Below are 72,089 nucleotides of genomic sequence, written 5' to 3' on the forward strand. Positions count from 1 at the left end.
CTTGTGAGACTACCAAAAGAGGTCTCTCTCCGATTCGGGAAGAAGAAGAGAATCCATATGAAGGGCTCAAGAATTTACTTCTTGATGATGCATCTCCTTCCCAAAGGAGAACTCAAGAGCCTCCACCGAAGGAACGAGTCTCCCGCCACCTCGGCGGAGATGGCTCCACGAAGACGGCGGGCTAAACGCTCTCCATCACCACCAAAGCGGAGAAGACCATCACACTCTTCTCCAGGCCATAATTCAAAGAGGGATGATAAAAAGCAAGAGAAGAAAAAGGCAAGAAAGAGGACACCCTCTTCTCCATCTTCTTCATCCTCTTCCTCTTATGAAAGCTATGGTGAAGACGACAAAGATCAAGACAAGAAAAAGGCGAGAAAGAGGTCACCCTCTTCTCCACCTTCTTCAAATTCTTCACCTTCTGAAGAAAGTGATGGTGCAACCTTTGAACCATCAAAAATAAGAGGCCATAGGAAATCCTATGCCGCATGGAAGAGGTCGTCCAAGTTGAAGAAATTCAAAGAGGGAGGGAAGAGCATCTCTTTCCTTACCTATGATGGTACCTTTGGTGCTACGGACAAAGTCTTGGCCTTTATCCAACAATTCGATGCGGCATTTGGAGATGAGGGCTTCACGGAGTCCTCTAAGCTACGCCATGTAGCTATGCGCTTTCAAAAGTCCGCCAGACAATGGTGGTCTAGACTACGAGCCAACGGTGAAGCTCCACGAACATGGAAAGCTTTAAGAGCTTCCATTATGAAGCAGTTTTTGGCCACCGATGCCAAAGACAAAGTACTCACCGAATGGCGAAGCTTAAAGCTCTCTCCCAATGAATCTATCCACAAATATGTAGACAAGTTTTGGGAACTACAACTCAAAACCACTGTCTTCAAAAAGTTGGATTTTGGAGAGCAAAAGCAACAATTTTGTGCGGGCTTAACCGAAGAAATGGTGGAGTATGTCAACTCCAAAAGACCACGTACCATATCGGCGGTAATACACCACACTATGGTTGCCTCTCGAATCAATTTCCAAACGGGGGCAAAAAGAAATAATAAGCCCTCGGAAAACAAAGGTGCCAATGAGCCAAGGGGAAGGACAATGTCCAAAAGTCTCCTAAGGGCAACTCCAACAAAGCTAAAGAGAAGGGAGTTTACAAAGGTAAGAATAAACTCTCTCCTGAAGAGCTTGAGCGTTATCGTAAGGATAACCGGTGTTTCAAGTGCGGCGAACAAGGGCATGCGTACCACGCTTGTCCCCAAAAGAACAACCGCCAAGATCCTCCTAGAGCTTCCTTGGTTGAAATCCAAGAGGAGGAGACTCACCAAACTCACCACAAATGATCTCCTCTATGCCATGCTTGGGGAAAGGTAAGAGAACATGATGCTTTTATTCTCTTTGACCCTGGTTCTACTCACAATTTTATATCTATAGAGTTGGCCACCAAGCTAGGAATACAATCCTACGAGATGGGAGATGTCCTACCCGCAGACAGTGCCTTCAAGGGGCAAGAAGCTTCAGTCACTCCCTTAATCGAGAAATTGAGGCTTCATGTCCAAGGCTATGTGGACAAAGAGGACTTCTTTATCTCTCCTCTCAAGCATGAGGATGTAATCCTAGGGGCACCATGGTTTGACCGCCTGGCTGCCGATGTTAAATTTCCTGAAAGGAGAATCTCCTTTAAGTTCAGGGAAAAAGACATGTATATAGATGCTAAGGAAATGGGTAACACCATCCCCATTGTACATACACCAGCTTTCAACAAGTCAATAAAGAGCTCTATTTCCGTGTACATGATTTTTGTTAAAGACTCTCAAAATGAACCTAATGCTTTAGCAAAAAAAAATAAAAGCAACCAAAAGGAATTAGAGTTATCCAATTTTCTCAAGGGGTTTCAAGATGTTTTTATTGACGACATCCCTTGTGAGCTACCTCCTAAACGAGGTAATGATGACCATGCAATTGAACTTCTTCCAGGAAGTTCACCGCCTAATAAACCTCCTTATAGAGTTTCTCAAGCTCAACAAGAGGAGATTATGCGGCAAGTGCATGAGTTAGTTGAGAAGGGTATGGTTAGGCCAAGCTCATCTCCATTTTGCTCACCTGTGCTATTAGTGCAAAAGAAAGACGGCACATATCGTATGTGTGTCAACTATAGAGCACTAAATAGGATCACTATCAAGAATAAGTTTCCCGTTCCACGGGTAGAAGAACTATTTGATAAGCTACAAGGATCGACCTACTTCAGTAGGGTTGACCTAAAAAGTGGCTATCATCAAATAAGGATAGTTGATCAAGACATTGTAAAGACCGCATTTCGTACTACATTTGGTCTTTACGAATACATTGTCATGCCTTTTGGCTTGACCAATGCACCAGCCACATTCAACCGCTTGATGGAGAAGCTGTTCAGGCCTCATCGAACCTTCACTGGAGTGTTCTTTGATGATATTATCATCTACTCTAATTCATTGGAGGAACACAAGCAACACCTCCAGGTAATATTTCAAGTTTTAAGAGAGAATAAACTTTATGTTAATCGAAAGAAAAGTGAATTTTTCTTGCAAGAGATTCAGTATTTAGGTCACATTATCTCTCAAGATGGCATCGAAATGGATCCATCCAAGTTAGAGGTAATAAAAGGATGGCCTAAACCAAGGAATCTTCATGAACTAAGAAGCTTCATAGGTATGTGTGCATACTATAGACGCTTCATAGAAAAGTTCTCACAAATTGTAGGACCATTACATGACCTAAAAAAGAAAAGCGTTAGGTATACATGGTCTGCTAAGGAGAACAATGCTTTCGAAAAGCTTAAAGAAAAGCTTATCTCTCAACCTGTGCTTACACTACCGGATCTCTCAAAACCATTTGAGGTCCAATGCGATGCTTGTGGTGATTGCCTTGGAGCTGTTTTGCTCCAAGAAGGGCACGCCATAGGCTATGAGAGTCGAAGGCTCGACCCTGTTAAGCAAGCTCTAGGCATATACGAAAAGGAACTCCTTACAGTTCTACATGCCTTAGACTCATGGAAGCACTATTTATTGGGGACTCCTTTCATTCTGCGAACGGATCACCAAAGTCTTAAGTACTTCATGACGTAGACCAAGCTCTCCGACAAACAAATGAGGTGGGCAAATTTCCTTTCGCAAAATCATTTACATATTGCTCACATTACTGGCAAGCATAATCAAGTAGCTGATGCACTCTCAAGACGGCCGAGAGTGAATGCGGTTTCCATAGCAACTCACAATGATCTATCTTCAATGATAGATGAGTATGCTATTGATCCCGATTTTAGAGATGTGATTTCAACCCTTGCATTAGGGAAGAAAGAAGAACCATTTACTTTACAAGATGGTTATCTTCTCTATGGCAATAGACTATGCGTTACTAACTCACTACGTGAGAAAGTAATGTATGAATCTCATGCTCCACCTTATGCGGGGCATAGAGGGATTCAGTCTACCTTAAAGGGAATTGAAACATATTTCTATTGGCCTACCATGAAAGTGAACATACAAGAGTATGTTTCCAAATGTGTGGTATGCCAAAAGACAAAATTTGATAGAGGGAAGCAACTTGGATTGCTTCAACCCTTGCCAATCCCTAATTCACCATGGGAGAGCATATCCATGGATTTTATCTTTGGATTGCCTAAGTCTATCCATGGGAATACGGGAATATGGATGATAGTAGACATGTTCAGTAAACAAGTTCATTTTATACCTGTCAAAAGGACTATCAAAGCCCATCAAATGGCAACCCTCTTTATTTTACAAATTTTCAAGTACCATGGCTTGCCCATGTCCATAGTGTCGGATAGAGATCCTAGAATGACCAGTAATTTTTGGAAGGGTCTCTTTGAGAATTTAGGAACAAGGCTAAACTTCTCTTCGGCCTATCATCCATAAACTGATGGCCAAAGTGAAATAGCTAACCTAACCATTCTCGATCTACTAAAAGCCTATGTAACGGAAGTAGATCAAAGATCCCAATGGGAGAAGTACTTACCCTTAGTGGAGCATGCTTACAATAACACTGTACATACTTCCACGGGAAAAGCACCTTTCGAGGTAATTGAGGGAAGATCAAAAAGTCACTTGCTACTTAAGGTACATGGGAAGATCTTCGCTGCAAATGAGTATAGCCGAGACCTACAAGAATCTTTCCAAAAGATTAAGGATGCTATCTCTATCTCACAACAAAGGCAAAAGGCTGCTACTGACAAGCACAGAAGAGCCCAAGCCTTTAAAGAAAACGATTGGGTCTTGTTAAAGTTTCCCAAGGCTCGATTAAGGCACACAACGGGCAAGAATCCTACGGGTCACCAAAAGTACTATGCTAAACTAGCAAAAAGGTACTATGGTCCCTTTCAGGTTCTTAGGCCAATCAATGAGATGGCCTATCAACTCAAGTTGCCCAATCATTGGCTCATACACAATGTTTTTCATGTGAGCCTATTAAAGCCTTACAAAGGAGAGCCACCTCAAGAACCAACTATTGAAGACCCACCGGAGATCGAGGACCAAGAAGAGGTGCTGCAGCCTGAGTCCATTCTCCGACATGAAGACAAGGTACTAAGAGGCGGTAAGACTATCCGACGATATCTTATTAAGTTTAAGAATTATCCTTTTGAAGATGCTAGGTGGATGCAAGGCATACAATTAAAGGATAACCTAAACCTTGTCAATGCTTACAATGCTTCCCAAGAGTAAGCAAATGTACAAAATGTTAAAAATGAACAAAATTTTTGTCTTATAAGACTCTCTTTTTCTTTACTTGTGCACAAAAATGAAGTAGTATGCATGCTTAGATCAAGTTTGCGGAGACGACGTCTCCCAAACACCAAGTAGAGCTTGTCACTCTACTATGGAAGACCGATAGGACTAATGTGCAGACATGCTTGCGGTAGCCTCAAGCTCTCAAGCGCCAAATGGACTAGTCATCCATTGTGGAATGATGTCCTAGGGTAACATAGGGATCCTCTACCCGCTACGAAAAGGACTCATGAACATGATTTATCTTCTCTACACCATAGTCGAGGACGACTATGATTTCAACAGAGAGGTAATGTCATAATAATCAATATCTAATTCTCCTAAATGATTTTCTCATATTAAACTGATCATTTAATGTGGGGAAGGCCAGGGGAGAAAAAGCTAGAATATTGGTTAAGCTAGCAGACCGGCCACAATAGGGATCCAAAGGAGGGAAAATAGGGATCCAAAGGGGGGGCCATCTGCAAAAGAGCCATGTGCAACAATGGGCTAAAAAGACCCTAAGGTTCAGCCCATTAAGACTTCCAAAATGCTAAGGTTCCAAAATTCAAAGGTTGTGTCCAAAGGTCAACCCTAGGGAAAATTGGGTGCTTTGTGAGTGGCCTAAAAGTCTTTGCACATCCCTACATGGGAGGGGGCGAGCCCTAAAGGTAGGGGATGAGAGAGAAAGCTACACACACACACACACGCACACACAGGCTCCCTTTACACAAAGGGAATGAGGGACACATGTCAGCTCCCTAGGCCAGATGCCCACAAGGTGTGCCCAATTTCTATTGGATGACCCTTGAAGTGGACCAATGAGAATTAAGCTAGAGTAAATCTAGTTTAATTAATTTAAAAACATTTAATAAAAAAAACCAATGAGAATTAAGTCTCCTAGAAGACTATTGGGCAGTCTCCCAAGGGGTCCAATGAGCAGTCAGGAGCCCCATGGCTTTCCTGATTTCTATTGGCCGAGAGGCAAAGGGGTCCAATGAGAGTTTAGTTTAATTATTTAATTACCTAAAGCTCTCACAAAAGGGGAAAGGGGGACACATGTCAGAAGGCTATCACTTATGTTGCTTAATTGTAATTGGCTTTTGACTTGGGGAGGGCCAATGAGGCTTCAGCAAGAGCAATTGGCAAGAGGGCTCGCCGAAGAGAAAGAGGGGGCTGATTTTTGCAAGGCATTATCACACACACACTCACACAAGCTCATGTGTGAAGAAAGAGAAGACTATCTCTTCCCAAGCTTTAATGGAGGACTCATCACCTACTCCAAGCTTGTGAGATAGAAGCCTACATCAACACTCTCTTGGCATGTGGATGCAAATCCAACCAAGTGCCAAGCTTCAATCCATGCTCATCTCCTCTACCAAGATAATTACTAAGTTAAGCTATGCTACATATGAGTGATTATGTGAGGAGATGTACATCTTTCTCGTAAGATACTCCTTCTTCCTCTCAATCTACTCTCATACCCTGCTAGATCTCACCATCTTCGAAGGTGTGTGAGGTCTTGGGTCTGAGAACGGGGATAATTCAAGTTGTGTTTGTTAAGTGTTTTGCTTAGTGCATGAAGTTTCCATCTTCATTGCACTAGCTAGTCTTGAAGGAACACAAAGAATTGTATTGTACAATGTCTCTCTTGATGGGAGAAACCATAATACAAAGCCTTTTGGAGGGGGGACCGGCTCCATGAAAATCCGGTCCTTAACTGTTGTCAATAGCTTAATTTCTCTCTTTTGAAAGTATTGTCGATGCTATCTAACTAGGTGTTATGCTTTTTGTTGCTCTCTCCACCCAAGCACTCTTGTAATTCTCATTAGGAATCTATTCTAATGAAATGCCCACTATGTTCATGCTAATTTCCGCTACACATAAGTTATTAGGCCATTAAATGTTACAAACTTAATTGATGGTAGCAACATAAACATTGTACTTAGTTAATTTGGCATGAACAATACTTTGCAAGAGAGACAGTAACATGAAAATAGTTGAGGATCGAATTTACTTGGAGCTGGTCTTCCCTCCAAAAGGCGTTTGTATTATAGATTCTCCCATCAAGATAGACTTGATACAAGACAATCTTTGTGTTCCTTGTGACCTAGGTAATGCAATGAAGATGGAAAGCTTCATGCATCACAAGCATAACATAAAATTTGCAAAAATAATTAACTATCCCAAGCCTCAATCCCAAGGCCTCAAACACCTTCGAAGGTGGAGAGAGCTAGCGGAGAATGAGGGTAGGGAAGAGGAAGAAGAATCATCCATAGGAGAAATAAATAGTTCCTCACTTATCATCACTCTTCTTGCTTAGCATAGCATAATAGCATAGTAATGAAGATGAATAAGATGGCAAGCTTAAGCATTGAAGCATGGCTCTTGGTTGGATTTGCATTCCATAGCCAAGAGTGTTGGTGTAGGCTCTCCACTTCTCAACAAGCTTGGAGAACGAGATGGAGCTCTTGCACTTTGCACTCCACACAATGAGAGAATGTGTGTGTGTGGGGGGGGGAGAGTATACCCCCCTCTCATGCTTGTTCCCCTTCTCTCTCTCTCTCTCTCTCTCTCTCTCTCTCTCTCTCTCTCTTTTGTATTATGTAATTATTTCATTTGGACATGTGTCCTCTTTTTCCTCTTTGAGAGAAATAACTTGATTATTTATTTTATGCATCTAAATTCTCATTGGACCCTTTTAAAACCTATCCAATAGGATTCAAGCACATCATGAGGGCCACATGTGGAGGATCATTTGGACATGTGTCTTTTATGTTCTTAGGAGATCATGTTTGCATTGAACATTTCAAGCTCTTAGTCAATTAAGCATGTAAACCGTATTTATGCCTCTTGACTAAATGCCTCTTGACAGTTTATCTTTAAATTGAACACTTCAAGAACCTTAGTCATTTAAGCATGAGAGTCACCTCAAGCTTGGGCAAGGTTCCCACAAACACTTTAAGCACTTTAGTTAGCAAGCCAACAAGCACCTCATGCTTGGGTAGGATTCCTGTTGGGATTAAAGCCCAAGTGGCCTCTTATGCGGATATGGCTGGCCGCCCGCCTAACTCACTTCCCTCTAACTCTTTGTATATACTAACTTATACTTTGTGAATACTAAGGAATTGGGAGATAACCCTTCTAACAGTTCTCTGCGTACTGTACTGTGTAAGCTCACTGTGTGTGTGTGAGAGAGTCGCCCACGCTCCGCTCCGCGACTTCAATTGGTATCAGAGCCTTGGTTCAGTGCGGTTTTGCGCAATCGCGCGCGCGTGCACTTTTCCGGCAGATTCTGGATCCGGAGTTCGAAAATTCACACTCGGCGTTCCAGGAGCGTTTTCGTCAGGTGTCCTGACGTTTTACCCCCCTTTCGAAGCCGTTTATGCCCTCAGAATTTCATTCTGAGCACTACAGCAGAAGATAGATTTCAGCCGCAAAGAAATCCGTCTTGTGTAGATTGGCAAGCAGGAGGTGGTCGACATCAATATCGACATCGACATACATCACTTATTCGTCTTCAGAGCATCATCTATAGACCAGGTACACATATATATCATCAGATATATATATTGCAGTCTGCATTGCTACTTCTTGTGCTTGCCAGGTTCCAGGGGAGGTGTGGCCATACGACGGCTTGACACCACTGGCATGTATTACAGATTGATGTACTGTGATTGTGGGTCTGCTAGTTGTGAGTCACGCTAGCAGACAGACCGCCGCAGCGGTCATAGGACAGTGATTGGTCTATTATAGGATGTATGCTAGTTCTGGGCAGTTTGCTGAGCCATCTGAGAGGGTCGTGTGTGAGGTTTTTTGAAGCCAAGCACTGGGGGCTGGGTTACCCAGTGTGAGGTGGATTAGGTTGCTGGAGTTCCCCTCTACACGCATCCTCTTCGGCGACTTTTATCCCTTAGGATGTATGACTTTGTGTAGACACTGGATTGCATCTTATGTGTCAGGCCGTTGAGGCATTGTTCAGGGTTCAGTCTTGAGACAGATACAGGTTCTGTCATCGCTCAGAGAGGAGACAGTGTATGCTTACAGGACAGCATATTACATAGATTTTTTAGATTTGTCACTGGTCAGCTATTTATGATTGTTTTTTGAGCTATCTTTTGGTTCCCAGAGCTCAGTTTACAGGGGAGACTCTGTCAAAAATTTTCAAAATACTGACAGTTCCTAAGGAGAGGTGTTCAGCTTGTTGATTACAGCTTGTTTACTGTGTACAGAGGCCAGTTTACAGGGGAAACTCTGCCGGATTTTTCTCAGGAGTAAGCAGTTTGGCAGATATGGCATCTTCTCAAAGTGAGACTCTTTACAACATAAAGAAGCTGGATGGCACAAACTTTCCATTCTGGAAGAAGCAGATTTGGCAGGTTTTGGTGCAGAAAAAACAAGTGAAGCCACTGAAGCTCAAAGGGGAGAGACCAGAAGGTATGGCTGAAGATGAGTGGGAAGAGCTTGACGAGTTAGCTTGTTCCACAATCATGCTGACACTGGCAGAAAATGTTTACTTCAACGTAGCAGAAGAGACTACAGCGTATGGCGTATGGCAAAAGCTATGTGGTATGTACGAGAAACAAAGTGCTGCTTCTCAGATTTACTGGCTCAAAAAATTGGTGGATTTGAAGATGAAGGAAGGGACAGCCATGTCAAATCATCTGAATGAATTTCACACAATTTTCAGCCAGTTAACAGCACAGGAGATAGTCTTTCCAGATTCAGTGAAGGCTATGTTTCTCTTAATCACTTTGCCAGACAGTTGGGATACTTTTCGTACAGCGTTAAGTAATTCTGTCACGCCAGAAGGTCTTACAAGTGCCAATGTAGAAGGCAGCTTGCTCACAGAGGAAGTGAACAGGAAGAACATTGACAAAGGCAAAGGCAATAGTGCTTTGGTCGTTCGAGGGAGACAACAGTTTAAAGAGAAGAAGGGTAAGAAGGCACAAAACCGAAGTAAGTCTCGTGATTCGAAGTCAAAGGATGACATAGAATGCTACCATTGTGGCAAGAAGGGTCACATGAAGCGAGACTGTACGAAGTGGAAACAAGAAAAAGGAAAAACAAAGAGTTCTGAGCAAGATGAAAAGAAGAGTTCAGTGAAGATTGAAGAGGTGAATGTCACAGGATCTGGTTCAGACAGTGATTCTGGTATAGCAGCTGGTGACATCTTCCTTACAAGCAATCTTGATTCTGTTTTCTTGACTGCAGAGGATGGACATGCTATGAGTGATTGGATTATCGACTCAGGGGCATCTTTACATGTTTCTCCGCACAAAGAGTGGTTTACATCATATGTGGCTACTAAAGATTATGTCAGACTTGGCAATGAGCAGGTTTGTGACATACTTGGAGTGGGAGATGTGCAGTTGAAGTTTCAGAATGGCTCTTCTTTATGGCTCAAGAATGTCAGACATGTTCCAGCAATCCGAAAGAGCTTGATTAGTACAGGGAAGTTGGATGATGCGGGTTATGTGACAGTTTTTGGGAACAGCGCTTGGAAGATCTCCAAAGGTTCGATGACTGTAGCACATGGCAGCAAGTCAGGAACTCTGTACACTTTACATGTTTCAGAGGTTAAAAACTATGTAATTAATGTGATTGAGCAGCCAAGTGTGTCACTGTGGCATCGTAGGTTGGGACATATGTCAAAAAGAGGAATGGAAATACTTTCTCATTATGGTTATTTGCCTGGCTTTTCATTTCAAGATTTCGAGTTTTGTGAGCATTGTGTTTATGGTAAGCAAACACGGGAACCGCACAGATCAAAGAGGAATCGTAGGGACGAACGGTTAGCTCTTGTACACAGTGATCTATGCGGACCAATGCCTAGTTTGTCACTAGGGGGAGCAGCGTACTTTTGTACATTCATAGATGACTATTCTCGCAAAGTATGGGTTTACTTCTTGAAGCACAAGGATGAGGTGCTCAAGGTCTTTAAGACATTCTTGCAGCTGGTGGAGAATCAGAGTGGTCAGAAGCTGAAGTGCTTGAGAACTGACAATGGTGGAGAGTACGTTTCCAAAGCTTTTCAAGACTTTTGTGAAGCAAAAGGGATTAAGCGGGAACTTACTGCACCATATAATCCTTCACAGAATGGGGTTGCAGAACGTATGAATAGGACCATACAAGAGAAGGTCAGAAGCATGTTGTCAAATGCTGAGTTGCCTGATGGATTTTGGGCGGAAGCAGTGGCTACAGCAGTCCATTTGATCAACAGGTCTCCTAGTAGGGTTCTGGATAAGAGTACAGTGGCCGAGATGCTATGGACAGGCAAGGCACCTTCGTGTAAGCATCTCAGAGTCTTTGGTTGTGAAGCTTACAGCCATATTCCTAAGAAGTTCAGAAATAAGTTAGAACCAAAGAGCAAGAAGTGTATATTTCTTGGCTACGGAGAATCAGGCGAGATGGGTTACCGGCTTTGGGATCCTGAGTCCAGAAAGCTTATTCGTAGCAATGATGTGCATTTCAATGAAGCCAAGTTTCACGCTAAGACAGAGAAGACAGAGGAGATCAGAAGAGTTGTCTTCAGGGAAGATGGACCTAGTGCTAGCACATCAAGACAGCATGGTCAGGCTCAGGAACAGCCTATAGTGGCTAGAGAGGCAGAATCAGTTGTGGTGAGACGTTCTGAGCATGTATCCAAACCACCTGATCGTTATGTGCCATCTCTAAATTATGTCATGCTCACAGATTGCGGAGAACCATCTTGTTACAAGGAAGCATTACAAGTGGTTGACTCGAAAAAATGGCAGTTGGCCATGCAGTCAGAGATGATAGCTCTGCATAAAAACCAGACATGGAAGTTGGTTAAATTACCACAGGGCAAAAAGGCTCTACCTTGTAAATGGGTTTACAGGTATAAGATCACTGCTCATGATAGTCAGCCAAAGTACAAAGCAAGGCTTGTTGCCAAGGGCTTTAAGCAAGAACAAGGCATTGACTTTGATGAAGTCTTCTCTCCAGTGGTCAAGATGACTACATTGAGATGCTTTCTTGCATTGGTTGCTATATTGGATTTGGTGTTGCACCAAATGGATGTCAAGACAGCGTTCTTGCATGGTGATTTAGATGTGGAAATTTACATGCAGCAGCCAGAAGGGTTTGTTGAGAAAGGCATGGAACATTTGGTATGCCAGTTGTTAAAGAGTCTTTATGGCTTAAAACAATCACCGAGGGCATGGTACCATAAGTTCCACCAGTTTATGCTTTCTCAAGGCTACAAACGTAGTGAGTTCGATCACTGTCTATATACAAAGAAGGCTAAGGATGGCAGTTGGCTGATCCTTATTTTGTATGTGGATGACATGTTGATTGCTGGCAAACACTTGGAAGAAATTTCAGCTTTGAGGTCAAAGATGGCAAAATCGTTTGACATGAAAGACATGGGTGAGGCAAGTCATATACTTGGTATGCGCATTGAGAGAGACAGATCAAAGAAGTTGATTTGGTTATCTCAAACAGAGTATATTGACAAGGTTTTGCAACGTTTCAATATGGAGAAGGGAAAGGCATTGAGTGTTCCATTGCCACCATATGTGAAACTTAGCAAACAAGATTGTCCTGTGTCTGAGGAAGAAAAGGCTGAAATGGATAAGATTCCATATGCGTCTGCAGTGGGTAGTTTGATGTATGCAATGATTGCTACACGTCCGGATATTGCATTTGCAGTGGGAGTGGTTAGCAGATATATGTCAAATCCCGGCAAGAAACATTGGGAGGCAGTGAAAGGTATCATGAGATACTTAAAACATACAAAGAGTATGCGCATATGCTATGGTAGTCAGGATTTGAGTGTCAGAGGATACACTGACTCAGATTATGCAGGAGACTTGGATAAGAGGAGATCTACATCAGGCTATGTCTTTACATTGGCTGGAGGTGCCATATCATGGCGATCTCGATTACAAGATTGTGTTACGCAGTCTACTACAGAAGCTGAGTATGTTGCAGCAAATGAGGCATGCAAAGAAGCTATTTGGCTTGGTAGATTGGTTGCAGACTTGGGAATCAAAGTAGATATGCCAGAGTTATATTGTGATAGTCAAAGTGCTATACAATTGGCAAAGAATCCAGTGTTCCATTCGAAGACTAAGCATATTGATGTCAAATATCACTTCATTAGGGAAGTACTTGAAGACAAGCAGATACAACTGCTGAAGATCCACACCAAGGACAATCCTGCTGATCTACTCACAAAGGGACTTCCAGGAGAGGGCTTTGTGCATTGTCGTGAGTTATTGGGCATTGGATAGATGGCAGCCATGTAAATCTTTGTACATTTATGTTCATAGATTTACAGTTACTTAAAGTGCCACATTGGACTTTAAGTGGGAGGTTGTTGGGATTAAAGCCCAAGTGGCCTCTTATGCGGATATGGCTGGCCGCCCGCCTAACTCACTTCCCTCTAACTCTTTGTATATACTAACTTATACTTTGTGAATCCTAAAGAATTGGGAGATAACCCTTCTAACAGTTCTCTGCGTACTGTACTGTGTAAGCTCACTGTGTGTGTGTGTGAGAGAGTCGACCCACGCTCCGCTCCGCGACTTCAATTCCCACCTCAAGGTCAGCCCTAGCTTGCCTAAGGTCAAAGAAATTTTTAACACTAACTTTTGGAGGTATTTAATGAAGCTAACCCTAAGGTCTTTAAACTCCATTAGGTAGCATTTCTCTTTAACACACCATCTCTCATTTGGACCTCTTTAACCTTAACCCGGTGTTGAGACATATCCATAAGTACATGTCTATATTCTAACCCTTGTTCCTGTTTATTCTCCCACATTAAATGATCAGTTTAATATGAGAAAATCATTTAGATTGTTTAGATATTAGATTTTATGAAAATACACATTGGCCGACTGGCATAAAATGACCATAACTCCTAATGAGCACTTGAGTAATAAATGTATATATCCCATATCCATAACATACTCCGGGGTTGAAAAAGCAACTGCCCTAAGTTGCGAGGTACATAAGTGGTGGCGTGGAGTGCGAGGTACAAGACGCTAGGTACATGCCTGCATAGCACAAGGAGTAACTAAAAACCAAAAGAGTAACAATGATTAGTAGGAAGCAATTTAAAGGTGGAAAAATGTGTAACATGTGTATGGTGTGATGGGAGTGCATAAAATGAAGTAAAGGTGCATAAGTGCGGAGTGCAACATTTGTCAGAAATGTTATTCCAAATAGACCACCCTCTGTCACCCTTTCAACTTTCTATACCAGTTCATCATATCCTTTCATATCAATCCATACCAAATGTGGCGAGCCAGTTCCACATATAATGTAACCACGGAGAGTCTTGTCGTACCAGGCGTAGGCACTCTAGTACACATGTATCGACATTGATAATTTTCCGTAACATTATTGCAAAGTGAAGAGTCCTTCTTCACGAGATGTAGGCACTCTAACACACATGTCGATAACCATAAGTTTTTGTAACAAGGTGTGGAGCGGAGAGTCCTGCCCTATTCAAGTGTAGGAGCTCTAACATGTGTAGAAATTTTTCCATTGCCAGGAGAAATTTCAAATCACGAGAATGAAAATAGTGTTGCGCATGTATGAAGTTTGTTAATACAAAGTGAAAATGCCTATGAGAGTTGGTAAGGTTAGTCATCACACAAGTTAGCCATGTAATATTACATAGAAAGAGCTTACTAACCAGGGGTAATGGAAATGATTTTGCTAGAGAGATATTAGCAGAATGCATAAGGAAACTGCTTACCTTAAGATTCTATGAGATTATAGCATTGTACTCAGATTTACCTATAAAAGTATTTTTGAAAGACAAAGCGCTAAAAACAATTTCTTGTTAAATTTAAACAGACGTTAATAACTGCACATCAAATTCGTTAACAATTCAAATGCCATGAAGGACAAAATTCATACAAAGTTTGTTTGCCAAGAAAAGAGAATGAAAGTAGACAACTTGAAGTATAGACGAGCGGATAAGAGGGGTGTTATCTAAATTTACAGGGTACCGGTGGATATCGGTCTTCAGATATAAAGTGAGGCCACACTCAATGAATAAATGTTAGGATAGGTCAAAACCAGGTCTCCTGGAGTAGTTGGCTTCAAATTCTGGCGTATAGGTAAATATCCTTCAGTAAAGAGTTCAACTTTCATTAACACCTTCCAGGCCAAAACCTAAGTACAGTGAGAGCTGGTGTGATGCATTCCATATCCTATCTATGGCAGCTAGGACAGAGGTGCTCTTCCCACTGTGACGTGAACCACATAAAATACAATACTTTAGCTACCAAAATATCAAAATAAAAAGAGATGGTGTGCGCTATCGACGACTACTACTATGTGGAGCTCGTGACGGGAGACAGGCAGCATGGGACTGTGCAGGGTAGGTAGGGAGGAGATAGGAGTATATGTGCGGCCTGCATGGCAACAATGCTCTACACCTACATGGTCTTTGGTGGGCGGCTGTGAAGAGGAAGAGAACTCCAGTTTAGGAGAGGAGGTGCGCCGTTGGGATTGAGAACGGGTGAAGGACGGATGGTGGCTATGAGCCACTGGTTGGTAGCTGTCGTAGGGCATCAATGTGAAGTTAGGGAGAGGAAGAGAGTCAGTGTATGTGGTGGACACGCACTATAGTCTACAGGGCTCAAGTAGTGTGTGTGTGTGTGGTTGAAGTTTCACACCAGAGCAACCGCCATGCAAGGTCGTTAAGATCGTCCCCACCGTGTGCAGGAAACACTCCACATGGGGCCGCTTCAACACACCAGGACGCGAATCAAAAAGTCTACAGAGTCACCTATAGCATGAGTGTAGGTAACCTCACCTTGCATGCAATACGCTGCCACTGTCCCATTAAGTGGATGTCGTATTGTCTTGGAGAGTTTTACATCACTAAAAAATTCTCACTTAAAACCCAACACTAGTTAAGATTTCACATTCCCCTGTTTTGAGATTGCTTGACAACGTGCATGAATTATGACAGCTGGCCGCCTCGCACACAGGGTAGAGGTACCTGCTAATAAGTTTGGCTAATGCCCACTGGCGATGTCTTCGGCCTTGGATCTAGCTCTTCGATGCCCCTAGATAGTATTTGTGGTAGCAAACCCTTCATCTCTTGGGGTTAGTTCCTATGGCAAGAGTGAACAACACAGGAAAATAAATCCACTTTCTTGGGATCATCTCCAACTAACTTACATTGACACCTTCTTGAGTCAGAGTTAGTACATCCACAATTTGTCAAAATATTCGTGACCCCCCCTTGGATAAACAACCCATTTTGTTTGCTTCGTTCTTCGTCTAAGCAATTTATCTATTTTTCTCCCCACACGCACGCACATATATCTATGTATATCAGATTCAATCAAGTAATCTCCATAGTCAGATGTAATCTCACTACTATAATAAAGTGTGTACATAGATATAATCAAAAATTAATTATTGTGTTAATAATATTTAGGGTTTCCTAATTATGTAAAATATCATTTTTCTGATCGTCCTATTCAAATGGGCTTTGCTATAATCACAATCTCAACAAGGATTACTATTAATTATATCCCCAAAGTTTCCAAAGATCTATAGCATTGAGAAGAGAGAGGAAACAATTTTTTTCAAAAAAAACATAAAATAAAATAGAAGTATATAGTTGTACTTATCTGTGTTACAAAATCGTGACGGGCTATGTTGCTGAAAAGAAAATCTTACCCAAGGTGTTTTCTTGTTACCAAGAGCGTATCCTCAGGTCTGATACCACTGCTACAAACGTAGAGCGCGGTTGCTCTGCAAAATACGTAAACAACACGTTGCAATCCATGAAAAGCACAAATCGGCATACCTGGCACAACCCATAGCGCGTATGCAACGCCGTACTCGAACAAATAGAGACAAAGAGCGGGAGAGAGAGAAAGGAAGCCTGCATGTGCACCTCCTAGAGCGGAGTGCTACACCGGCGCGGCGAGAGAGTAGAGAGCAAAGGAGAGAAGAAACACACGAGCACTGGGTGCAATCTCCCCCCGTGCTAGAGTGAGCATTTCCCTCTTGCATGTATTTCATCTATAGATTCTTCAATGCTTAAAAATGAATACACATTGGCTGGCCGGCATAAAATGACCATAGCTTCTAATGAGCACTTGAGTAATAAATGTACATATCCCATATCCATAACATTTGTCACCCTTAGTAGTCTTTCATGAAATACTCTTCTTTTAAGGCTAATTTGAATGCTTCCCAAGTTGCCCCATGATCACTTTTTATTCCCCTTACATGGTCCCTGATCTCGGGAACCACAACTAGCTCAAAACTTTGTACCATCTATGCTTCGGACACTCGATGAAGCTCCATCTCCTTTACATACCCACAAAGATACTTTTTTACATCTTTACCATTGAATTGGTTAATTTTCTTTACCGCTGATTGGAGCGCTTTGGTTGAGGAAAGCTCCCTCCTTTCAATAGCTTGCTGCTAGCTCGCATGCTGGGAGGCTCGCGTCCACTGACTTAAGTCCCTTTGGCGGCTCTTGAGGGGCTCGTCCAAAAAACGGCCCGAGATCACGTCTTACTTGACGGGCGCGGGAGCCTTGGTGGCACCGCGCGGAGTTGAAGTTTAGTTGAGTGCGGAAGCGTCTTTAGGTTCATGTTGAGCGAACGAGGCTATTCGGGCCTTGAGCGCATATCTAAGAGGTTCCTTTGGAACTCTCTCAGGACACTTTGGGCTATCTTGGGAAATTGTCGAAAAGTCCCCGGACCGCCTCGGGTCGGGGTGGGTTGAACCTGCCAGCAGCCCGTCGGTTGAGAACGAGGAGCGCCACAAGTGCATGTTCATGAATGTACATGGCTGATCTCGAAGAGGAAGCCGAGATCTCCTCGTGGAGTACCTAAACGTCCAAATTGGACATACCGTCCGCGTGTAGCGTCGAGCCGACGCTCGCCAAAATAAACCGACTGCGAATCTGCCGCAGCCTTCGTCTGCGAACGAGGAGCGCCTCGGGCGCGCGTTCGTGAATGTACATAGATAGGCTCGAAGAGGAAGTCAAGACCTCCGCGTGGAGTATTGAACATCCAAACGGATCACTTGTCCGCGTGTGGCGCCTTGCCGACGCTCGCCGAAGAGACCCGCCGGCTACGAGCTGACGGCCCGGAAACTGGGTCATGGAGTCCCCGTGCGTGTTGGACTCCCCCGATTACCTCCACGTGATGAAGTGGAGGGGGACACTCCCGTTACCTGGCGCTCTCAAACCCCCGCACGCGTCCGTAGTACCTAGACGGTGAGGTGAGGAGAAAATATAGGTCAGGACTATGTCCCATCGTCCGTCGTCCCCAACCGGGTCCATCGCGCATCCCCGCGGCACCGAGCCGTGGCTACCCGAGATCGGGTGGTCACTGTCCCACCGTCACCCCGGGAGCTCCGAATCCACCAGAGCCCAACATACACCCCCCCCTTAGAAAACTCTCGTCCCGAGAGTAGCACTGTTAGGGCTGGAATTTCCTTGGTTAATGCTTTGGAGGGTGTAGAGCTACGTGCATCTACGAAAACCAAAATGGGCTGCATGAGTGGTCTTACCGATGAGGCAGTGTCTATCTCAAACAGTCGTGCTTGCTGAATGCCGAAAAAGCTGTGGGTACCAAGTCCGCTTGGCACTTTTGATGGGGCTTGAATGAAAGGTGTATGTACATTGAGTGGCATAGACCACGTTGCTGCGTTGATCCATGCCGAGGAACCTGTCTATTCCGGAAATTTTGCTGCATGAACACCGCAAAGGCTTGAAACATTTACATTGTGACAGGATCAAACCGCACCCCCTAGTGCTCTTGTTGCTCCATAGCTTTAAAACTTTGTTCTGAGACCTTCAATGAAGCTTTTGAACCCTCACCCTAGCCTACTTCAGGTCAAGTTCACAAAAAATGAGTCAAGAAGTGTGCAGTGCTGCTAGGAAAGCGCCAGGCCTCTGATTGCGAGGATTCGTAGCAAAATCAAGCAAGTTGTAGATGATTTGAAGCTAAAAACATATTCAAAAAGAATAAAACTTCAGTCATGAAAGCTTTTCTTTGAAAAAGAACCAAGATTAACTCAAAACTCTTGTGTGTGTGAAGATTAGGTGTAGCCTCGCTCCTAGTTGCACAGATGTAGTGCTCTTTCGACATGTCAAAAACTCTAAATTGACGTTTCGATTCTTCGTTGGGTGACCATTTCATGGAGGCTTCAGAACTTTATTGGAGAAGCCTAAGTAGTTATTTTGAGGAGGGAAAACCCTAATTGGAGGCCTCACAGCTTTGAACACGTAGTAGAAGCAGCACAGAACTACACTCGCACCCTGGATTGTAATGGCTGTATCTCCTTGCTTATCTGTCCAAATGAGCTCATTTTTTGGCTCTATAAGCTCCTTCTCAACTTGACCAACGACAGCACCGTCGTTGATGTGGCATTTTGAGCCATTTTGTGCTATTTCAAGGCCATTTTATGGACATTTTTAGCCCTTCTTACCCCAAAAATGCCCCTTTTGGTTCGTAAAATGTCCAAGTGAGTTGAGAAAAATCCTTATTTTTGTGAAAAATTCACTTTTAGCTCAAATTTAATGATGAACCTCAATTTTCCACTTGGTAAGCACTCTGGACACGTCTTTTACGTTCGCATACGAAACCTGCTATTTCTGGCCAAGATCGTTCGCATTGAACTTTCTAGGGCAAAACGAGCGTGCCACTTTGAAACACTTGACATTTGTACATTTCTACAGCAAATTAAACATGCTTTAATGTGGTAAAAAACATGCAACGATACTACATTCCCGACCTTGCCTGTTCGATAAGTTATATAGATGCCTACAACTATGGCATCCGTTTTCACATATATCACACTATGTATATTGTAGCATTTGATTCCATTCATCAAAAGCATTAAGAGTGAGGTATATATTTTTAGTTTCACATTACACACATGCCACAACACCACACCGAGAGCGTCACAATGCTATTCTTGCCTTGCCTTGGATGGAGTATTGTTCAACAAGTGGGTGTCCCACTAGGACAGGCTCAAGGCGTCCAAGCTGATCCTCAAGCCGATCGTATTCGCTGGCCCACATCTATTTGCTGGGTTTGTGTCAGAGGGGCGGTAATTTTGGCGGTGGTTTGGATATTATATTAAAATTATTTCGAAATTTGCCATGCATACATGTCTGCTACGAGAACGGACCAGCATCGAGCGTGGGAACTTCAACTTGTTTCATCAGTCGGAGTCGCGCGGGGCCTAGAAGCTTGCTAGGAGCTGCTGGAAATGTCCAGAGAGCGCTCCTTTTTCTAGTAACTTCTGTCATCGACATGCCCACAGCAACATTTGATGAAAGAGCAGTTTGATGATGATACAGCAGACGAGTAATTATGATTCAACACCCGCCTTAGTAGGAGGTACCCGGCTATCGTTGCATTTCTGTGACCAGCAGTAGCTTTTTGATCAAACTGATCTCACCATTTGTATTTGATTAACCATTAGGGCCCTTTAATCTCTTGCCTCTCAAAATGGAGCAAAGCTATGGCTTCTCTCTTTCGCAGGGGAAGCTGCATTTCGATGGCAGACCTATCTTGCACGATGTGCCCTCTTATGTAAATTTGTCCTCTTTTGCCTCCCTCAACTTTGGGAAATCAGCTTTCGCCCTCTCATCCTCATCTTGTGGTGGTGCCTTCATCGGCTTCACAGCAGATACCCCAAAGGATATACACACCTTCTCCTTGGGAAAGCTTCAAAACACTAGATTTGCTAGCATCTTCAGATTCAAGGTATGGTGGGCGACCCATTGGGTGGGCGACGGCGATTCGAATCTTCAGAAGGAAACGCAAATCCTGATCCTCGACACACATACAAAAGCGAAACATGATGGTGTTTCTGATTACCCTTACATTGTCTTTCTTCCCATCTTTGAAGGGGGCTTCAGGACCGGGCTTCAAGCAGGTGTTAATGATTGTGTGGATGTGTTTGTGGAGAGCGGCTCCACGCGCGTGCGTGAAAAAAGCTTTAAAGGCTGTGTGTATGTGCATGCTATTAAGGATCCTTTCCTTCTGGTGAACGATGCAGTGAAGGTGATTAGAGCTCATTTGGGGCATGCAATTGCCCGTATGCTTCTAATTCACATGTAAATGATAGCGGAGAAGCAGAGAAGGTCATGTCTAATGGTCCATCAAAAAATGAATGCGTCGCGGACCAAGAGAAAAAAGGGTTGGCGGCGCTCATTGACGACTTGAAGACAGAGTTTCTGTCACTGAAGGATGTGTATGTATGGCATGATGTGGTTGGCTATTGGGGTGGAGTAAGACCGGGTGTCGAGGATTCTTTTGGTGCTAGGCTTGTCAAACCTGTGCTTAGGCCTGGAGTAGCGGAAACCATGCCCGATCTTGCTGTGGATAGGATAGTCAGGAGTTGCACTGGCCTTGTCCCACCTGAGAACATCTTCAAATTCTATAATAAATTGCATTCTTATCTTGATCAAAGTGGGGTTTCTGGAGTAAAGATTGATGTGATACAAGTAAGTTCAGTAGTTGCTTTATCAGCTCGAGCCTTTCGTACATGCTGGGAACACACACATGAATGAACACGGTTTACTTGTTCTCATGATGATATGTCATGGACATGTCATGTATGCTGTTTTTGGTTCATTGGTTATTGTATGAAGCCTTTGTGATAGGCGCCTCTGTTGTGTTTGCAGGTTTTGGAGATGCTGGGGGAAAACTATGGTGGAGAGTACAATTGAGCAGGGCATATTATGAAGGTTTATCTAAGTTGATAAAAAAGAACTTGGGTGGTAACCGTGTGATAGCCAGTATGGAGCACACGAATATTTTTATGCTCCTGGGAACAGAAAATGTCACTTTAGGCAGAGTTGGTAAGTGTGTGTATAAGCCTCTGTGTAGCATATCAGTAATCAAACACCTCTGTTTAGCGTATTAGTGATCATGTTTGCAAAGAAGTTACCATTTGGTGTATGGGCCTCCAAGGATTGCTGTTGGGGAAGCATTCTTCAAATGATTGCTGCTGGGGAAGCATTCTTAAAATACCACCCCAACGCTTTGTGGTTTTGTGCCAGTATATGATACTCGGCTGAAGCCAAGATATGGATCAAACAGATGATGTTGGTTTGGATAGCCTCTTGAGTTACACTCTAGTTTTGACTAATGAGATCCCCTCATAATTCATCGGTTTTGCTTGCCTTTCTTTTGTGTGGTCATGGTGGTGTTATTTGCTGATTGTGTTGTCCCGTCTTTGAGATCATTGCCATTTGTTCTTTTCTTGTCGTTTGTTTTTGGGGTGCAGATTTAACTCGAGAGTTGTGTGCAGGTGATGACTTCTGGCCAGAATTGAAGGGTGATCCTTTGCTTTGGCTACAAGGGTTTCATGTGGTCCATTGTGCATATAATAGCTTATGGTTGGGGCAGTTTATCCATCCTGATTGGGACATGTTTCAGACCACCCATATATGTGCTGAATTTCATGCGGCTTCTCGGGCCATTTCTGGACGCCCTGTTTATGTCAGTGATAAGCCTGGACACCATGATTTTGAACTTCTAAAAAAAGTGGTATTTCCGGATGGGACGGTCCCTTGCTGTGAACGGTTTGCTCTTCCCACCAGAGACTGCCTTTTTTCTGACCCAATGCTGGACGGAGTTACGGTTTTAAAGATATGGAACTTAACTAAGGTAGAGATTTCATGGTCTGAAGTAAAAATCTAATTTTGAATTCAAAGATGTTGTGTGTGTTTCTAGTATAGTATGTTGTATGGTGCATCTTCAAGAGAAGTAGAAAAGGATTTATTGTAACCTTTACCGCAGTCCCGTGTTCTAGTGCTTTGTTTGTATAGTTGAAGGGGCTGCACACAGTTTGCATACAAAAGGTAAGGTTAGATTTTAAGTCGCCATACGCCATGCAGCTACTTCTAGATATACCAACACTTAAATCATTCATTTGCTTGGTTTTGGTGAATTCTTTTTTTAAAGGCTGGAGGAATGATTGGTGCTTTCAACTGTCAAGGAGGTGGCTGGTCTCCCGAGAAGCGTATGACCGTGCCATCAGAGACGCCTCCTACCACATGCTACACGCAAGTATCTCCTAGTGATATTGAATGGCCAGACATGCAGTCGGAGTCGCAATTGTTTGCAATTTACACATTGAAGCAGGATAAGATCTCAATCTTAAGGAGAAGTGAACGCTTGCCCGTGAAGGTAGAGCCATTAGCCTATGACATCTTCACTGTGTGCGCACTTCAACGTCTAGCTGGAAATATAAAATTTGCACCTTTTGGGCTAGTAAACATGCTGAACAGTGCAGGCGCTGTGGAGTGTTCAGGCTCAACTGCCCGAAAGGTAACCATCAAATTGCACAGAGCGGGGACATTCTGTGCATACTCCAACTCCCAACCCTTGCATTGCTACTTGAATGGTTCCTCGACTAAATTCCTCTACAACCCTCTTGATGGAAGGATTTCATCTGAGGTTCCATGGGTAAAGGATGGAACGAAAGTTGAACTAGAATTTTAGAAGTGAAGCAGAATGCACCTTCCAATTTCAATGTAGAAAAGGTTGAATTACGCTTTCTACTGTGAGGACAGCCATGTGCAGGAATGAACTTGCAACAAACATGGTGTTAAAACCTTCTAATAGCATTCAAGTCGAGATCAGAGGGGGCCTTTTTGGAGGTTGGATGGTCGATGTTGCTTCTATTCGACCGAAGGAACTTGATGGTGTGCATTTTGATCTCTCTCTGGATGTGTCTTCTTTATAAGGCAAAGTATGCTGTGCTAAACTATACAAAAACCCAAAGTTTGAAAGTATTACATCTACCCAGAGCCCAAAGTATGAAAGGATGTAATTACAGTCAAGAATATAGATTAATTTGCATAATTTTCACAAGAATTGTTGAAAGGGGGTTCATGTATATTTGGGATTAACGTTTTTCCTAAACACCAGCGGCCACATGCTGGCCGAGAACGCCAACAGGTTGGACAGCAAGATCGCATGTCCCATAACCCTGACCTTGATGGATAGGTAAAGAGCATAAGGTTTACTCTTCAAGGACCAGGACGGTTTCCTGACATCTTGGGAATTTGCCTATTCTTATTTTCTGGCTTTAGCTATAGTCTAAATTGCATTGTGTTACATATTTAACTAGAGGAGGGAAGGTTGCTTACTGGTATGGGAGAGGCCTAGTCAATTGATTGGCTTCAACAGGGAAAGATTTCCTACAGAGGTAACTTGGAAGTTGCTGTGAAGGAGTTGAGCAAATTTTTATTAAATTTTTTTGTTCTTTTTCATCCAATGGACATAGAAAAGAAGGGTCTGTCCTAAAATTCAAATGCCACTCTAATGTTAAAAGTTGTATAAGCTATAATGAGCTTCCTTGAGTTGAAATGGTCATTGACCCCTGCAAACCTCATTAATCCTATCAGAATGACTCCGAAGCCCGATCTAGAAATAGATGGGACTTAAGAGGTATTCTTGACCCACATCCATGCATTCCACATCCTAAAAATATTAGAGGGGAACCTTCTACCTACCGGAAAGCAATGCAGTTGCAACATCATAACAAATTTCTCTTTCCTCCTTTGGAAGACATGCAGAAGTTGAAATATCTTTTGTTCGAACAGAAGCAATGCGGCCCTGGTTTTTATCTCTTCCCATCTCTTCTAATATGCAATCATAGCAAAAATTGTCATAATTTTCCGTCTGATTCCTTTATAATCCCCTCCCCTCCACTCCATCAATGACTTTTGCTGGCACACTAAAATTCTAGGAACCCTTTTGGTACTCTCATTGCCTCCCCATAAGAATCTCCTAGCCCGTGCAAGAATTGCTTTAGCTGCCACCAAAGAGATGGAAGAAGGTAAAGATGCAGTACAAAAAATTTGGCTTACACATGAATTTTTCATTGTGGACCTTTTATCCACGGTTAAGAAAAAGGGCCTGTACATAATTTTGCAAGTGTAGATGGGTTAATGAATATACATAATCCATAAACCTACAACAATATGGTTTGGGATGAATTTTTGACAGAAATGGCACTTCAGAATGTAGTTTTGATCAATTTGCCTCCCAAAGCAGTTTTGGCCGACATACCTCGCAAAGCCATAAAAAATTAGACGTTGGGATTCCAAGAGATCTAGAGAGTTGGCCATTAGGGATGATAGCCTAACAACCAGCCTCTAAAATAACTCTAGGAGCTGAGTTTGAAAGAGAGTTGAAGCCTGTTTCAGAATGATTGACCACTGATTCAATAGCTATACAAAAAAGGTCCAAGACATGTCCAAATTGTAGTAACCATGTTATCCTTATTGATCATTATTGCTACAAATAGGGCTCCTTATTAGCTCGACGAAATCGATGGCCTTCCCAAACTTGAGTGATGTCTACCTGAATGCCTCCTATGAAAAGCTTTCAACTCCTTGACAACAAACATTCCATTATGTGTAATAGTCTCCTAGATAAATGCAAAATATCTTATGAAAAGGGAAAATGTCTTCTATTCATGATCATAAGTCAAACCAGACCTTTTAATGTATGAGTTTAATCAGTCCTCTATTAATCCTTTATGTAATGGGTAGAGAGAGTTCTTGCTCTCAAAGCTTATTACCGAGATAAGGATCAGATACATAAGACCAATAAAGCCTTATACATTGTGCAGAAGTCACTGGGAAGACCATCTAGCCTATTTGTTTTGCAATTCTTAAGATTACAAAGAAACTTCCTAATCTCCTCTTCAAGTAGAGGGTGATCAAGAAGTTGTGCCCCTATTCTTCTACCTCGTAGATACACTCAGCATTAGAGAGACCTAAAACTTCCCATGTAAACAATTGATTTGTTTTGAGTTAAGAGATTCTCTCCCTACTCATCATCAGAGGAGGCCCTTTTATAATCTCTCAATTAGCCTTCCGCTTAAAATAAGCGACCATTTAATGGGTCTCTTTAACTCCATTTCCCAAGCCTTGAAGGGGGAAATCTCTTGAGCAAAAGAGAGAGAAAAAATATCATTAATTTTCTATTAGAAAATCTTGATACCAAGCTAAGGGATATCAATGTGAGATCATAGCTATGAAATTAGAGAGCTCAAACATGACAGAAATTAGGACAACTAATTGTTCCCAATTCTAATTCTTTGGCAATCCTTTGGAAAATTTTGTGATATTCTACGGCCTATGAGGAGCAAAGCCATGGAAACACACTCTCCTACCCACAACTCCTCACTCCTAGTAATGCAATCATTTGCGCATAAACAATTCAATTTGTAAAATCTTTTGCTAATCTCACTCTAAATACTCAAGCACAGATCTTGTGGATCAAGCATGCACTAACGAAACATAGAAATTAGTGCTACATACTAATGAATCTAGGCACCCTACCCTGAAACCCAAGCACATACACAAATCCTAGGAATAAAAGAGCGATAAGGAGAGATTACAGAGTAATCAGGTCACTGATGAGCACACATAACCATCTTGGAAGGGAGAAGAGACAATCATGGAAAGAAAGAATGGAGGTTGCATTGGTAATCATAGTCACAAAAGCATGGAGAAGCTCGAGGACTGCACAGACATGCCACAATATTCTAGCAGTGGCATCTACGATGGAGATGAGGGGACATAGGCAGATGCTTATGACACGGCCGTCTCTTGTGCGGAGCTACACATCATCCCCCCTGCACACACCCAACAATTCTCTGTCAACTCTTATGGAAGCCCCACCTCACTACAAATGACGAGCGAGAAGAGGAGGGATGCTATGTATGCAGGAAGATATGGCAATGACTCTGACAAAAGAAGAGCAACAAATGCTTCTAGCTTTTTGATACTTACACATGGTGCCCATATCACATGGTCATGTTATAAGCTGTGAAGGTGATAGGGTACATGTTATATATTTACAACTGTACATTGCTATACATTACACCCTCAAGGGGCCACCGCGGGAACCATCTCCCCAATAGGGAAGGAGAATGCACCCAAGAGAATGCAACGTGTGAGCCTCAAACCCTCAACTTTGGTGTTACATCGCAAAGGTCTCACCAATTGAGCTACACTTCTTGGGTGATTACTTCTTCCTAGTACTGTCGAGTTTTCTTAGGAGCATCAATGTCTTGCCACATCATTCCTACATAACCTTTCCAGAACAAACATATCATGGGAGAAAATGGGGAAAAAATCCAACAATAGGAGTAGCCATGCATGACACATGGACAAGTGACTAGTTCCATTTGTGTCATCTCCTGCCGATGACCACAACCACAACCGCGCTTTCATAGCAAGTAATAAGGTAGAGGGACCAATAAAAGTACAAGACCCAAAACTAGAACAATGTTTGAATAAATCCAGCATAACTTTTTATTATTATTTAAATACTTGATGAGGGAGACATTTTATACCTAAAGAGTTTTAAGTTAACTATCTTTTGACACCATTTTGAATCAAAATCATGGAAAATCACGAGAGATTGAATTAGAAAGGTTTGAATTTCTTTCAATTGGTGCATACAATTTGAGTGTCTATAAACCGGCTCCTCTACCCTAGCTATCCTCTCTTAATGTCCAATAGATATTTCCTTGGTATGACTATTTTGAAGGTCTCTATGCCTCTGCCCATCTATTGATGAGTCGCTCATCCATCAACAACCTTCGTACTATCGAGACCCCACCTTTATGAAAATCTACTTCCTTGTATATGACACACTTTGATTTTATTTACTTGAAGAGCATGTGCTAAGCAACTCTACTAAACTACTGCAAGATACAATATATATTTGAAGAAAACAAATTAGGCCTTGGATGGTTGCTTAAATTTTTGGGTGTGATAATCTCAAATGGTTGTTGTACACAAGAGTTATATGTTTTGAGTAGATATATATTGATATGAGTGAATACATGAAAATTTTGATTTATAAATCATGTTTCATTTGAAAAATCCATTTCTTTATTTAGCTTGATGATTATCGAAAGAGATTGGGCATACAAAATAAATTATTTTGATATGGTGATTGTTCTCAATGTCTGTTAAGCTTAGAGATAAGTAGAAGTTGCAAGATATGACATATAGTGATATGAAGGACAAAAGTCTCTCAAGAGGTGCCATCTGATAAGTCCTCTCTTACTTCCATTTTCTTTTGTAAACTTATTCTTAAATTTTTGGAGTCAATACATACGACTTTGATGTCATTACGCCTGTAGTATTACTACTATTAACACATCATAGATCATGTATTTTCGCATGAGACCTTTGCATGCTGACCAAATAACATACACATCAAGCATATCTAATTTATTTGGTGATTTTAGCATGAGGTCTTTGCATGCTGACCAAATAACATACATATCAAGCATATCTAATTTATTTGGTGGTTCTTCACAAATCTCTTAACGGCTACATATGCTTCTTCCATGATTAAGTGAATAATTTTTTATTGAAGATTTGTAGAAAAAAGAGCTAATAGGACTTCTACATTTGAATTGTTAATTGGTGAATGTGAATCCACTAGTTGCAAAAAGGTCTTTTCAATTCTAAAAGTAATTACAGACAAAATTTAAAAGTGTGGCCATACATGTGAAAGAAACAAAGGGTGATGGGTCATTATTATTTGGAGTGGAAAAAGTTTTTGTACTTGTGGGAGAAAGCATTGTCTCACTATAGGTGCAATGGTCATGTATGGCCTAGCTTCGCTTGCAGTCACTCCTTCACAAGACCAACTTTGCTTTGCTGATACAGTGGGCAAAACCCAAGTTGTGAGTTATAAAGTGATGATGATAGTGCTTTTCCCTCATTGTGCTAGTTCTCTCTCTTTTAAAGGAGCTCACAGTGTTGTGCCATGAGGACCCTAGCACGAAAGGCTATTGCTAGAGCCTCACATGGGACCAAACCCAAATCGAACGGCAAGGACTACGCCCATGAAGCATCAACAAGAAATCGGTACCTACAATAGAGGTGGAGAAAAAAAGCACCCCAAACACAAGTGCAAGTTCTAAAAAAAATGTGTCGATGGAATAATAAGAGCAAGCATGTCCTTTTTGATGATGAGGGTCCAAGAAAGTATATGGGCAAATAAAGAGGTAAACATTGAAGATCCATGTAGTTACTTTGTTGCTTTGGTCATGTTTGAGCCATGCATGTGATTTGAATACATCTTTGCTTGTAAGTGTGCATGCAATCAACTTTGGTCTTGGTTAATCTATGTTTTGGTAAATGTGGGCTAATTTCCCATCCTTTTAAAGTTTGGAAGCTGTGAAATTTGCTATACTATACTAGGTAAGCATGCAAGTTTGGATGTGCTACAACTTTGAGCAGGTCATTAAACTAAATTATGTGATATACTGTACTAGCTATGGATGGCATATTTGAATGTGCTACAACTTTGAGCAGGTCATAAAACTAAATTTTTTGTTATAAGAGGCACATTTTTGAGTTGAATATAGTATGCATGCTATGATATTATATTCTACGTAGTATGAAATTTGTTACTCTTTAGTGTAGTATACATGTTGTGGAATTATATCTTATACAATACTAGGTATGCATGCATGTTTGAATGTGCTACAGCTTCGATCACATCAGAAAACTAGATTATGTGCTGTAGGAGGCACATTTATGATTTGATTATATTATGCATGTTGTGAAACTATATCTACACAGTATAAAACTTGGTACTGAATAGTACCAAATGTGGTACTATTCAAGGCGGGTTCAAACTGTGCACAAGAGCACGCAACAACAACCTTTCCATTTTGCATTCTTAATTCATACCCCATTCAAAATATTTATTCAAATTGTAACGAAAAGTACCCAAAAAATTGGATGTGGCCTCATGGCTAGGCCATTTGACAGCTTGTGCGAGGTGTCCATAGTTTAAAGCCTCCTCGTGAGATCGACGCTGAAAAGTAGGTGGATACCATTTTGTTCCAAGTATATGAGGCCGCCCTCTGATAATTAGGTGTGGACATGCGACACTTTGGCATTGCTCCAACCAAATCGTGCCATGAAGGAAACACTAACCCGCAAGACATGTTTCATGTAGCAGTCTGAAGCCGCCCTTAGTATAGTATGCATGTTGTGAAATTATATTCTATATGGTACAAGTTTGGTACTGTAAGTCATGACCTTGAAGCCTCTAAGGCATGCATAACTGGTTTAAATTATCATTTTACATTTTAGGTATTAAAAAAATGGAAGAATATCCTCGATTGACTAGGTTTCGCTACACAACAGAGGACTTGAATGAGGAGTATGGGTTGAGCCTTGAGGGGGTGCTTTCGTAGGACCTTAATGATGATGATCCAAGACAATATTGTTTCATATGAAGTGCAAATTATTGAGATATGACATAAAATGTCTTTCAATAATAAAGAGATAAGGGAGGTGGATGCCGATTTGGGAGAGTCAATGGATGCTGCAATGATTTTCTATCAGTGAACACATCCAGAGGCTTGAAGAAGAGGTTCAAAAGGACAACTATTCAAATTGAGGACAATGCAATAACTTGTTAGTTTCCTTGTCCTCTTGGTTGGTTTAGTTTCTGCTCAGTTTTTGGTGTACATCTACTCTAGTACTGCCTAGTAGGTTGTAGCATTGCTTGATAGAAAATTTTGGTAGTTCAGGGTGTTTTGGTAGTATTGGTGGTTTCGGTATTTTTTTGAAAGTATTGTTAGTTTTGATAGCTTTCATAATTTTCATAGCTTTGTTTGATAGTTTTGGTATTTTTAAAAGATCTTATAGTTTTTGAAAATTTTTATAGTTTTGCAAGTGTTGGTAATTTTGAAAGTTTTGTCTAGTGGTTTTATTAGTTTTTGTAGTTCTAATGTTTTGGTACTAAAACTTTTGGCACTTTTGAAGCTTTGGTACTTTTTGTAGTTCCACATTTTGTTGATAAAAAACCCTAGTTGGGGTACTTTTGTAACATTTAGTATTGTATGATAGATTCAATACTTTTGGTACTTTGGGACTATTTGGGTATTGTTTAGTTTATGGTGTTTATTGTTATTTCCTCCACTTTTGTATGATTGGCAAGTATGGAACTTGAGATGTTAAGTTGTTTATACGTCTATTCCTCTCTCTTTTGTTTTACACAAATCATCTGATTGGACTAAGCTTGAGTGTAAGAAAGACCATAACCACTTTTATCTTGTCACCAAAGTCGTTACATATGTAAAGAAGGGCAAGAGGTTCACATTGTTGCCAAGGCCTCATATTGTGGATGCTAAGAATACCATCATGTTTTTGGGTTTTGGAGGATTCTTATGTTTTTAGTATCTTCCTCTATGCTTTAGTGTTCTATTGTAGACCATTGGCTCTTGTAGCAAAGCTGGCTATAACAATGCAATCCTTGTTGAGGCAAAGGCTTCCAGATCAATTGTCACTTTACTTTGACGAGTACATGGGAAGTTTCTTTGCATGCAATTAATCTTTTGTGCTAAAATTGCATCACTTGATCAAAACATTTGCTAATTTCTTTTTGATTATGTAGCTGGAGAATGCTCTTAAGGTTGTCAAAAGGGAAAAGCTTGCATATGAATTGAATCAGAGCCAAGGTCCTATCGAGTCAACTGCAAATAGTATGTTTACACAAGTTGATGTTGTCAAGGAAGTACAAATGTCCTATGGGTATTGAAGAATAGTAATGAGAAAGGCCAAGGGGGTGAGCAAGGGTTAGGGGTTTGTACACAACTCGGGACAACTAGGGAGGGATCGATGTGGAGAACAAGCTATTTGCACTGGATGAAGCAAAGCTGCAAGAGAGAGTCCTTGAGACCATACACTTGGATGAAGGCGAGATGCATATAGTTGACAACATAGAGACAAAGGTTTCTAATGCATATAGGTGGCACATAGAGGCAAAGGTTGCCAATTCCAAGGATGATGATAATGGGATGCCAACTATTGATGAGGCCAAGGATGCTGATGAAGATATGCCAACTGTCAATGAGGCCAAGGTTGACGATGAAGATATCTCAACTATTGATGAGGCCAAGCCTACAATTGAAGACATGCCAATTGCCCATGTGCCAAAGGTTTTTGATGGCAAGGATGCGACTAATGCTGCTAATGACAAGGGGAAGGGCACAAATGATGTGATGAAGAGGGAAGATGATGCTAAGCTCTATTCTACAACAAAGATTGGCAAAAAGGGGGGAGGTAATGCGAAGAAGGTGGGGAGCACAAGAGATGGCAAGAAGGAGAAAGAGGGGGAGGATGATAGAAAGATGTACTATACAACAAAGGCAAGAAAAAAGGGGGGAGATAATGCCAGGGAGGGGGGGGGGGGGGGGGGGGGGGTGAGATGCCAAGAAGGGGAAAGATGATGTTAAAGAGGGGTGGAAATGTGGGGCTGCTAAGGATGGGGAGGTTGATGCCAAAGGGGAACAAAGAATGTTGACATAGAAAGTGTAGAGGGAGATATTTTTGTGGGAGATACAACTTTTATGTTGATGATGATGTATGTGATTGCACCAACTCAACCACTCTGCCGACGCTATTTGTCTAATAGAAAGAAAGAACCTTGGAGGTCATGGCTTGAAGCCATGTGCTTGAAAGACTTAGCTGTCGTGAAAATAAATTGTGCTTTGAAGAAGGATTCATATGAATCAAAGGCATTCGCTTGTTATTTTATCATTTCCATCTATCGTTGGTCCAATTCTTTTATTCATGTTGTCTTTGTTAAAAGGTTTTGGTAAAGGAGTATGATAAGACCAATTGTTAGTTTTTATACTACACCACCAAACTTGGTACATCATACTACCAAATTGTACGTTTAGTAGTACTGATTTTGGTAGCGAATTGAATCTACCTCTAACTTTTTAGTACCAAATTAGAATTGCTTTTCCCAATTTGATCTTGAGTAATTCCAAATTGGTAAAATTTTTTGTGTTATTTTGATTAGAATCAAAATTGATACTATGTTGTGATGACAGATTGGTAGTATTTAGTACCAAACATAGTACCAAATTTTGGTACTATTGTACATTTCATTTGATACTATATATTCCTATACTTAGAAATGTTTAGCTATAATTGTTATACTTAAAATTATAATGCAAATAATGTCTCTATTTTCAGTCATTTGAACTTTGGGTACTATACGAAAGCATCCTTGGTGGTTAGAAGAGAATCAATGACAACATCGCTCTCCAAATATTTGATATATGTAAGTCATCGGCTAGTAATTTTGCATGTTAATGGTGTGTTGTTGAAGCGTTATCACACAGTGCCCAAAGATCTATGGAAGTTTTCCTTCTCAGATGGAGTCAAACTCGGGGTGTGCAAGTCACTCAGTGGAGCTATTGTGTTGTGAGGCATGATGTTGAGGAATTTGTCCTCATTGTTAGAGTGTGCAGTTCTCCACGGGTGACTGGGTAGGTGCTGAGTCTTTGGCTATGAGACGAATTGAAAGAGAGAAAAATAGCAACATTTGCCCAATCAGACACTGAATCTATTGAATATGATAAAATCCATACAACGCAATGAATCTATAATTATGATGAAGTCTATTCAAAACACTATAAAATTGACCCTAAATAATCAGAACAAAAACCCATGCGTAAAGGTCTCCACATAAAGTGAATATTGCCCCTTTTGTTGAGAGCAGAAAAGACAAATAGACGACACAACACCCTGTGCAGGCTTGTGTGTAAGGGTGGGCCATTCCACAATGGCCACAAGATCATGGAGCTCAAGAGTATCTCTCCCTTGAGTGATACCAATGAAATAGCATGGAAAACTTTACTACAAATACACATGTCGGGGTTTAAGCGCCACCAAGTGGTAGCGTTTCTAAGAGGGGTCACTATATGTAAAACCTATATATTGCATGCGTTCAAGGATTATTTATAAAACATGCCCTTTTTTGTTTAATCTGTATTTTTTTTCAAGATCATTTTTTCAACATCTTTTTGTATGTGAACATGTGAGAAAATATAGAAAAAAATAACACCTACTATTGAACCCAAGTGATAGGCATTTTTAATTATAGTGAGCACCTCCTCCCCCCCGGGACCATTCCTGGTCTTCCCTCTCTTCGAACAACATTTGGAGATCCCTTCACACTTTTTGAGCTTCAAAACCACTCCACCAAGCACGCGAGCTAGTAAAAATGGTCTTTTTGGGAGCTTTCTTAGTCCAAACAAGCCCCCCCTTCCCCCCCCCCCCCCCCCCCCCCCCCCCCCCCCCCCCATCCTAACAAAATATTTCTCTAGCCACAGTGCAAGCATGAGTTATGCTCTACAAAACAACGACTCTATCAATCATTACATCAACTACCACACATTTGAAGGATCATCGAAGTTCTTAAACCTCCATAAATTGAGCTACTTTGACCATATCCGACCCATTCCAAAACCAATCGGAGGTTGGAAAAATCATGCACAATCTTGAATAGAATCCCATGCATCCAACCTTGTTTTCCACATAAGATAGATACCTATCCACCAATTGTAGGCAAATTCGGCGCGCACACACACACACACACACACACACACACACACACACACACACACACACACACCAATCGATGAATTGTAACAATTTGAAAAAAATGCTTAATTTTCTCTTGATTTTAATTTTTCTTGTTGTGCCACAAAATGGCATGACATTCACCCTTTCTAAACCTACACATCCTTCAACATGTGCCAACTTCTTTGAATTTACATACATACAATCTATAAACCTAGATCATCTCAACAATGTATAGATGGTAGCAATACGCACCTAATCTTTGGGTTCATGTAAACAAAAACCTCTCCAAGATTGTAGGGAAATCTGAATTTCTTTTTATCAATAGAGCATAAACACCCAATAACCAAATCATTCCTTGTTTCATAGCACATGGAGGTACCCTTCCACAAACCATAAGCATCATAGCAGCCAACCTGATCAAACGGGAGAAGAAGAAGCTATCTAAACTCTTGAGAACCTGCATTGGATCCACCTGGTTCAAATGTCATAGCCATTACATAGCATTAGTGATCCATACAATGCGTGAGAACATGCCTTGAATCAAAAGAAACATTCCATTAGTAATCAACAACATAAGCCTTTGAACAACATGCATGTAAGAGTAATCACTCCTTCTGCTAGCAACCATAACATAACTAAACCAAGCAATGATAGAGGAAACACCGTAAGGCAACCATATCTAGCACATGATCCAAGAATAGAAAGAATGTGTACATGAAATTCGGCTTCCCTTGCAACACTTGTAGACAAGCCAACTCACCATCTTTACCCACTCTAGATTTGGTCATGCATAGTGTGGAAATACAACTCCACAATAAAAAAATCTGCAATGAGTACTTGGAAGACAATCCTTGTAGTCTATGTAGCATCATGCATACCATGAGCACCTATACATGGAAGCACAAAAACATGTCTTGCAATGATATAATCCTGCACACCATCGTCATTTGCCAAAAAGCTTGAATTCTTTCCTCGTACAACTCTGCATAAGGCACAAGGGGTAGAAAATTCCTTGATATCTTCCCATGTGCTCATCAATCCTAGAGCATAAGTCATATACATAGACTTATCTACACAAAAGTTCTTTGTCTAGATTTCTTCCAAAATACATGTGTTAGTTGGCCGTGGGATTCACCATGGAAAACTTACCGCACCACGTAAGTGTAGGGGAGGGGGGTTCTTTTACAAGTTACATAAGTGTATAAGTTAGGGGCAGGTCCCCATTAATTTATCTCCCAAGCTTAAAAATAAGGGGAGGGGTATCATATTTATGTGGGGGAGGGGGGGGGGGGGGGGGGGGGGGGGGGAAGTGAGAAAAGGGAAACATGAGAGGAAGTTTTTGAGTTTCAAAATCATGGCTTCCCAAAAGATTCTTCTCTTGAACTTGTGAGTCAATAGCTACAAAGATACATGCAAGAACTAACACTGCTTTGTATATAGTTCATTTGTTGAGTTTGTATAGATGCAAATTTACATGGAGAACCTAGCAAAACTTTATAACCATGGTTTTTGAGTAATTTAGATGGGTTAAAATTGGACCCGAATTGGACGAGTAGGTAGAGTACAGGCTGATTGCGCACATACTTTCAAAGTTAAACTAAGACACATTGAGAGTACATCTAGTTATCAATAAAAGTGGGTCCTTAGTACGTTGCCAGACACTATGCTACATGATCTTTGACTAGTTTTACTCATTTAGATCATGTAAGACCTAAATTTTATATGTAAGATAGGGGTATGATAGTTTTTTTGCATGGATTGTTGTATAAGCGTAGAAAGGGGGATCATATTCCCTAATATGAGTCGTATATAGGGGTTTTATCAAAGTTGTCTGCTCGCAGGTGGCGTCCCATTTCGTATATAGAGTGAATCCCCCGGGGTTAGTTGGGAATCCATCCTCACTCTACAATACATGAGCCCCCTTTGCGTAAGCATTCCCACCCCCAGGGGTATCATCACACGTGGAATCATAGGCATATAAACCACATAGGAAACCATCAATTACATCATCTAATTCTTGTTTTGCATTATTATATCACATGCAGTCACCTCCAAGGATTTAATATTCACGTACTTACCACAAATTTTGTGTGATCACAAGGTCTTATTGACACATTTACATGATTAGATATAACATGATCACAAAGAGTCCGGTTAAGGGTGACCTGGAAACCCACTAAAATCCTACCAGGGTTTTACATTTTCCTTGTGGGCCCACTGGGCTATGCAATTTTCCCTGCGAGAGCGCACAGGGGAAACAAAAAAGCCCCCTGCATAATTATATATATGGGTCCCCGATCGGCCTGCTGGGCATTAATCTTTGAGTTACCTTGAGAGAGAGAGAGAGAGAGAGAGAGAGAGAGAGAGAGAGAGAGAGAGAGAGAGAGAGAGAGAGAGAGAGAGAGAGAGAGAGAGAGAGAGAGAGAGAGAGAGATGACCACCTTTGGAGATACGTCGAGAGGAGAGGGGGTCGTGTGGGAGCGTGCTCTACGTCATAGTGCACGGTAGTAGCAGAGTACTCGACCACACGACCTTGGTATGTGTTGTGTGTGTATACGTTGTGGTGGCAGCGTGACTTTTGTCATATTGCACGGCAGTCATAAGGTACCTTACCACACAATGGGAGTGTGTGCATAAGCTGTTCTACGGAATAGTGCTTACCACGGGGGCATCACCTCGATGACGCGGGGAAGATGATGTCCTTGTGGTAAGTCTTGGCTTAATGTCTGTGTACTACGTCGGTAACGCAACGAATCTAGTATCCTTATGGTAAGTGAACTTCCCTTCCCCTTTCCTAGAAAACAAATGGGCATCGGTCGGTAACGCGGCTATATGATGCTCGTATGCAATCCATTATTTCTCCTTAGATTCTGGTGGCACTCGATCGGTAACGTGGCTAATTGAGTGTCGTATGTTAGAAGCATCTGTTTTTGTATAAATGTGGCATTCAAGTCGTTAACCCGGCCGTACAAACGCCATATAATTTGCATGTGCATGTGCAATTAATTATTTAAGTATTAATTAGTATATGAAATACTTGGTCGGTAACGCGGTTGTGAAGAGTATTTCATATACAAATGTTTGAATTGTTTGATTTTGTTGTTTTTAAATGTTCTTATGAAATTATATACTAGCTAATCATGTTCAAAAGAGTGCTTTATTCATCAATTATCACTATTTTAAATGCTACATTTACATAAATTATATGCAAAAAAGTATTTGCACACAATTTTCATGTTAAATATTCATTTTTATCTTTAAACCTCAAGCATCATCGCTATTTTTATCGCGACATTAACATAAATTCTCTATAAAAAAGAATTTGCACACAATTTGAATGTTAAATATTCTTTTGTATCTTTTTAAAGAGCATCAACATCATCGCTATTTTAAATACTACATTTACATAAATTCTATGTAAAAAAGTGTGTGAACATAATTTGCATGTTAAATATTTATTTTTATCTTTTTAAAGAGCAAGACATTCTTTGCAATTTCCTAGCCCAATTTGTATACTTTCAATGTTTTAAATGAGCTAAGATAAAATTGACAATATATAAATCACGATGCATGTATCTTCCAAGAGGCTTTGAATCGTTTGAGATTTTTAACATATTCTGTTAAATCTGGACAATTTTATTAGGAATGACATATTTATTGTATTTCACATGAGCAAACTACCATTTAAATTCAAGATGAATATCAACTTAAATAAATACAATCTTAGTGAATTTTTTGAAGCCTTTAAGTCGATGTGTGCTTTGTTTGAACTAGTGTGTGTGTACAGTGAAAAATATAAGGTAAAAATTCATTATATGCTGAAATGTTCCAGATTGTTAACATGTATTGTTTGATCTGGATGAAGTTCTTATAAACCATTTGTTTGCTCTGCATTTTACACATGTAATAGATTGCAATTCAAAGTGAAGATTGTTTTCAATTTTTATCAATATTTCCATGCACATTTCTTAAAGTCTTCAAGTCAAGGTTGAGGGTTTGCCTAAAATAGTGTGAGAGTGTTAGTGCAGTGTGCAACCATGAATTTGTATTTGATATGCTATTTTTTATTGTCTAGTACAAAAATGACGCCAGATCAAAAGAAAAGTATTATGCTTGCCATTCAAAAAGAATGTATTTTGGCAATATCATCATGTGCAGATGGTCACATACAACAGATTAGTGAAAGCGACGTCTTCATCAATGACCTCACTAGTGCTATATGGCAGAACATAGAGCACACGCTGCGAGATGAAGGCCAATACCAGTTGCTGATTCCAGTAGGGATTTGAGAATTTGACCCCCATCATAAGGTTAGGACAGTGCTGAGCAATATGAAAGTATGTTGGAGAGACTTAAAGAAAGATAAACCTCCTGCTTGCGACATGTCAAAATTAGAGCTCTGGGATAAATTGTGGAAGGAACAAAAGGTAAAGATGAAGCATGTGAAAGCACATGACCACAAAGCCTTACCCAAGAGATTAAAGATGGACCAAGATGTGCAAGCAGCTTTGGGAGGTCTATTAGATGCCAGTGGCATTGGCACAATCATGCACATGGCTTTGAATGTCAAGTGCGCTCATCTTGTCGACATCCCTCACGAGGCCTTGGTAGAAGGTACGAGGATTAGAGCAGGCTCCTTCGATGTGTGCACATTGTGCACCATCAAAGGCATCTCTTTCTTTCCAGATCACATCACATAGTTGGAAAAATGAAAAATTTGATAGCTTTTAGACAGAGCATGGAATGCAAATGCTTCACCCCTCCATTGTAAGGTGCATTGGCTTTACCACCGAAGCTCCTTGGATCACAATATTCCCGTACTACAATGGGGGTACCGTGGGGGACATGATGTGCCACTTACCATTTGCCCACAAATTGTTCAGACGACACATGTACATGCTGCAACATGGCTAGAGGTCATTGCCTGTAGCAAATCTTCCTGTACAAGAGATAGACACGGTGCGGATCAAGGTAGTGATCGAGCAGATGCCAACCATTTTTCACGCCTTAATCGATGGCATTGCAGCTACCCATTCGGTCCGGATAGTGGACAGTGACCTGCACCCGTTCAACATAATGTTGGACTTTAATCGCGCAAATAAACCTCGTGTAAACATCATTGATTGGGAAATGATGCTTGCAAAGCCAGCTAAACATGCATCATTTAATTATCTGCATCCAAGCGCACAATCAAATTGTGCAGTTTTGGAGGCATAGAGAGCAGGGGATGCAGAGATGGCTAAGTGACTGTGGATTGCTCCAAAACTATACGATCCACGGTGCATACACAAAATTGAGTGACATTTATGCATTGGGTTATCTATTTGACATGCTGATAGATTTTTGGAGTGCAACCAGAAAAGTTTATTTTCCAGAAGAAGTTTTTTACCACCCAGACCAAGATGTTATGAGGGCCATTTAGATTAAAGTCGATTTTTGGATGAAGTTAAAAGAGTGGAAACAAAGAAGCATTACATCTGACATTTTGATATTTTTCAAAGAACATTTAAAGAAAGACCCTAACCCTGTCCAACGTCCCTTGTTGAACTTGCACCATCTTTTTATCCGATCTAAACATTTTTATGATATACATCTGTCTTGTCCAGGCTATTCTTTTTTTATTGAAGTGTATTATCTGGTTTGGAGTATTTCACCTCCTTGAGTCAATTATCTTTAGTCATTTCAAATTTTTCGTGTTATATGGGGTATTTCAAATTTGTCTTGTGGTTCAATTGGGCCCGACAATTGTGATTTTGTTTAATCGCATCAGTTGTGATTTGATTTAGGCGGCTATGATGTCTTATGTAGTGGATGAGAAGTTGCTACCTTGTGCATCTGTGAGATTGCTGAATCATGAGAATATATATTTGTCAATGATATTGAATATTTGTCTATTAGTCCATTGTAGCTTCAAGAGAAAATGGCTAATGGAGAACAAGTTTGTGACACCCAATCAATGCATGATGATCAACAACAAGCGCCTGTTAATGCATTTCAGTGCATGAAGTCTCTAGCACACAATATGTCGGCACAACAAGCGATACACACTGCTCGACGACTCTCAAAATGGGAAAATTTAAACCACATGCAATGGAAAGAGATCAATAAAGAAGTAACAAAGGACATAATCAAAACAATATGGCCATGTGAGGATGCAGAGATCAAGAAAGGAAGGTGGAAGGTATCGAAGTGCCTTCACGATGCGATCAAAGAAAACACTGAGAGGATCTACTTGGAAGTTTATGGCCATCCACTGCAAAACACAGATGTGCGTTATATGTTCACTTTGTGCAACAACGACCAATAGAATTTTCATCAAAGGAAACAACTACTTCCACTCATGATATCAGGGAGAGTTGTGTCACTTTCACCCGAGATGAGCTGGCATTGATAGTGGAAGGCGCCGACCTACAGTTAAAGAGAGAGAAGGATATTTACACGACATAGCTGACAGAGAAAGATGCAAAAATAACACGGCTTTCTATAGCCACCCAGACACCCCAACCATCACAGGTCCGGATGGAGAAAAGCATTCATCACTTAAGCTAGGACATTCAAAATCTGACACAGCGAGTGAATCCTCCGCCTGTACAAGAGACACACATAAGCCACCTTGTCCTGCATCCGGATTTGGTCCCCTCAGCTACTTTACATGCATCCTCATCTTCCCAATGTCCAATTTTCTACAAGAATTTTGATGGATGGAGTGGATATTATACACTGACATGTGGTCATTATTATCACTTTGTCTGTCTTATTCGTTTAATGCAAAATAGTAGCCGATGCGCAATCTATTCACAAGATGTTCCACAAGGAATATATATAATGTTTGGCATGGCAAATGAGTATAAATTCAAGCAAGCCCGCCAAGATACCCCTAGCACAATTAGAAATTTGTTTGATGACCAAGATGCTGCTTCAGAGCAACACAATTGAGATCGACAAACTATGTATAATCGCGAATATGGAGCATTGTATATGATCAAAACACATTGAATACAAGGTCTTTTAAAATGGTTTTTGACACGATCTTCATTCTACTCTCAAGCTATATTGAATCTGTGAAGTTCTTATTTGATTCTAAATCTTAGTGTTGTGGATCTTCTTGTAAATCAAACTCCACATCTATTATCAAATTCTCTTCTATTTTGTCTATGGTGCATTGAGACACACCGACATTGAACTGTTCTTTGTCTTTGTTTTGACAATCATACAACCAGGTTGGCATTTCCTTCTCGTAGCCAACACTTTCGATGTGATTCAATATCTTTTTGTTGCAAAACATATACACTAATTTTTTCGCTCTGTCTACTAATAGTTTGTTGCAAATAGTGATATGAACATACTTGTACATACTCCAGTTTCTCTTTGAACTTGATTTTTTTGCACATTGTGCCAATACTTTCATTGCAAGGGGACGTAAGGTAGAATAATGCTCTCCATTATTCATCATCCACCACCTCCATGCAGGTTGCTCTTTTGCCATTACCTGTACAAAATCATTCGCAAAAGGACCTTTTAATCTAAATGCAATCATTTCTTTGATGCAATCAATTCGGTCTTGAATGTTGGAGTAGAACGTATTGACCACGTGTTAGAAATTGCTGACCACCTCTGTATTGGACATCAGATCTAAATTCAATACTCCAGATTGAGCATGTAAGAAACACTATGGAGTGGACTATGAGCACTCTTCCACCTTGCATGAAAATACTTGGCCAAAGTTCTTTGCTGTTTGCCAGAGAATGGTAGTCGCCACTCCTTCTCTAATACAGACTCTTTCACCTCTTTGGGATTTTCAAGACTCTGTTGGATTGATCACCATGTCATTCACACTTTGCCCAAATTTGACGTCCTTCGATTAAGGTTGCGAATCGTGAACATAACGGGCATCATTATATGGTATGCATCCATTACACTCCTCCACCAAGCAGCCTTGCTTACGTCTCTAGGTAGGCATGTACTTGTATCTTTCACTTTTTCTTTCTCCTCAAGCTGCCATTCATCAAAGGCCGTGCAATTGAATGTGTCAATCACAGCGCACTTATTGCGAAGAAGCGACTCCAATGTATAAAAGTGCATGCAAAACTGAGTTTCAGCAGGAAGTTTCAACATCAATGACATGCATATTCTATACAAATCGAGTACTCTTTGTGGTTTTAAGATAAATTTCACAACCTGACGTGCTGTGTCAATTATTTTGGCGAACCATGTGGTTTCTTCGCTAGTGTACCAATCCTTCAACACCAAGTTTAAGCTGTGTGTATTACAACCTTTGGCAAAAATGTGTGAAAAGCACTTCTTTATTAATTTACTGGTATTTTTACAATCCTTTGTGTTGTCCATAACTACTTGAACGACATGTTCAACACCAATTTCTTTAATTACATTAATCAAGACCTCAAAAATATATTTGTCTCTTTTAATTGCACCAGAACTATCAATCGCCTTTATAAACATTTCTCCCCTTGGACAAACCAATATTACATTGATTAGTGGTCTTCTTTGAACATTTGACCAGCCATCACTCACAATTGTGCATCTTGAAAGCGAAATATTCCCAAGTATTATTTTGCCAACACGGTCTTTGACTTCAATGTAACATTTGTCCAAGAAAACATTTCGTATTGTTTGATAAGAAGGAGCTGGAAATCCTGGGCCAAACTCACCGACTTTCTTCCAAGCATCCTTCCAATGATTGCTGTCTACCATGACCAAAGCACTTCGAGTGAAGAATATTACTTTGGCTAGTGCAGTTTGTGCTTCTTCTAGAGACTGCACTTGAAAGCTTTGATCTAATGATTTTTGACGCATTTGACCAAGTCTACCTTCATTGTGACGCTTAAAAGGAATGTTGCTTGAAATTTCCTCCCCTTGCGAGACGATTGTTCTCTAAGGTTAGTTGGCATCACCACAAGATCTGCGAAAATAATATTTGGCTCTGATAACTCTTGACTTGTAGTCACAAAGCTATATATCTGTTGTCTCTTGCCACCCTTTTGGCGAGCTCTTCTCTCAAATGCTTTGCAATTGCAAGTGCCTGAGGATGTTCACATTTCTTACAACTCTTTTTAATGCTACCCAAAAAATGGTCCCTAATACTTGGTGCACCGCCTATTTTTGTTGTGAGACAAAATTTACATTGCCACTCCATATATCAGCCGCATATGTTGTGAGCATAATCCCACTCTTTGCTAGGAGCTTTATTATTCTTTGGCTTCTTCATACCACTTGTGCCCGCATTTTACGCCATTTTCTTAAAAATAAAACTGAAAAAATAACTAGATGTTCAATTTTTAAAACGTTTTTCTTATTTTAAATTTTCAATATATATTAAAAAACCATTTACTATGAAAGTAACCAAAATGCACAATATGAGATTTTCAATGCACGCTAGTCAATCCACATACCGATCACCTATGTTGTGATATTTCAAATGCTACAAAGAATAATCAACTTCTACACTGAACGATGTCAATTGTTTGCAAAATACAAATGAAAGCAATAAAATATACGATTGGTCATTTCATGCACTAATAATCTTTTATTGTACATAATTCACTCTTTGTATAAACCAATGCATGAACTAACGCAAATAAATCTTCAATATAATCACGCAATTGAGGATTACTTGTACCCAGTGAAGGATTGTAGCCCCCTTATGCAACCAATTCAATATATAAAAGCTATTTTCACCCAATTAAGGATTATATCTCTTATATTGTGGAGTGACAGTGTATTTCAACTCAAATCTATGATGGTGAAAAATGCAAGACTTCAAGGATCTTTAAATGCCTAGTACACTAGTACAGGACATCCAACCCTTGACTATCGACTCGTCATTTACATATGCTCATCTTCTAAAACCAATTACATCCCTCATTTGGACCATTGGCTTCGTCGCAATGAGCATGACTCTTTAAATTTTTAATTGTTTTGGTTTCGTATCTTTATGTTTGGTAACGGAATTAAATTTTTTTAGAAGTGGTTACCAAATTAAGAATCACGTTCGGCCCAAAAAAAGGACCTGTGACTCAGTAACCTTAGGTCAATTCACAAGGAGATGACTATACCCGGCACTCGGATACACTCCCCAAGGTTTTTCCTATCTAAAGGACCCTAATAAGAAACAATGTTTACTATATATAATTACTCTCGTCGGGCATATGCAAATGCCCGGTGGGATTTGCATGGAAAAATCAAAACTCCGGTGGGCTAACCGGCTCTATGGGTTTTTGCAGGTCATAGTCAAGGTCACGTTAACAATTAACGTGTTCACGTGATTTTCTTGTGTAAATACTGGAGTTATAAACGTAATAACACGATCATGATTATGTCAATGAGATCCCTGGTTACCTCTTTTGCAAAAAACATATGCTCTTGATCCTTATCATATGTATCTTGTGATTCATATACGATATCATGTGCAATTGTCAAAGCATAGCAATCATTTTTTATAAGACTCAAAAGATTTTCACATACATGTAGACCGTTGTCGTGTCGTGGCACGTACATAGTGTGAAATAAAAACATTCACTTCACTCTTGAGACTTCTCAATGTATGCAAATAAAAGCAATCATGTACATATTGTGATATATGTTGAAGCGTCTACAACGGTCATTATCATGTACATACCTATCCGGGGAGTAGTGGCCCTGGATGTGGCGCATTTTCATGCTTTTCCACTTGATAAGATGCCTAATTTGGTTTGACAATGTACATAGTCCAAGTGTTTCATGGTGGCACACTCATCTCGCCTACAAAGAATGATGCAGGCAAAAACTGCCAAAAATAGCAACTAACAGGCGCCGTTGCAGAATTGCATGGAAAGTGACCCAAAATGGTATATTAATGAAAAATGATCTTATCTATGCTTTTTATGCTTATGCGAGTGATCCCACAAATTTAGGGATTTTTTTGACTCCATTTGAGATTTTTCGCATAAAAAATGGTATTTTTTGGGTAAAAAATGAGCTGAAAATGACATAGTTTTGGTCGAAAGTGGAAAAATGGCCCAAAAATTGACACATCATCTGAAAATTCCGTGGGTAAGAGAGAGAGGGCTGCTTTTTACAGAAAAGACCAGCAATTTTGCACTACTGTGTAATAGCTTTCATGGTTGCCCACTCTATGTGTGCTGCAGTCCCGCCTCTCCGCAATCTTGTATCTGAGCTTGTGAGGGAGTGAATTAGGGTTTTACCTTATCAAAATGGTGTTTGGGCTTCACTGTAGAATATCTTAAATCTCTGCAAAATCAAAAAATGGTCTCCAAGAAGGTGGAAGCTCGAGCATTCCTTTCGACTGTTTGATGTTACGACTATGTAATTGGGGGCAAGGCTACATGATACCATGAAAGAGGTTTGGGTTTTGATTGAGAATTGTGATTGTATGAGCAATGAGGTTTCATGGCTGAAACTTTAGTGTTTTCAAATGGTCTTTTAAAGTGAAATTGAATGTGATTTGATGATCCTCTTATCATAATCTCGACTACGAAAACAATCAATTTCCAAGCACGATAGGAAAGAGGGTTTGTGACTTTGCTGTCACGAACGCTCTTAGATTTTCTGTCACCCTTAGAAAGAGGGTTGGTGATTCTACACAAATGCTTTTTCAGAAAGTGTTTGTGGCTCTCATCACGAACTCTCACAGCCAGAGGTTTTGCACCTTCCCAGCTAGACCGCACACATTCCGACATTTCTGGTGAACCCGACACGAAGCAGCTGAGGTGGGGTTCCAAATACTTGTTTTGAAAGGTTTAATTACAAATAATTAAAGCTATGGATCAGCATGAGCAACAAGGCATGCCTTTTGTTCAAGGCACAATGCAAATGTTTCAAACATTCGCCATGTTTATGCAACAACAACAGGCTGCAGAAAGAAGGGAGGTGTTAGCAACAAAAGCCCTTCAAGCTATTGTGAACAAAATGGACCAATTTGAAGGGAAAGATGTCACAAAATTTCTTCGTGGTTATGTAAAGGAGATGGAGCTACAACGGGTTCCAGAGGTGGACATGATTCGTAGTTTTGAGCTTGTTGTGGTCCCCGAGATTAGAGACCATGTAAGGGGAATCAGGGAGGAGCATGGAGAAGACTGGGAGCAATTCAAATTATCCCTAAAGGAGGAATACTTCACGGAGGACTCTGAAAGGGTTACAAAAAGGACCTTCTTGGAATGGGTTGCAAAGCGAAAAGAAGGACTTTCCATCACCGAACTGTTGAGATAGTTTGAGCGGCACTATGCTCAACTATCAGGAACAGAGCGGGCTACTTTGGATAGTGAAAAGACCGAATTGTTCCTTCAAGCTGCAGGTCATGAGCTCCAAGAGAAGCTAGAGCTACTTCTTGACTACAAGAATAAAGAACAGAGTCTAAAGGCTGAGTGGAAAGAGGTTGAAGACGCACTCTCATTGCTTGCTAAGAGGCAACATCGTAGGGACAAGATGGTGGTGAATGGTACTACCTCTCCTCCTAGCACGTCAAAGATTCCACCAAAGCCTACTGTTGTGAGCCCAAAAGGTGATAATTCAATGCTTGATGAGCTTGTTAAGGGTATGCGAGAAATGAAGTTAAAGCTAACAAGATTTGAAGAGAAAGGACAACCTGCCTGCAGGACAAAAATCCCAAAGCAAAGAAGGATTTGTGCACATATGCATATGGTGTGATGGCACATACCATGGCAGAAGGGATTGTGATAGCTTTAGTTATGCCTTAAAAAGAGACCTTGTGTTTTTTAAGGATGTCAAGATCCATCTGCGGGAGATAGGTATGCCATTAGGAACTAACTTTGGAAAAGGAGGTATGAGAAAGTTAGTGGAGGATGTGGCAACTAGTCATGCTATTTTTGCAGTGGAGACTGCTACCTATGGGGCAAAGATAGAGCTAATTCCAAAGAAAGTGTTAAAGTATACTCCATATGATTTTGAGGAGGTTGATAGCTTGTGGCCATATGCAGTAGCCTCAACCAAAAAAGGGAAGGTAACTAAATAGGTATTACATGAAGTCGGTGATTGCATACGCCATACAACACGTTGGGATGAACCTATGGACTCTTTATCAGTGCATGCCTATCTTGCAAAATGCTATAACAATGAAGCAATTGTGGAAGAGAAGCGCAGACGTGAGAATGGAGATGCAGGTCCTTCTACTTCAAACAGGGTTACAAGAGCAAAGTATCCAGGACCTTCTTATGAGGCTCCACCACATGTGCCTCCTCCTCCTGAGATTCCTATGGGGGAGGCATCTACAAGAAAGAAGAAAGAGCAAGGAAAAGGTAAAGCAAAAGGCCCTGCATACAAACTACAATATGACATTGAAGCTACCACAAACTTAAAGCAGGTATTGGAGAAAAGGATTTTGAATAGCAAAGTTGATTTTACCTTGGGTGAGGTTCTTGGCATTGCTAAACGTGAGTTTCATGAAGAATTTATAGATATCATAAAAGGAAAGAGGCAAACTCTCACTGAGTCTATTCCTCCACAGTCTGAGGGTGAAAGGGAGTCACTTAAGGCACATGGAATACATGTCCAAGAGAGTGATTGTGATGAAAGTGTGGTAGGATGCTACCGGTCTTCTCGAAGAGATGCACATGCTAGATTTGCAGATGATGATGATGATGATGATGAAGCCTCCTATAAAAGCCACTACTCCAAAAGTCATTGGGCAAGAGCTACAACAAAAACTTTAGTCAAGGTGGGTGATCTTGAGGAGCCATATGTTGCATTGATAGATCATGGCTCTGAGATCAATCTTATGTCCAAGAGTCTTTACATGAAGGGTAAGTGGCCAATAGACACAGACAATGGGTGGATGATTTGAGCTGCAAATAACTCATCAGGAGAGTTGTATGTGGCTTGTCCAAATGTGAAAGTGACGATTGGTAATGTGAAGGATGAGCAAAATTTCTTTGTGCAAGAGATGTCTACATATCCTCTTATCCTTGGGCAGCCATACATCACAGCCGTTTGCATGGAAACAAAGGTCTTGGATGATGGTTCTGCTTACGCTAGGGTAAAGAACAGATATGGAAAGCGAGCTGTGCAATTTTTGACTGTTTGTGTGAATCACGAGAGGAACAACAATAGTCTTCGTGAGTATCCTCTACCAAAAGCAAACAAAGAGTTCAAAGAGTACAGGGAGACAAGGGGTTTTGGCCATGTACCATTGTGAAGTGGGATTGCAATGGTACAAGAAGAAAAAGATTCTTGCTTGACCCAAAGCGAAAATAAGCTTTTTCTACAGGTTTCCAGGGATTAACAGAGCATGGGTCAGTATGTTTTTTGAAGCTTGAGGATATGAAAAAAGTGCGCGACAATATGTATATAGTGTACAAAAATACATGAAAGAAAATGGTTTCATAGAGGATAGTGAATACATTTCAGGTTTCTTTGAACAAGTTTCTCATGTAGATACTATGCTTGAGCTTGAAGCTATAATGGATTCTAGCATGCAATATGGAACCCACATTGTGGAAGTATGCTCTATGGAAATGTATGATGTGATTGAGGCTTTTGAAGATAAGAAAGATTTCAATGATAATGAAGGACGGGAAGTGTGTGTGGAGACCAAGTACAAAACGGTGGCAAAGAAAGTGAGACCAGTGGCCTTACCTTTACCATCAGATTGCAAGACTTGGCAAATGTTGCCCATACACCTCGATGTCCTGCCCATAAACTTTCATGGAACTCCTTGATGATTTGTTGTTGAGTAACCTTATCGCATACTACACGCAATGGTGTTCCATCTCTTCATTTAGGATGCTTCCATAAGTAGCCATCCCTCAAGAAGTACCCATATGCTTTTCTTCTTATCCTCTTAAATTCTTGCTCAGTCCAATCATCCTGCATCCTGCTTCTGCAGAGTACTTAAGTAGCAACCTATCAAGAGCCATTCATCCTCATATAGTTCCTCTGAAAAGGACTCAAGTGAAGACACAAAACATGCATGACTACTCTTTGCATAATCAATATTATAAAACTTTGTGCCCACATCATCTCCTTCAATAATCATGTCATGTTCATCTTCATACCTTGCCCTAGATAACATATCTGCCATTGGATTGTCTTTCCCTGCAATATGCTTGAACGTGGGATTCAAGGACTTTATGTAGGCTATCCATCACAGCATTGCAATATCAGGAGTCAAACAGTTTGTGATCATTCCAAGAAGAGGCAAACAATCAGTTTCCACAACCACTGGTGCCCCTATCAAGTACTCCTTGTCACACCTCAATGTTGTAACCACCCCCATAGTTCCCTTTTTACTTGTGCATAATCACGTTGGCAAGAACTCAAAATCTTGGCTCCAAATCTCACCACATACCTTTTTCCTTCATCATCATCTTGCCCTACTGCCCATCCTATCCCTGTAGGACTCGTGTCCACTGTCACAATGACAGGTCTCTCACATGCATAGTCTACCTTTCTCAAGGTTGGTGATGAAAGAAGTAGCTTCTTTAGCTTTCTCATGGCTTTTGTGTGCTCTTCTTCCCATTGAAACTTCTAATTCTTTCTCAACAACCTATAAAGGAGATCTGCTACATGTGCATAATGTGGTATCCAAATAAGATAGAAGATGCAAGCACCAAGAAATATTTGAACTTCAGTTATAGTTGTACATGTTTCTTTCATGTTTTTTGATTGCATCCATCTTTTTTGGACAAGGCCTTCTACTATAAGGACCACACATATGCCCCACAATCAACACTTCATTAACACCAAAGACAAATTTTTGCCCTGACAGGATAATATTAACTTCTTCCAGCTTTGACAAAATCTTCTCACAATCTTTGATATGGTCTGCAACAAACTTACGACACCTCCTTGAATCCATAGCTTCATCTTTATCGTTGTCTTCACATCCTTTGATGGGCACATCATCAAGAAATGGCATTGTGATTTGAGGTATGAAGTCACGTAGAACCTTGTTCATCCCATTCATCATATGTGTAACTGAATTTGTTGCTCCTTGAGGTAAGGTACACATCCTTACCAGTCCCAAAGGTGTTTTCATAGTTGTCAAATCTCTACTCTCAATATCTAGCTGAAATTGATCGTACCCTGAATAGAGATCTCCCATTGAGTAAATTGACCTTCCTGCAAACGCCTCTGTAAATTCATCCACTATAGGTCTTGTACCCACATTCCTGATGGTAACCTTGTTTACAGGTTGCATATCTTGTATGAACCGCAAAGTTCCATTCTTCTTAGGCACAATGAACCACCTGTTTGAATATGGTGCACAAGAGGATCCAAGATACCCATGCTAATCTTTTCATTGAGTAGTTCTATTAACTTTGGCAAATGTGCTTTCGGAATTGGAATTGGGCGTAGATTCCAAGGTACATGAGGGATAGTGAAGATCACCATAGGTGCAACAACATTAGGATCAACACACCCTATCTCATGTGGCTGGAAAGCAAAAGCCTTACCATGTCTTGAAAGAATTTCTTTAAAACTCTTCTTCTCTTTTTCTGTTAAACACTCTTCACAGCCAACTTTTATCTCTTTTAGGGATTCCATTGTGAACTTGTGTCCAGTTCTTTTTGGATCCCTGAGATTCGGCTGCAAAGAAGCTTGCTCTAGCTTTATTCTTCTCTAGAATGGGCATCAAACTAGCTTTAACTTGTGCTTATAACCCAGAGGAAAATAGAAAAAGTGAAAGAGGGCATCCTCCAATAATCAAAGCTTTAGCTAAGGCTTGTGAAGGTAAGCTTGGAGAGTGGCCAAGTTTACTGCCATTTGCATTCTGAGCTGACTGTACAACACATAGTTCAGTCACTGGCTATATGCCTGTTGAATTAATGTATGGTAAAAAACCTGTGATGACAATTGAAGATGTAGTTCTTACATGGAATGTATTGCCATGGGAAGATGGAATGAGTAGCTGAGAAGACCTTATTGCATTGCCCATACGGCAATTGGAAAGAAGGCCTGAAGACATTGAGCTTGCAAAAGCTCGCCTAAAGAATGCAAGGTTGAAAAACAAAGACAAATTTGACAAGATGCATAGGCTCAGACCAAAAGACATTGAAGAAGGTGATTGGGTGTTGGTGTACGATAGTAGCCTTGAAAACCAGCACTCTACAATAAGGAAGCTTGCAAAGAGATGGTTTGGTCCTTATGTAGTCAAACATGTGCATGGAAATTGTAATGTACCCAATATTTATCCATATAAGTCATTTCAGTTATTTTGCAAAGTAATTGAAATTCTCAATTTTGTGAGTCATCATGAGTTTATCAGAGCAATCGGATTGAAAATCGGGTTCAGAATCCATTTATTTGTGATCTTTCTTTATGTGGAACAATAGGTTTATGTGGGAATCTAATCTATGTGTGAAAAAAAAGCTTAGAGATAGTATTTTTAGGAAAGAAACAGAGGTGAGTCAAAATTAGGATACTTCTTTCTTTCTCTCTTTCAAAATAGAATGGGAACTTGTAAGTATACAGTTTTTTAAAATCGCGCAAAGTATTCGCGAACGAAAAAAATAAATAAATAAATAAAATAAAAATTTTAAAGAGCCGCGATGACGCGCGAGCTTTTTTCTTCTCCTATTCTTGAAACCTCTCAGTATTCTTAGCACCCCCCTAGGGCCTATATAAAGGACCCTTCTTCTCTCACTTTGGACACACACATCTACGGAAGCGAAAGCTCTCTCGCAACGACGCGTCGGAGGAAGCCTCTCTCCCTTAACCTCTCACCCTCAAGCCATCTCCATCTCCAATCATCGACGTGCCGTCTCCCTATTTGTGGACACACTCTTTCTCTCTCTCTCTCTCTCTCTCTCTCTCTGTCTCTCTCTCTCCAACAACGCGCTTTTCTTTTCTCCATTCCGAAGCTATGGCTCCGAAACGTGTAACGTGAAGTTCTAAGGATGCCCATGCCATTGCACCACCAAGGAAGGTGGGAAGAAAGGTGTCAACTCCAAACGTATCTCATGCGGAAGCATCAACCGAAGAAGAAGTCGAAGCCGTCCAACCTCTATCACAGGAGTTAGCCGCATGCGCTCCAAATCTGGTAAGACAAATTTATAATTATGCATAGTTGACCGATAAGATGAATTTAGACCTTACTTTAAACCGATCGGAAACGTGATTGTTCAATCACATGAAACAAGCATATGTTTTCATAGATTAGTGAACGAACTGTTTGATAATTTGTCACTGTTGTTGGATTGTTATTGTTTAATCAATTGTTATTGTTTGATAAGCGGTTTTTGATTGATATGAAGAATTGGTTTATCATGTTTGATGAATCATTTAATGAGAAGAATTGTTGAAAGAATAATTTTGTCCTCGCGGGTAGCGAGATGATTCCGCGGGTAGCGGAGATTAAGCTGAGGTTATCGGCTCTCTTTTGTTCCTCGCGGTTAGCGAGATGCCTCACGGGTAGCGGTATGCCTCGCGGTTAGCGGGATGCCTCGCGATTAGCGGGATGCCTCGCGGTTAGCGAGATGGGAAGGTTGCGCAATTCGCGGTTAGGGAATAAATCCTTTGCAAAGGCTCTGTTGGTTAGACAGAGAAAGTCCGCGGGTAGCGGCAAAATCATGAGAAATTGTAAAAGTTGTTTTTGTTGAATAATAGGGTTGCCTTCATTAGCATTGTTTGAATTGTTTTGGTATTGTTTGAAGGGCTGTATAAAAGAACGTGTGTTTGGAATTAATTAAGGAACACTGTTTGTATATGTAAAATAGTGTGAAAAAAAGTGTGCGTGTGGGGTGAAAAGTGGGGAGTCGCTCAGGTTGCCTATCAAGGATGGGTGGACTCGATTAGTCGAGTACTTTTCACTTTGTCTCAGTTAGTTAGAGATTTATCCCATGTCATATTTTGGATTTATGGATGGCGGCCGTGCCTCTTAAACATGGGGAAAAAGGCGTATTTTTTGGATCCTTAATGTGTGAAAGGGATTTCTTCTCTTATAATGTAGGATATAGAGTCCATAGAACCTTTAACCTGATCGACCTGGTTTGTGGCGTAGGGTCTTGCAACTACAAACACAATAGGTGGTAGTCTTCTTCTCTTTCGTTGCTCGTATCCTTGCTTCGCATTATCGGAGTAGGGTGTCGTCAACGGATTTAGAGGATAAAGAAGGCTATTTTCCAAGTCCCCCTGATCTTTTAGGAAGGGGACCTTACAGTTGGTATCAGAGCTTAGGTTAAAAAGATTTAGTTGGCTACTTCAAGCTTCTTCATGTGTATGGTTTTCTATCCTCATTACGAGACTCACAGGGATATTACAATATGCCGATTGATGTGTATCATGGTTATGGTTGGAACCTCTATTATCGTTGCTCTTGGAGAGATCTTTTGTAGACTCCTATATGACATTTTGATGACTTTTTGATTAAAAGATTGAGTTTTTTCTACAAAGACATTGTTTGACTGGTTAAGTCATGTAAATGAGTTTTTGTGTAGATTGGATGACCCATGACTGGTTAAGTCATGTGATTGAGATAATCATGACTGGTTAAGTCTTATGATTGAGTTTGAAGGATTGGATAAGTCATGATTGTTTAAGTCATGATTGTTTAAGTCAAGATTGGTTAGGTCATGTAATTGGGTTTTAATGAATCAGATAAGCAAGGATTGATTAAGTCATACGATTGAGCTTTTAGTGGACTGGATAAGTCTAAGTTTCGAAAGTACCCTATTGATTTGAGTTATTACAAACATTGATGTACACTCAGGGGAATCCTCAAATCACTTCCACGTTGGAAAACCCTCAGAACGATGCTCTCTATACGGAGATTCAGGAGAAGAAGTTGTTGCTCAAACAAATGCAACCACCTTCTTTTAAAGGAGAGGGTGATGATATTGCGAAAGAAGCAGAAGTATGGATTGAAGCTATGGATGATTACTTCTCTGCTGCAAGGACTACACCTGCAAATCAAGCGATGTTAAGGATGTTTCGCCTCTCAGGGGAAGCGAAATTATGGTGGAAACAACATTGTCGTGACATGGGAGTGTTGGAGAACTCTCAGAGTTGGTGGGAGATCAAACAAGCGGTGAAGGAAAGATACTTACCTCCTGCCCATGAAGCGATAAAGATGAATGAGTTGTTTAGCTTGAAACAATATAGTTTATCTTTGGAAGAGTATTACTCAAAGTTTGTAAGGCTTAGACGTTATGCACCGTCAATGACCATAGAGCAGCAGGTAGCTCGCTTTTGTCAAGGATTAAGAGAACCCATTTTCTCGCGATTGGAAGCCTTGAAACCTATCACTGCACAAGATGCTTTACTACGAGCCAAACCTTTAATGAAAGAACAAGGAATTACAAAAAGAATTGAACGGAATCAAAGTTTCAACGATAGACAACCACAAAGGGTTTATGCTGCTAATGCGACAGATTCTCGACGCTTGAATGTTCGATGCTTTGAATGTGGATAGTTGGGACATTATTGAAGCTCTTGCCCACGATGGAATAACGGAGCAGCAGTAGTAAGTGAAGCAAACTAAGAATATTACCCTTTTATAGATAATAATGGTCACTACTAATTGGAGTAGAAATATCCTCACTTTTTCTCGAGATGAGGACATCTCGAATCCCTAAGTTGGGGAGATTGTAATGTACCCAACATTTATCCATATAAGTCATTTCAGTTATTTTGCAAAGTAATTGAGATTCTCAATTTTGTGAGTCATCATGAGTTTATCAGAGCATTCGGATTGAAAATTGGGTTCAGAATCCATTTATTTATGATCTTTCTTTATGTGGAACAATAGGTTTATGTGAAAACCTAATCTATGTGTGAAAAAAAAGCTTAGAGATAGTATTTTTAGGAAAGAAAGAGAGGTGACTCAAAATTAGGATACTTCTTTCTTTCTCTCTTTCAAAATAGAATGGGAACTTGTAAGTATAGAGTTTTTTAAAATCGCGCATAGTATTCGCGAACGCAATTTTTTTTTAAAAAAAAAATCTTTATTTTTTAGAGCCGCGACGACGCGCGAGCTTTTTTCTTCTCCTATTCTTGAAACCTCTCAGTATACTTAGCACCCCCCTAGGGCCTATATAAAGGACCCTTCTCCTCTCACTTTGGACACATACATCTACGGAAGCGGAAACTCTCTCGCAACGACGCGCCGGAGGAAGCCTCTCTCCCTTAACCTCTCACCCTCAAGCCATCTTTATCTCCAATCGTCGACGTGCCGTCTCCCTATTTGTGGACACACTCTTTCTCTCTCTCTCTCTCTCTCTCTCTCTCTCTCTCTCTCTCTCTCTCTCTCTCTGTGTCTCTCTCTCCAACAACGCGCTTTTCTTTTCTACATTCCGAAGCTATGGCTCCGAAACGTGTAATGTGAAGTTCTAAGGACGCCCATGCCGTTGCACCACAAAGGAAGGTGGAAAGAAAGCTGTCAACTCCAAACGTATCTCATGCGGAAGCATCAACCGAAGAAGAAGTCGAAGCCCTCCAAACTCTAGCACAGGAGTTAGCCGCACGCGCTCCAATCCGGTGAGACAAATTTATAATTATGCATAGTTGACCGATAAAATGAATTTAGACCTTACTTTAAACCTATCGGAAACGTGATTGTTTAATCACATGAAACAAGCATATGTTTTCATAGATTAGCGAAAGAACTGTTTGATAAATTGTCACTGTTATTGGATTGTTATTGTTTGATAAGCGGTTTATGATTGATATGAAGAATTGGTTGATCATGTTTGATGAATCATTTAATGAGAAGAATTGTTGAAAGAATAATTTTGTCATCGCGGGTAGTGAGATGATCCCGTGGGTAGCAGAGATTAAGCTGAGGTTATCGGCTCTCTTTTGTTCCTCGTAGTTAGCGAGATGCCTCACGGGTAGCGGGATGCCTGGCGGTTAGCGAGATGCCTCGCGGGTAGCGGGATGCTTGGCGGTTAGCAAGATGCCTCGCGGGTAGCGGGATGCCTCGCGGTTAGCAAGATGGGAAGGTTGCGTAATTCGCGGTTAGCAAATAAATCCTTTGCAAAGGCTCTGTTGGTTAAATAGAGAAAGTCCGCGGGTAGTGGCAAAATCATGAGAAATTGGAAAAGTTGTTTTTGTTGAATAATAGGGTTGCTTTCATTAGCATTGTTTGAATTGTTTTGGTATTGTTTGAAGGGATGTATAAAAGAACCTGTGTTTGGAATTAATTAAGGAACACTGTTTGTATATGTAAAACAGTGTGGAAAAAAGTGTGCGTGTGAGGTGGAAAGTGGGGACTGGCTCAGGTTGCCAGTCAAGGATGGGTGGACTCGATTAGTCGAGTACTTTTCACTTTGTCTGAGTTAGTTAGAGATTTATCCCATGTCATATTTTGGATTTAAGGATGGCGGCCGTGCCTCTTAAACGCAGGGAGAAAGGCGTTGTTTTTGGATCCTTAATGTGTGAAAGGGATTTCTTCTCTTATAATGTATGATCTATAGTCCATAGAACCTTTAACCTCATCGACCTGGCTTGTGGCGTAGGGTCTTGCAACTACGAACACAATAGGTGGAAGTCTTCTTCTCTTTCGTTGCTCGTATCCTTGCTTCGCATTATCGGAGTAGGGTGTCGTCAAAGGATTTAGAGGATAAAGAAGGCTATCTTCCAAGTCGCCCTGATCTTTTAGGAAGGGGACCTTACAGAAATGCAACTTACACCTTGCGTGAACTGGATGGGACAGAACTGAAAATTCCCTTGCGGGGAAAAGAATTAAATTATTCAAAAGAAGAGGGAATGCTGATCCATTTGATGCACAACCAAGTGAAGAGGATGATGAAGCCAACTATATGCAAACTGAGGATGAAAGTGAGAATATGGCATCTGACCATGAGGTTTAATGCTCTACAAATGTTGTTGTGGCACATACCGGAGGATGTGCAGGTTCAGAGGGGGTGGATGTCATGCCGTGGCACGTACATAGTGTGAAATAAAAACATTCACCTCACTCTTGACACTTCTCAATGTATGCAAATAAAAGAAATGATGTACATATTGTGATATATGTTGAAGCGTCTACTGCGGTAATTATCATGTACATACTTATCCGGGGAGTCGTGGCCCTGGATGTGGCACGTTTGCATGCTTTTCCACTTGATAAGATGCCTTATTTGGTTTGACAATATAGATATTCCAAGTGTTTCATGGTGGCACACTCATCTCGCCTACAAAGACTGATGCGGGCAAAAATTGCCAAAAATAGTAACCAACATGCGCCGTTACAGAATTGCATGGAAAGTGACCCAAAATGGTATATTGATGAAAAATGATGCTTATGTAAGCTTTTTATGCTTATGCAAGTGATCCCACAAATTTAGGGATTTATTTGACTCCGTTTGGGGTTTTTCGCATCAAAAATGACATTTTTTGGGTTTTTGTCCAAAGTGGCAAAATGGCCCAAAAATTGACACATCAGCTGAAAATGCCGTGGGTAAGAGAGAGAGAGGGTTTCTTTTTACAGAAAAGACCAAAAATTTTTCACTACTGTGTAATAGCTTCCATGGTTGCCCAATCTATGTGTGCTGCAGTCTCGCCTCTCCGCAATCTTGTATCTGAGCTTGTGAGGGAGTGAATTAGGGTTTCCCCTTATCAAAATGGTGCTTGGGCTTCAATATAGAAGCTCTTAAATCTCTGAAAAATCAAATAATGGTCGCCAAGAAGGTGGAAGCTCCAGCATTCCTTTCAACTATTTGATGTTACGACTATGTAATTGGGGGCAAGGCTACATGATACCATGAAAGAGGTTTGGGTTTTGATTGAGAATTGTGCTTGTATGATCATTGAGGTTTCATGGGGCTGAAACTTTAGTGTTTTTAAATGGTCTTTTTAAGTGAAATTGAATGTGATTTGATGATCCTCTTATCATCATCTCGACTACAAAACAAGCAATTTCCAAGCACGATAGGAAAGAGGGTTTGTGACCTTTGCTGTCACGAACACTCTTAGATTTTCTGTCACCCTTAGAAAGAGGGTTGGTGATTCTACACAAACACTTTGTCAGAAAGTGGTTGTGGCTCTCATCACGAACTCTCACAGCCAGAGGATTTGCACCTTCCCAGCTAGACCGCACACATTCCGACACCGTTCATGCACATGGTATCCCTATGTGAGCCGATCGTAGAACAAAATCCATGTTCATTGTTATCATCCTTTGGGTTGCTAACGGTACAACCATTAGCTTTAGGCACCTCTAAAAAATCTGCAGTGGCTTCAATTTTGACTTCTAGTGACCCTTTGACATGTATGTAATCCCCTAAAGCATCATCCTTTGGGATTAGGTCTTCTAGAAGACATTCATCTTTCTTGGCTTCTAGCTTTGTACAAACTTGTTCCCAAAAATCATTACTTGGTACCTGATCAATCTTTGTATCCCATCTCCTTAACCATATACATGCCACTTGCATGCAAAAGCGCTTCTTCAAAATACTCGGAGTAGTCTCAAAATTCCTTAGAAAGATCTTCTACATATTCAGATAAAGTTTGAATAGCCAACCACACAAATAACTCTTTCATAAGCTCCTCTGACTTCTCATCTTCGCATTTCTATTCTTTAGCATATAAAATATCCCATCATATCGTAGCATTCAAACATATTACACTCAACTTGCAGAGCATCTAACATTGCTTTCATTTAGTTTGCTTTTCTTTGATTCGTGTATCACTTTAGCATCAATCATCTTCATTAACCTTGCAAAATTTGGCATATTTTTTACCTCCTCAAAGACATACGTTGTGTTAATTTTTTAATTTTTTTGTAAATCCGTTACATCCTTGTTTACAGCTCCATTTTCACTCCCTCAATCGGTCAAATTCACATTGGGTTTACCAAATTTATCAAAGTGCACGGTTATTTTGAGATGACCAGGTAATGTAGACATGGATAATTGATTGTTAATTGCATAAAATAATTGTGATTCAATATAAATTAGAGAGAGATAGATGATAGGGGAAGCCAAAAAATGATTCCAATTGGTGATTTTCACACACCCAAGAAGTACAAAGCGGCCATAAACTTGGTCTATTGGATCCATCTTTTGTGGCACACTCCCCAATGAGAAACCACCAATGATCAAACAATTGGTGATTTTTACACATTTAAGGAGTACAAAGTGGGCATAAACTTGGTCTATTGGTTCATGCTCTAATTGCACCCTCCACACTGCGAAACCACCAATAATCAAACAAGTGGCTCCAAATCCAACCCAAATCTGTTCGAATCCAAACTTGTTAAGCTTGCACAACCAAAAACTACTAAATATCTGCTTTTGGCGATGACATTTTTTGATGAGCAATGAAAAAAGAATCTTACTCTTCTTCTTTCTCTCTTTCCCCTTTGTTGAGAGAGCGTGAATCCATGAAAAATTAACTCCTCTTTCCCTTCTACTCCCTCTATTCATCGTGAGAGAGAGTAGTGTCCATAAGAAACCACCCCAATTGCCAATTTTCTTCCCCTTGTTCCCTTGCTTCCCTACTCGTCTCCTTCTTCCCTTATTGATGAGAGCTAGAGAAGGCTCTGCAAAAAACCCCTTCCAATACCTCTTCCTTAGCTTTTCCAAAAGCAAGTGAGAGCGACAGAGAGCCGTTCCTTTTGTTGAGAGTGCAAAAGACCACCCTTTGTCTTTAGAGAGAGAGAGAGAGAGAGAGAGAGAGAGAGAGAGAGAGAGAGAGAGAGAGAGAGAGAGAGAGAGAGAGAGAGAGAGAGAGAGAGAGAGAGAGAGAGAAGGCCTCCCTCTCTTTCCTCTTGTCCCCCTCCCTTCCACTTCTCCTCGTCCCTTTCACCCCAAATCTTCTTTTCCTTGCTTGTAAGAAATCCTCCTCAAGACCTACTCATCACATATGCCAAAAGAGAACCCTTCTTTTCCCTTCACTACTAATGGCCTCCTTCCAAAATCAACCCCAAAAGAGGGGTGAAAGAGTTGCTTTTCTGCATTCTATTTAGGAAATTTGGGTTCTCCACCATAGCCCCCAACCACCACATGCAATCACCTCCACAAACCTTGAGGTAGGATAGTCATGACACCACGAGTTTCCCTTTATTTCTTTGCATCTTTGTCTCTGGTCAACTAAAAGGTGCAGCCCCTTGGGTGCTTGAGGTGGGAAACCACCCCCATCAAACCTCGAGCAACGTGGGCATATCAATCATTTAGGGTAGTAGGCTACCACAAGTAGCATCACCGATAGCGGATGTGCCCACTAATAATGGCAAACAACCAACAAAAAACCCGGCCTTTCTGCCATGTCCACGAGCTCATGGAGCTCAAGCCCGTGTCTCTCTCTTGAGTGATACCAATGAATCATCTTAAATTGGTTATACATGGCATTGAAAGCTTTACTACAGATGCACATGTGGGGTTAAAGCAGCACCCACATGGTAGAATTTGGAGAGCCACCCTCTTTTTCTTGCATAAAATACATATTGATTAACTGCTTACAGCCAAATCTGGCAAACACCAATCACCAAACTATATGAGTTTGGAAAAATTGATGAATTGACTTGTGACTTTTGTTTTCATCACCATGCTCGCAAAATAATATGGCATCATGTTAAGGGAAAAGACTATATTATGTTGTGAACCTTAACTATTACCATGCATTCTCTTTACAAGCATGTAATTGAAAGTAACCTCTTACGTACATGTTTAGACACATTCTACTAAGACAAATAAGAGGTTTGGGTTGATGGCATGGGGGAAGTTTGAAAGTGCCAATAGAGTACAATGACAAGCTTGTATTCTTGAAGTTGATGAGGACAATATGGTTGAAACACCCACACAATCAAGGAAATTATCATCAAAGATACTAGATAAGTCATTGAAGAATGACTATGATACCTATTTGTGTAATTTGTCTTATGTGAGCCAGTATATTATGATCCAAAAGTTCCCTTGTATCTACTAGATAGTATCTTGTCGTGGTTTCTAGATTGGATGAGTGACTCATACCAAACCGCTCACTGTCCCAAGAATCCTCTTTTTGACATAGAGGATGACATATCCACTCTAGTTGCTGACCATTTCATACAGCTAGAAGGGTACTCCTATAGTATTGATGACTGACATCAAGCGAACATGCGCCAAATGGATTAGTCATCCATTCTGGAACGATGTCGTAGGGTAAGATAGGGATCCTCTACCCGCTAGAAAAAGGACTAATGAATAGGCTTTATCTTCTCTACCCCATAGTCAAGGATGACTATGATTTCAAGAGAGAGGTAATGTCATAACTAATATCTAATTCTCCTAAATTATTTTCTCATGTTAATTGATAATTTAATATGGGAAACTACCAGGGGAGAAAAAGCTAGAATATTGGTTAAGCTGGCAGACCGGCCACAGTAGGGATCCAAAGGAGGGAAAATAGGGATCCAAACGGGAGGCCATCTGCAAAAGAGCAATGTGCAACAATGGGCTTCAAAGACCCTAAGGTTCAGCCCATGAAGACTTCCAAGATGCTAAGGTTCCAAAATTCAAAGGTTATGTCCAATGGTCCAACCCTAGGGAAAATTGAATGCTTTGTAGTGTACCAAAAAGTCTTTGCAAGCTCCTACATAGGAGGGGGCAAGCCCTTTTTGTAGGGGATGAGAGAGAAACACACACACACACACACACACACACACACACACGCACACACACACACACACACACACACACACTCATGCAAGCCCCTTTACACAAAGGGCATAGTGGACACATGTCAGGTCCCTAGGCCAATTGCCCACAAGGTGCATTCAAATCCTATTGGATGGCCAGAGAGGTGGGCCAATGAGATTTAAGCTAAAGTAAATCTAGTCTAATTCATTTTAAAAACACTTAATAAAAGAACCAATAAGAATTAATCTCTCTAGAAGACTATTGGACAGTCTCTCAAGGGGTCCAATGAGCATTGAGTAGCCCAATGGCTAGCTTGATTCCTATTGGCCAGAAGACAAAGGGTTCCAATGAGAGTTTATTTGCATCGATTAATTACCTAAAGCTCTCACAAAAGGGGAAAGGGTGACACATGTCACAAGGCTATCACTTATGCTTCTCAATTTTCATTGGCTAAATTTTGCAGGGTCCAATGGGGTGCCAGCATGAATATTTTGCAAGAGGGGTGGACCAAGAGAGACAGGGGGCTGATTTTGGCAAGGATTATCACACACACTTACACACAATCTCATGTGTGAATCAAGAAGACTCTCTCTCTTCTTCTCAAGCTTTAATGGAAAGCTCATCATCTACTCCAAGGTTGGAGAAGGGAGGCCTACACCAACAACTCTTGGCTTTGTGATGCAAATCCAACCAAGAGCCAAGCTTCAATACATGCTCATCTCCTCTACCATGCAAATTCCTAAGCTATGCTAAGCTATTATGAGTTATTAGGTGAGGAGATATACTTCTTTCTAGTAAGAATATTCCTTCTTCCTCTCAATCTGCCCTCATACCCCGCTAGCTCTCACCATCTTCGAAGGTGTGTGAGGTCTTGGATCTGAGACCGTGAGGGGGGGAATTGATGTTGTGTTTTATAAGTGTTTGCTTAGTGCGCAAAGCTTCCATCTTCATTGCACTAGCTAGTTATTGAAGGAACACGAAGAATTGTATTGTAAAATCTCTCCCTTGATGGGGGAAACCTATAATACAGAGCCTTTTGGAGGGGGGAACGGTTCCATATAAATTCAGTCCTCAACTGTTGTTATCAGCTTAATTTCTCTCTCTTTTGAAGTATTGTTCATGCCTATCTAACTAGGTGTTATGCTTTTTGTTGTTCTCTCCATCCAAGCACTCTTGCTATGCTCATTAGGAATCTTTTCTAACGAAATGCTCACTATGTCTATGCTATTTTTCGCTACACACAAGCTACTAGGCCATTAAATGTTACATTAACCAATAGGATGACGGTGGTGGACACACTCTATGCCCTCAAAAAAATAGGGGGAAAAGGTAGTCTTACACTTCTTAATGGTCTCTTACCTAGTGAGAAGGTGAGGGGGAGGGGGCGTTTTCAAGGGGTGGGGGAGGGGGGAGGGAACTTGGATCCTCCAAGTTTCCCTCATTTTTTGCTCGATTTTTTAAAAACCTCAAAAATCTGAAAGTTTCAAAAAATTCTCAAAACTCAAAATTTTCCTCTTTAAAACCTATTTTTAAATTTCTAAAAGTAAAAAAAGTGCACCCAAAAGTTTAAACTGGAATTTTTCTATAACTTTTAAAACATATTTTTCTACTCTCCAAAGATCCCCCAAATCTATCCCATAGCTAAAAAGTGATTTTCTCAATCTAGAATCCATTTTTCAAGCACCTTCATTCATACAACCATCGCACTCACCCTTTTGCTCTCTCTCTCTCTCTCTCTCTCTCTCTCTCTCTCTCTCTCTCTCTCTCTCTCTAGTATCTTATTCCCACCTCCATTGAGTACTAAGAAAGCTCCTTTCCCTTCTCTCCCCCTACCACCTTCCATTTCCACACCAACCAAGGTCACTTAGCTTCTCCTACGTCCGGAAGCATCAACCAAGCTCCTCCCCCTCCCACATCCCATCGTCACACCAAGCAAGCTCACCCCCCTTCTCCCACTTACCTTGTAGCACCAAGCAAGTCCATCCTTCTTCTCCTACTTTCCTTTACTCACACATGAAAAGCTCTACTCCCCAAAGTTGGCCAAAGGATGAGCTCACTAGACTTGTGTGTCACAACACAAGGGGTATAGATGGTGAGGGTGCCACAAAAATGCATCAAAGGTGTTTGGGTATACATGCACCCATCTACCACTGGCCCTCATCGTGTTCAAAATCAAGGAAAGTTGGATCATCATTGAAAAGGAAAGCTCCTTGGCTTCAAGAATCGCAAGGACAAGGGGAGAATAGGCATTGTGCAACATGTTTTTCCAATGTCAATGTCTATTCACACTCCCAAATTGTCCCTACTACTATGCATAATTATGGGACCATCAAGGTATCTTCTTTATTATGTTTGGAGTGGCCATAGCTAGATTTATGGTAGATTTATGGTCGGTAACATCTTTGAAGCAAAATATGGTATCATTTGTCCAAAAGGCCTTGAAATAAACTCGAACATCTAGATCTATAAGTTTGAGTTGGTGTTTTTCTATTCATTGGTTTGTGCATATATTTCAAGAGCTTGCATTTGTGGAGATTACCACAATGTTTGTATGCAAGGATGTGCCCTATGAGAATTTTGGGAGGCTATTAGAATAGAATTGGGGTTTTGATAAATGGCATGCACAATGAATTAGGGATGGTTGTAGGGTTGCAGTATTAGGTATTGGGATGTGCTATTTAAATTCCTACATCTCTTTTTACATACAATTTTACTATGATCATTGGAACTACGAGACTTGGGGTGTGGATTCCATTAGTGTGCTAAGGGAGCTATTGCTCTTTTTGAAATTATGGTGAAGATTCTTAATGATGGCTTGGAAGCTATTAAGGGAACAAGCATTAGACTCTCAACAAGAATGTTTAGTCACTATGGCCTTTAAGGTCACAAGGTGATGATGTTTTCATCAAATCATTTTGGTCCTACAAAGTTTATGTTAATTGGAATAATTTTGGTTAGATGTTGTTTGCAGATTGGAAAGAGTTTGAAAGACAAAATGAAGGTCGAAGAGGATTTCGATGTGGATGGACATTAGAAGAAACTCTGACTCAATTTTGGGCCCTCTAAGAAACACCAACTCAGCATAAGAGAGGTAATTTTAAAAATACAAAAGTAGTTTTTTAGAATTCTATTTCTTATAGTACATACATAAAAGTTTGCTCAATCACTTAAATGCATGCTCATACAAAATGCTTTCCGAGAGCCCAACTTAAGTGTACACAAAAATCCATGTCTGTGAATCTTAATGAGTGATGTGATGTGCTATGAGAGAAAACACATAACAAATGTTTTCAAAATACAAAAAGAATGCCACGGATGCATCCGCAATGTCCAAAAACCTTATGATAGCACTTAAAAACGTTGAAATCTGACGTCTTTAGCTCAAGATATAGCATTTTTAAGCCTATGGTCTCATGAGATCAGAACCAAGCGAATAGAGGCCTTTGATGGGTTTCAGGAGGTTAGAACCAAGCGAATAGGGTCTCAAAGTTTCATGAGGTCAGAATCAAGCGAATAGGGTCTCAAAGGGGTTTCATGAGGTTAGAACCAAGAGAATAGGGTCTCAAAGTTTCATGAGGTCAGAACCAAGCGAATAGGGTCTCAAAGGCCTCTATTCGCTTGGTTCTGACCTCATGAGACCCTAGGCTTTAAAATGCTATATCTTGAGCTAGAGGCGTTAGATTTCAACATTTTTAAGTGCTATTGTAAGGTTTTTGGACGTTTTGGATCTAACCTAGGGCTTAAACCAAGCGAATAGAGTCTCCAAAGACCCCTCAAGGGCCTCTATTTGCTTGGTTATAACCCCTTCATAGTCTTAAATAGTACCTATCAATCACTATCAAGTACGATCCGTTTGAATTTGAATTGCGTGTACTTCATAAGAAGGTGATTCATGCTTGTGAAGATGCACACGTACAAGTACTTCACTTTATAGGATAGCAACAGCAAGTCATAAAAAGGCGTAAAGCGCTTGTGCAAGATGTCTCTATCAAGCGCCTTACGTTTTTTATGATAGTGACAATTTTACCAAAATGGTTTTCATAGACATTATCAAAATGAGAAAAAAGGTTTTTTCTACATAATGTTAGCCTGCTTCCTATTGGCTAAGGAGAATTCTCTCACTAGAGCTAAAAGGTCCGAAAATGAGTCCATTTCTTTCCTAATAACTATGCTATCAATATTGTTACTCTTAATTTGTGAACAAATTTCTCCTTGAAATTGACACACCAACCTTTTAGCATGATAAGATTTTTCATTTTGCTATAGTTGTCTTGTGTACAATTTGTTTAAGTTCCATTCTAGTGTAATTTTCAAAGGTTTCAGCCTTGTATATGCAAAATTCCATTGTACTTGTGTGATTTGGATTCCCACTTGAAAGAAAATTCATCGGTAGTGGTGGATGGGAAGGAGTTTCTTTTTGTGCATGACCTAGAGAAATCATTTGAACAATGCATGGATGATTGCTTGAGTGTGATATGCACTAGCAACAGGTTTTCCCTTGACTCGAGGAGGAGGACAAGGAGCAAGAGGTAGAACATTGAGTTGTGTTCATCATTTGTTCTTAGGCTAATTCTTATTTTCTAACCCATACTTAGTTTGTAAGAGGGGATGTTTTAGAAATTGATGAGCTTGTAGCATGGAAGGTGCAACTTAGATGGACTTCATACCACAGTCCTCCCTTGCACACTACATTGGAAAACTACCTTTTGTGATGTCTCCATTTTACACAATGACTTTAGTCCCCAAGGTCACTTCATGATGTAGTCATTGAAGCCGTTGAGTAAGGTTCTATGCCTTAGCACCATTGTGCAAACTGCCCATGTTGTGTTCCTAGTACATACACCCCCAGCATCTACTATATTTGGGACTGGCTTCCATGGCAAGGTGTTTGCCCAAATAGGGATCCATGCCTCTCTTGGATTGATAAAATCCATCTTGCTCAGTGAGTTGCCCAATTTCCATGATCGATGTCAAGAAATGGCAAAAAGAATTTTGGGCACCCCCATAAATGATGTCATTTTCTTGCATTGGAGTATTAATGAAATCTATGAATTCACCTCTATATCTTGTATATTGTGTTGAATTATGTTTCAAAGTATTTTAAGTGTGGTAAACTATGAATTGTTATTTATTATGTTGTACAATTTTTGTATTTCAAATTCAATAGGCTCTAACCGGGGTGGGTGGGTGGGTTTGTGTGTGTATCTCCTGGGGAGGGGATATAAACACGTTAGTTTTCATGCTTTTTTGGTCTCCATAGGGCCAAAGAAGGTGTTTTTGCGGAAAAAAAGATTAGCCACAAGAGCGCACGATCAACCAAGCAGGGACCAAGAAGGTGTTTTTGGGGCAAAAAAGGGCTCATCACAAGGGCACATAGATCAAGCAAGCAAGGGTCCTTTGTTTGGTTGATCTGCACACCCTTGTGGTCAACCCTTTTTTCCCCAAAAACACCCTTTTTTGCCCTATGGAGATAAAGAAAGCATGGAAATTGACAAAATTAATGTGTCCCCCCTCCCAAAGCTTGACACTAGCAACGCAAAGGCTGTGCAACAAGACAAGGAAATGACAACATTGATCCTTCAAACACCAAACAATAAACAATATTGAAGAGACAAAACCCCGGGGACAAAACTTTGATTCCATTGCGTTAATTGTTGAGGATACAAAAGAGACAAAACTTTTATTCCATTTGATTGGTAGTGGGGATAGAAAAGTGTGAGACTAATAAAAATATATATATTGCACTTTTTTGAATGGTCAAAGTCACGCCTCAATCGATGAGCGAGGTCTCTTTGGTTGTATTGTTACTCTCTTGCCACATATTGCACAAACATTGATTTTCCATGGCGCAAAGATGATTTTCATAACTTTGAACTGTTTCCTTCATAGTGTGGGCAAAAGGGGATTGGCTAATAAGCAACTCCATCATCTTTTGATAGTGCTGAATTTTGGCAAAGGCCCTTTTAACTTTGCATCGATGTTGCGGTTGTTGAGGGGGCACTTGTATAGTGTGTGGTAAGTGGTGCTTAGAACTTTGATTTGTGATAATTTACATGCTTCACCAACTTCATAAGCTCCTCCTCACCCTTTTCCTCTCCCTCTTGATCTTGTTGTGTTGGCAGAGCTGATGATCAAAAAGTGTGTTGATTCATGATCCCTCTTCCTCTTCTCTTCATTGCTAGGCTCTTACCTTGTTTCTTCTCTTGGGTTGCTCTTAGTGCTGCATCAAGCCCTCTCCTCAACCTATGTGCCTAGAAGTGGATGATGAGTGCCCTAAAAATCTTGGTGTCTGCGAGCATTTGTACACATTGTCCACCCATGCTAGCTTCTCACAGTCATGGAGAGTAGTCACATTGGTGGGTGGTGCTCCTTAGAGATTTGTTTTGTATGCACCATGGGGTATGGGGACACTCACCAATGAGAATGAGAGAATAAACAACATATTGATTGACACATATATATAAGGGCCTACTTTTAAAAGGTCCCTTTCACACTACAAATTTGACTTTTACAAACTTTTATATTTTAAAGGGTTGCTTCCCATGCCCAAACATCAATCTACATACATGGAAGAGTTGATAGTATTGAGTCCACCTTGAACCTTATTGCACTCTATGGTGCTTCCATGCTACATGGTTGGCGAGGCCTTGTGACATTTGTCACTTGTCTCCTGATTCTTGACAACACAATTTTCTCACTTCCTTTGCAATCTGGGATTTTTATGTATGCTCCATGGTGATCTTATGTGAAAATCTTGTGTTAAGGAACTAGTTGAGCATCTTTTTCAAATAATTAGACTGAACCACCCTGCACCATGACAAGTATTTTTAAAGCACATCCCCCTAGCTCAGTAATGGGGCTTCTCCATGCCCTAAGCATTGAAAACCTCAAGCTAACCATACTTGTGCATAAAATATCTCCATGCGAGATAGGTTGTCCTCTTCTTCGAAGCAACAATTGACACATTTCCACGGTGATATGGAATTGAGTTGAAAAGCTCCTCCACCTTGGAGATTGCCTCTTGGGAATTCTTCAAGGCTTTATTGCAAGAGCATAGTCAATGTGGAGCTTTAAAAAAACCTTTAACTATGCCTTTCACTTTGAGAAGGGTGTGTGGAGATATAGGAAAACTTTGAGAAGGATCGTCATTGGCATTATACTCACGATCATATCCCTCACCATAATTGACCTCAACTGCATTGTTGTCGAGATTGGCATCTTCAATGAGATTAATTTATACACCGTTGGGTGATTGTTGTTGAAATGTCTCTAGTTGCGGTTGTGTGCGACTCCAGTAGATTGGCCATTATAATGACCGTTGCTCTTAGCACGGTTGTTTGGACACTTCTCTACATAATGACCAAACTGAAAGCATTTGTAGCATTTTATCTTTTTATTACCGTTTGATGATTGATTAGGGTGTTGATTGCTAAAATAATTTTGGTTGGCCCTCTACTGCATGTGGTTGTTGTTGTTACCATGAGCTTGAGAAGACGTAGCAGAGTTGTCAAATTTGTGTCTCTTGAAGAAGGTACAACTCTGGTTTTTGTTCCTGTCAAAGTTAGGAGAGGAAGGAATTTTCTTGTTGTAGTTAGTGTTAGTAGCTTGATCAACATGGAGTTGATGTCCACCTTTCTTTTTCTCCACATTGAGTGCCAAATTGATGGCCTTTGACAATGAATCTGACTCTAACATGCCCGCTTCAGCACCAATTTTTGGTGCTAATCTGACATATACTTATGCTTTAATTTCATGTGGCTAATATGTTTCGAGAGCTTGACGCTGAATGAGACAATTCCAAACATTCATTTCTTCCTTGGAAGAGTAAATCCCGTTGGAAACGTGCTTTAGCTTTGTACTATGTGGGTAGAAAATGGGGTAAAAACAACTTTCTGAATGCATGCCAGGTGTGAGGCCTTCTACCATGCTCTTTGGTGGCATTCCATCATAATGCAGCGCTACCAGTAAGGTGATTTCATGCACACTTATCCATATCACGCTCGGGGAAGTCTTCATCATGGAAGTATTGATCCAGCTGAATAACCCATGCGAGTATTATGCTGGCATCTTTAGTGCCATCAAAATCTTTAAAAGTGAAAGCTTTTCTGATAATTTTATTTTTCTTTGGAGCAGGTGTAGATTTGGTGCAGGAAGCATGCAACAACTTATCTTCTAGTTCCTGCCTTTGCATGCGTTCATATGCAAGTGATTGATGGCGTGCTTTTCTCTCTTCTTTTTTACTCTTTTTTAAAAATATATGTTTTTATTTTTTTAATATATCTATATGTATATATAGTTTTAAACGGATATATATGTAGATCTAAACAATTGGTATGCAAAATAATAAGAAGATAAAGCAAAATAACAAAACAATTTGTACTTAGCTTGACGATTGATAATGTTGTCCAGCCAAATATGGAGCACCAGGACAAGGTCAAAAGCGACGATCGATTGAACAAGTAGGATGCAAGTAGATTGAATTTTTGGCATCCAGTTTCCCGTGTCCCAATGGCAATGGAAATCAAGAGTACGATCAAATTTTGGATATGGTAACTTAGTCATGGATAGTTCAACGCGATGATATAGTACTGTAATTGGGGTTTTTGACAAGCACGGTGAACACGAGCTCCATCATACTTGAATCTAGAAGCGAAAATTAGTTCAAGCTCTTATGAGTTGAGATGCACTGACTTTGGGAGGTCAACTTCAAAGGCCTTGGTGGACGGCCAAAAATAAATTTTAAATTTGTAGATCAAAGAAAACAAGGTCGGCAGTTGAAGGGTTTGTGGCTATACAATGGCTGAGTAAATTTGATAGTGTGTGGCCTTGAAGTTTTAAACTAAAATTAAAGGCTTTGTTGGGCAAAAAAACTGAAATAAAGAAAAATTATTTATTTTCTTCTTGTGTTTGGTGGCCAACCAAGGAGTTGAGAGGGAGGTGAATTGGTGCTTAAAATGGGTGGTAGATTCTAATGCTCAGTGGGCAGCCGACCATAAATAAGTTTTTATTAAAAAAAACTTAAGCTAGGTGTGAAACGCATGCAATAAAGCAAAAAAAAACTTGAGGAAATGAGCAAAGCTGGAAAGAGACAGCGAGCGAGAGATAAAGTGGAGATGGCAACTCCTGAAGGCACCCTCAAGCCGCAAGGAAAAAGGGAAAGTTTATGGGAAGCCAGGGTGTCCCTTTTGATGCAAGATTTTCATGATTTGGTGGTGGTCAATAGAGGGAGCTCTTTGCATGCTAGGGGTGGTTCGCACTGCTAGTCGTCATCAAGTTAGAAGAAGCGATATAAGGCAACTTCTTGCTTTGTCCGCCTTCTTCTCAAGATTCTTCAAGAATTGCCAATTCTCTTCTTCCAATTCCACTTCTTATTCTTTTCCTTAATGATATCGAGTACTGCCCTTCTAAAACGCATTTAAAGCTTTCCAATTTTGAGCCCAAATCACTGATTCAATTCAAATTCTTCAAATTTTATGTCTTCTCAAACCCTTCTTCACAAATCCTCACACTTCTACCTTCACAAGCCACAATTTTTAGCAAATTCTTTGAATCAAGTGCTGCACATACCGTTTTTGGTTGTCAATAAGCGAATTGTTGAGTAAAGTGCCAATTAATTCTTTGATAAAGCTTTGATGTGGAAGTCTGATGCTGTCAATTTGAGAATTCCTTCTTGAAATTTAAAATCAATTGAGGATTGACTCAAACTAAACCCTCTACTATTGCGAGTAGAGGGGGAGAACCGTTTCTCCACAATCCAATTTCTTTCACATTGACCTGTCAACATCTCACCATCTCTCCCAAATCCCAAGTACACACACCTAGACTATGACACCACACACACACACACACACACACACACAAGCATAGGCTTGATAATGAAAGATTTCAAGGGAAAGATGATGTAAACAAGATTAGAGAGTACACAGCATCATAGCATGAGAGAGAGAGAGAGAGGAATCCTTCAAATCAATGGCCTACATACTGTAGCCCCAAACTTCACAAAACCTCCTATGGATTTTGGTATTTAGTATTTGATATTGCTTATTGGTGCCAAAATTGGAGGCCCCTCTTTTACACTTAGTTCCACTTTAGTTTATGAGTGGAGCATATCACTTATTGCATGACCCTCTTAGATTGAGTTCTCACTATCCTATTTAAAAAGCAGCCATAGTGTCTTATTGTGAGTTCTCAATATCCTATTTACTTATTGCATGACCCTCTTTGGGTGCCTATTGCTATCCTATTTACAAAGCAGCCATAGTGGCTTATTGTGATAAAAGCTCTAAAAGATTGTGCAAATGTAAAATGGCCGAGAATAATTTATTGTTGTTGCCTTTTCCTCAACTCCCAAAATTCCAATTTACAAGTCATCAA

At 40.6% G+C, this 72,089-nt stretch overlaps 2 pseudogenes across 1 annotated transcript; both read left to right on the top strand.

Annotated features, from left to right (window-relative positions):
- Positions 1-20,239: 20,239 nt before the first annotated feature.
- LOC147444960 (putative galactinol--sucrose galactosyltransferase 5 pseudogene) lies at positions 20,240-20,854 on the top strand (annotated as a pseudogene).
- Positions 20,855-20,880: 26 nt separating this feature from the next.
- LOC147444961 (galactinol--sucrose galactosyltransferase-like) lies at positions 20,881-23,637 on the top strand (annotated as a pseudogene). The gene is made up of 4 exons (XR_015190133.1): positions 20,881-21,240; positions 21,421-21,597; positions 22,050-22,408; positions 22,706-23,637. The product of XR_015190133.1 is annotated as a galactinol--sucrose galactosyltransferase-like (transcript).
- Positions 23,638-72,089: the final 48,452 nt, after the last annotated feature.

Source organism: Adiantum capillus-veneris, chromosome 13 (assembly GCF_014529385.1).
Source record: "Adiantum capillus-veneris isolate H3 chromosome 13, ASM1452938v2, whole genome shotgun sequence".
NCBI classification, from domain to species: domain Eukaryota; kingdom Viridiplantae; phylum Streptophyta; class Polypodiopsida; order Polypodiales; family Pteridaceae; genus Adiantum; species Adiantum capillus-veneris.